We start from the raw sequence: 72,089 nt of genomic DNA, 5'->3' as shown, positions 1-72,089 counted from the left end.
TCACCATTTTGGTCTGTCGTTTTCTAAAAAATTTTTGGGGGGGAGAACGCCCCCCCTCCCCCAAACCCCTCTAGTAGCGGTTGGGCTCGCTCACTGCGCTCGCTCGCTATGCGCCGGATGGGGGCTGGTCTGGGAAAATTTGCCAGGGCTGCTTTCAGTTCCCAGTCCAGCCCTGCTGCTAATGCACCTTATCACTTGTTTTGTGTTCTTATCGCCGATCTGGTTGGTCTTTGAGAATGTTGAGGTGTCGTGTTGTCGCAGCTTTTTGCACAGGAACGCCTACTCTGCATCTCATTAGCGATAGTTGTGGGGGTCCTCTGTGGCGATGTTTTTTGCAGCTGCTATCGTGGGTAAACTGGTGCTGTGGGCTGATAACACCAGCTTGTGAATGGGGAGGTAAATTTATCACAACTTTGGCTGTGTTAAAGTGCCGCAATTCGGCGATAGCTCCTTGTGAATATACCCCATAGTTTGTAGCTGTATGTATCACACGCTCCCGAGCTTGAGAGTGCCAACTCCTAACGAATGTTCCAAATGGAATTCAGGCAATGCCTGGCTTTTAAAACTCTATATCACAAATTCTTTTGTTCTTAAAATTAAGCTGCCAAAGTGTGGGACAGTACTTTATACAAATATAGTGCATGTCTACTCTGAATAGTGTATCAGTGGAGAGAAGTGGACTGTTACTGCATTGTGATGTAGTGTTCTTTAAAGAGGTGCGTTTTTCAATATTTCCTAAATTAGAATAAGGCTGGAGTGACCCTAATAGATGCAGCTATTTTGTTCCACATCTTGTACAAGCTTTTTGCCTTATTTTTTCTTAGTAAGCTTGTTATCTTGTTGGCTAGATAGGAGAAGGTGTCGTTCATGGTGGCTTTGTAGGTGATATTGCTAGTTATGAGGATATTGTGTAACAGCAAGTGGAGCCAGTAGACTTCCATCAGTGTGGGATGATAGGGTCATATTTCTTCAGGTCCTTGATTGAGCGTTCTGTGGAGTACAGGAGGTCCTCTAAAACGTCTGCGAGAATGTGAAGCAGGTTCTTACCTCTATTTGCTGTTTTTTCACTCTATTAGTGTTTGAAATGCTGCACAAATACTTTACACATTGCCTCTAAGCTTAGCCTGATCACTCTGTGCCAAACTACCAGAGGGGTGAGCACAGGTTAATTTGGGGTTTGTTTGTGCCTCACCCTGCCAAGGATTGTGGTTGCTGCTTGAAAAGGATATCGCCCCCTTCAACCAGAACCCCCATTTTGTCACAGCATGTTTTAGTTGAAAAATAATCAAAAAACAATGCATCAGAGAGCTAAAAAGGAGGGTACTCATTTGAAGATAACTAAATGCCATTTTTATTTGTGATATCAGGCAGAGATTAATTACAACGTATTCTACTGGAAGTACATAAATACAATATAAGTAAAAGACATAAGGCTAATGATGATAAGTATATCACAAGGCTGATACCCCTAACAGTGACATCTCAATAGTACTGCCATGTACACTCGCAACTTGAACATAACAGTACTATGAAGGGCAATATGGAGACTAATGAGTCACCACTATGTTAGGGGCATATTATCAAGGAACGGTGTTAAAATTATCTCCCCTTTAGCAGCAGAAAAATGCCACTAAAGTGGCGATAATGGGCTTGATAATGTGCCCTTGAGAATTCCAACAGAAGCCCATGTTCTGGTGTTAACATGGGCTTCAATCGGAATTCTCTACGGCATATTATCAAGCCCATTATTGCCATTTTAGCGGCAGTTTCCTGCCGCTAAAGCAGCAATAATTTTAACGCTGTTCCTTAATAATATGTCCCCCTGTTACTAGTGATGCGTAGAGGGAAACAAGTAAAACATATACATATATGAGTCGTGTGACCGAAAAATTTGTAGAAGAATTGGAAGTCTCAAGCCCTCGTTATGAGTGGCCTTTTACTTCCGGTGACGCCAGTAACAGCAGTTAATAGCCTTATCAGTTATGTGATCCTTGCAAGCACAGCAAATCTCTGTACTTTACTTTTAACTGGAGATGTCGACCTTGAAAACAGTTGAAATCTCCATATGAAAGTGTGGGCGATACGAGTAAAATTATACAGGAATTACTGATTCCTTCAGTAATTCATCATTTGTAAGAAAACACTCATGGTGCAAGTTGTAAAGAGCAATATTTTCCCTATCCCCAAACCTACTGTTACTTCTGGTATCAATAACGTTACTGATGAAGAAAATCTAGCTCATTTACCAGGCCACTTGTAATGAAGGCATCAGTAATATACCCGTCTTTAGCTCAGGTATATTTAATAATGTTATGCTTGCCTTGTAATTGATTTAAGGCTATAATTTGATCTTTATTACTTTATAATATTCAGCTCTGATAAGTCAAATAAAAAAGTAAGATGTTTGCATGAGAATTAAAAAACAAACACAATAAAATGAAGGAGACAAGAACCAACAGTAAATCATATAAATCCACAATGTTAACATACCTACAGCTAGAAAAACCCGTTTTGATATTTTCGCAGCCTGACTGCATAACCTATAAATCAGAAATGGTCTGTATATAAAGGTAATATAAGTGTACATCAACAATAATTTATATTTGTTTACTCACTCTCCTGCATCATATTTTATTTTGGTAAAATAGTACTGTGTGGATGGGAGGGAAGCGACTAAGGAGCTTTTTTTATTCTTTCCCTTTAACAACAATGTACACCACTTCCATAAATGATATTAAGCAGAAGATTAAACAGGAAATCAAGCTATTTGATTACCCTGAGGCATTATTCATTTTCCTGACACATTATGTTTTTAATTAAAACTGCGCTTGAGTTAATTAAAATGTTCATTCAGTCACTTTTTTTTTTGCTTGGGTGCCCTGTTACTCGCATTGCTTTTTGGTAGTGCATAGTTACATTTCAGCGAACTGCTGGCTTTATCAGCTCAGACTTCTGGCTGACAGACTGTCATGTTCTCTGCACCTTTTTATCTCAGATGTTCTAATTTTTTTAAATACTTCTTCGGCTGATTTATTCATTCTTCTGCCACCAGTACTCTCCGCTGGTTTTCCAAGCTACTGCTTATTAAATAGACAATGTTGGAAATGGACAGGAGAACCCGAATGGAGACGTGAAGTAAGAGTCCTGCACTGGAAATCTGAGGTGACTTGTCCTGGTCATGCAGATAACTTATAAACCAGCATTTGAAAGGCAAATGTTTCAAGTGGAGTTAGTATAAATGTCTCATGAAACGTCCTTAGCCTTAAATCCCCGATGGATTTCTGATAGCTTTGCCTATTGTGTGTTTTTAAATCTCGCGTTTGGGCCTTGTTATTACAATGTCTTCTTTGCACACAATGCATCTTTTGTAGAAGCAAGCATTCACTCTTTCTAGCACAAAAGAAAATATTTAACATAATGTACTAGAACCACTAAATTGTTTTATATTGTGTTTTTACGAAAGGAAAGTGACGTTCCTTGTGAAAATGAAAATTCACGCACCTCAAAGACCTTTACTAAGTGGTGTTATCTGATTCAGTATACACCTACCACCCATTAGGTCTGAAATGAAAAGTTCTACTGTAAAACAGAATGATTTAGGGCGGTGGTACCGTGAAATCACACCAGGAGCCGGATGCGGGTGCTGCATTTGAAAATATCTTTCTGCTACAAAGCTGATTGTCGGGCGATATTAAAATGTAAAGATAACACTGGTGATTACTATACTTCCTAAAGAGATCTGAGTTTCCTCTAGTCACAGACTTGCCTCATAAAATAGCATGAAGGGTTAATATTCCAGCCTGCAAAGCACAAGGTAGCATGCAGAGCTCAGATTTGTGTTTCATGTAGATAGCCAAGTGGGTTACTGCTTTTGTCACAGCCTTCCTTTTGTTACTTGCAGGTCATACGTTACAATATTTCCAGTTTAGCACAGTGAGCTATGAAACAGTATCAAATGAGCTGTTTGTAAACTGCAAGGCCGACGTTTAGAACTGTATTGTTATTTTTCTCAATCCTTCATTATTCTAAGGATGCTAACAAGAGCTCCTTTGAGTAGTACCACATTTATATTCGATTCGTGCAGACAACTCCAAATACTGCGTTACAATTTTTAAAGCCTGTTTTTGTGTTTCACCACACTAAGCACTCTTAACGTAGAGGCGCAGATTTACTTAGATTTTGCGTCGTGCTTGCGTCACTTTTGTGGCAAAGCCTGATGCAATATCAATTTTTTTATTTACTAAACGATGCAAAGCCATGTTGCTTGGCTCTGCATGGTTTGATAAATACAAAGTAACTCAAGACAGCGCAAAGTTCTGTCTTGCATTACTTCAAAATGAGGAGGAGTTCCTTTGGTGGTGCATGGGCGTTTTCATGCATCCAACCATGGACTTTGTGACATTGGCAGATTTACAAAGACTTCTAAACCTGGGATTGCGTCAAAATGCTACACTTTCCTCAGTGAGGCTTAACAAGGAGAAATATTTGTATTTCTCCTTATAATTCCCTCTTGCCTCATATGCATTTCCCAGCAGACATAGAAGGGGAAAAACATTGTTAAGGATTGTTATTGTTTTCTGTAATGCAAGCACCTTGCTAGGCAGCACACAGTGCACCAATGCTAGTGGGCAACAGAAATGCGTCATATCTCAGTTGATATGGTACATTTATTCTGTCTCCCTTTCACGCAGAGCTCCAAGTTTCCTTGATGTGTGGTGTGTAATGTAAGTAAATCTCAATCAATCAATCAATCAATTAGGGATTTATAGAGCGCACAACTCACTTGTGATGGTCTCAACGCACTGCACCATAATGCTCACCAGTATGGTTTATATGTAACTGCTGCCCCTTGTAGCAATCAATACCTTATGCAACTTTTCCTATATATTGATTTGCACACTTGTAAGATTCATTGTCTCTCTATAATAAGTGTGTGTGTGTGTGATGTAAAGCACCCTGATACACTATTTTGGGATGAATAGCACTATAAAGATGAGGTGCACTGTTGGAGAGTGGCAGTGAAGGATGCGTAGAGAAGGTTATTGGTGGGTGGCAAAAATTCATTGTCTCACCAGGCAGAATTGGCACTAAAGCCAGCCCTAAGATTTTCCCTCTAATAGCCAGCCACTGAAAAACATATTACCCAGTCCTACATGTTTTCAGATCCCTCACTTATCGTAGAAACTATTTCTGTAAGTTCCTTGTACTAGGTAAACAAAATGTTTGTTCACTGTTAATCTTATTAGTAATTTTCGACAGAATTGGGTGAATTCATTGTTGACTAACTTAGCAAGAGCTCAAAAGGGATTCCTAACTCATGTCATCTCAAAAACCGGGGAGATTTAATTATGCTTTTTATTAGAATGTAAATTTAAAAGTTTGTAAAAGAAAAAGTGCAGAAGCCTGCTTCTGGTGCTTCGAAGGGTTTGGGCTGCTAAATACCAAGGGTGCTTAGTCTTGATTACAACTCAAGCCTCTTCCTTCCACCTTCCTACACTTCCTATATTTTTATCTTACTCATACAGGTTCCTCCTTCTTTGCCCCTTTGTTGCCTTTCTCTTTTATTCCAAGTCAAAGTTTGATGATGACAAAAAGGACTGAGTCCTCAAACATAAGTGCTGGGGGTCCCACATGGATCTCTAGGCTCAAAGTAAGCACTGGAAAGGAACACCCTAAACCCATCTTATAACTATTTTGTTCTGAATATGTTTTTTTCTTTGAAATGATCAGTAGATAAAAACCTGCGATACAGTGATGTTAGCAGCATTAGTGGGACAATGGCTGAAGATGTGAAAGGGAGAATATGCTCCATTATCGTTGGCTGTCCTGTGCACTCCTCTTCTTTCTTGGCAAAGAAATTCTTCACATGAGCACCTGAAGGAAATGTACATCCTGATTAATAGAGCGGTGATGCAAACACTCACTATTCAATTTGTTTGGACACTCATAAAGATCTTCACAAATGACATTGCTCCATAATTTGAGTCAACTGTATATATCCAAACACAGTCTGATGAGGTGTTGTCTGACATTTTGTACCCACAAAATGGTGTATAGCCATGCACAAGGAATCAGGTGGCATCTCCAGTGGAGTAAAAAGTGGGTATGCTCGATGACAAAATCTTCAGGATGGTAATACTTTTTGTGGACAGAAACCATCACAGACACCAACCCTATGGGAGCACAGTCTATGAAATCATAGGGACAGCTTTACCCAGGCTACATTTGAGGGGTGGGCAATACATTCCTCTCTCTCAACAGAGTTGGCAGAGTTTTGACCACTCCCCGTTACACATGTAACTCAGAGTTCTCGCAGAATTCCTTGAAATGCCACATGGCAGAGTTTTTTCTAACAAGCGGCTTGCCAATAGTAAGCTGGTGAGAGAATTGGCATCACTAAGCGTGATTTTCAGGCACTAGGAGGGCACCTGGAGAGATTTTCCCAATACAAGCGGCAAATCTATTTGAACGGTCGCAAAACCAACTGGAGAAGCAGTGCCCTCTGGCTTGATGCATGGTGCAGTTTGATTTGGTTTTCCAGCACAGAACAAGCTCCCAGTGCTAAACATCAGTGCAGCGTGCCGATTTCTGCCCATTTTTGGAACTCCACAGAATCTCTCAGAGTTTTTATGTAACTCTGTGAGTTCTGCCCATACCTACTAAATTCCAGACTCCTACTCAGACAAATCTGCTAAGTAACAGTGGGGCACACCAGACTCACAGCAGAATATTCCTTATTTTAATAGGTTAACAGTTGACCAATGCTTAGTACGGTATGCCCATATTTCACCACCCCTCCCCTGCTACAAGGAGCACGGGCCCTTAAAAGAATCCGGATACAAACATGTCTGTTATTTACATTGTTTCACACCTCAACCAGGGGGAGTTGGTGCAAATGTAAATAGTGTTATGTTCACAGTATTCAATTACCTTTCTTTCAATGATACTACTGGCATAGAAGCATTTCCTTTAATTTAATCAGTTCAACCTGTGACTCACAGTAGGTGACTTCAGCTTTGGACCAAATTCTTCTTCTCTGTAATGAAACTTTGCCACTATTTTAGAATGGAGCATCAATTAAAATATCTCAATAGACATCATCAATTTAGTCATTTAACTCAGTCAATGATGAGAGTTTTGGATCAGTTCAAAAACCTTTATTTATTGATAAGAGTTTAGCATATTGTTTTGGAAAATCTTGTTTACAGTCAATTGGGAAATTACAGTGTGTTCCATAAAGAGATTTAATCCCAACTCTACCATAATCAGATTCTAACCTACCAGAAGCTATAAAGAGTTCTTTTTGGAAAAGAACAAGATTTAAAGGGTCATTGAAATAGAAACGGATTGCAGTTGAACTCCTCATGAAGAATAGTTCCAGAAACTTGTCTGAGTCTCTTCTCTCAAATCAGCATCAGTGAAAAGTCGCAGTAACAACTGTTCAAAGTTTAGCTAAGTAAATAGTCACAACAGTAGAACCAATAAAGAAAACAGGCACCCACAAAGTAATAGGCGACAGAGATCACCAGCAGCAGTAGCTCATGATGACTAGGGTAAAAAGCGCTAAGGGAAAAAAGTATGGATGCAGAAGAATGGCATGGACCAGACTGGGCTGCACTGCCTTAATTCTAACTAAGAACATGAATATTAAAAAACACAAAAACATATGTAACAAGCCATACCGGTTTTAGGTCATCTTAAGCCAATGAGGAAAGATCATCTGATGGTCTGCTACTTCTTCATTCCCACGGTAAACGTATAAAATCGAGAAGGTACTAGCTAGAAGTGTCAACTTAGTTGCTAAGCATTCATATGTGTTATCTTCACTCCAAGTACCCTGCAGTCTAAACTATTAGCTATCAGTAGCGTAACAATGAATTATTCTAAAGGCAGAAACATCATAGTAGTAACCTATGCGATTAAGTCATGAGATTCACGTCTTCATGTAAGCATTATTGTTTAAATACACTATTCAGCAATGTGAAAATTTGGCAGCTTGAAAACTAACTAAATATGATGAGAACATGCAGCTTAGGAAAAGAAGAAATACATTTGTAAAGTTATTATACTCTACAGAGATGACACATTTAAACAAGTCAAGTGTGAATCATTTGCTTAGTTCAACATGTCCTAAAAATATTTATTTATTAAGGAGGAAAATGATTGAAAAGATAGAACATGGAAGAGGTCTAGAGTGGCCTACTAGTGTAATTACGATAGAAATGAGTGCTTACTGCAAAAATCGTGCTACACTTTAATTTTGCAAGTTCAGGTCAAGGAGCATTTTCTTACATTTCATTCTAGTCATGTTAATGTCTAGTGTAAATTATAGCATTCATTTAAGCTAAATTCTTCTACTCTATCAGCACCATTCCTCTACTAACAACCCTTGTAACCCATGATTATGTAATTATTAAGGGCATGATTTAGATCTCAGCGGACAGGGTACTTTGCCACAACAGTGATGGATATCCCATGTGCCAAATTATAAATCCCATAGGATATAATGGGATTTATATTTCCGTTGTGACGGAGCGACCCGTACGCCGAGATCTAAATCAGGTCCTTAGTAATGAACACAATGTTTGGACCAGCCAGTTCCTACAGGATCATTTTTAATTACATCATGTTGACAAAACGAATAGGTATGGCTTTAGAGAATCTGTGAAGAGTTAATGTTTTAAAGGAGCAGAGAGAAGCATTTTTTTGCATCTGTGTATGTTAAATTTCATGAACACGTCTTGGCTCATTTGAACGAAAGAGCAGAAAAGACATCATTCAGTGCAAAGGTTTGTGGTCGAGATAGAATGCAGAGGATAATCCGCAGGTCAGAAAGGGGCGTGAAGGCCACTGAAGATAACTGCACAGCCAAAGTCAACTACTATTGTTTTAAGCTGACAGTCACTTGAGAAAGGGTAAGAGTTTCACTTGGCAGAGAGCACCATTGAATACATTTTGTGACATGGACAAAAAATATTCTCCCTTCATTATTGATCCAGTGTTACAAAAGCTGCATGATAAAAGTTAGGTGAATGGTTTCTTTCAGTTTTGCAGTGGGTTCGTGCCCTAATATTTAACTGTGGTGGGATACTGTCCATAGGATGTTGTGCAGAATTAGGTGGCAGAGCCTCTAGAGGTGCCTTTTCATTGTGTTCTTGTGTCCATACACTGCAGTGCAACACGGCAGGTCAGTGCCACAGGATGTAAAGTATCATTAGCATGCGGAGCGTAACAGTGGATTTGTGCCTTAGGATATATTAGGTTAGTGTCTCTAGGTTGCAAATCATTGTGCCCTTTTAGAGCCCCTAGGATGCAGGTGAATGTAGTTGGTTATTTTATCTAAGATAAATTTCTGTGTGGTGGGTTATGTCCCTTTGAATGCTGAGGAATGAGATAGGACTGTGGTCTTCGAATGTAGCGTGGTAGGGTACAGTAGACTGCCCTGTCCTAGCTTCTGGCATGCACATTATTTGAGCAACTGTTTTTGACGGCAGCATCGGGATGCTGGATTGCCTTCTCTGTTCCAAACTGTTGCTGTTCCTATGAGGTTACATAAAGGTTTAAAACGTACTTATTATACGTGCTGCACACCCTTCTATATATTACTGGGTTTCAAACGGATCCCTTTATTTGTCGATTTTCGCACTGTGAATGTGTGTTCTGTTTTTTTACTGCTTTTGTATTGACTGTGTTTACATTCAAATATATAGTGCCTCATTATCCCTTGGACTTACAGGCTCTGTAAAATAAGTGTTTTGAAAACCAAAGTTGGGTGTAGTACACCGTGCTTGGTTACTGTTTCTGGGATAGAGGGGCATATTTACAAATCCCTAACGCTACCAGAATGTCACTTTATTTGATGTTGTGATGGCTATAGGGGCTTCGCCTTAAGGTATTTGCAAGGCAGCGTTAAGCCACCTAACGTGGCTTAATGCTGCCTTGTAAATAAGGCACCCTTTCATGCTATACTTAGCGTGAAAGGGGAGGACAATGGATGTTGCAGTGGGCGTTCTGCCGCAACACCCACTGATTTTGAAGCTGGCCCATATTTACAAAAGTGGCGTAAATATAGGAAAGCGCCAAAATTAAGACCAGGAAAAAAAAACTGGTATTTGCAGGGTGCAATGAGGAGAAATGCTTTATTTCTCCTCATGTTTGCTGTTTTTATGTGTGCTGCATTGTGCAGTACACATAAAAACAGTAAACACCATGCATGATTGTTTGTGTACAGGAAGGTGTCCCTTCCTGCATATAAGCAATCATTTAAAAAATGACGAGTTGCAACTGCCATGTGTTCTGCACAAAGCAGCACACATAGAAGTTACAAATCGCCATTTAATATTGTTTATGTGCAGGAAGGGAGACCTTCCTGCACATAAACAATCATTCCCCACAACACAGGCCCCCTTTCACCATGTTGCAAGGGGGCTGCATTGATGCCTGGCAGAGGAAATTAGAAGTAGAGCAGGGTGAAACGCAGGACTGCACTGTATTTTTAGAAATACGGGGCAGCCCTGCCTTTCAGAAGTGGTGGAGCGTGGCGTTATGCCAAGAAGACTAACACAGTGCTCCATCTCTTCTTTATACATATGCCCCATGGAGCGCTATTTGGGATCAGTGTATCTAGGATGCAGTGTGATTAATTATCAGCCCTTGAATATAATTTACTCAAGCAAATCAGTGAACAAAGGATTGCAAAGTGGAGGTGCGTGTGTCCCACAGAGGCTCTGTAGAACGTGTGGTTGCTAGCCCTTGTGTGTATGGCAGCGTGGTGTGGCTGGTTTGTATGATACAGAGCTTTGTGGAGATTTTGTGTTGTTGGGCTTGGTTCATTTGAATGAATCAGTGGCCACTGGATGAAGAATGGCGTGTAAGAGTCCCTAAAAAAAATGTAGCTTGGATTAGTGCTCCTCAAATGTTGTGCACTGTCATCAATTAATAAACCTATTATACAGTGCGGACCACTTAGAAAATGAAATTGTGTGACTGTGACTTTTTTTTACACAATTTTGGATTTGCCGCATGTGCCACATATTCCACTCTCTATTACATACATTTCTTTGTAGCTGAAATAGGTCGAACAAATGTAACTAACAAATTGTACACTCGTGGTGCAAGACAAGGGTAGACACTGCAATGTTCACAGGTTATCTTTCAGTTGTTGATTCATATCTTCAGGTATTACCTTGCAACAAATTAGGTAAAACTTTTGGCTAGATAGTAATAATGTCTACAGCAGATGGCCTTCGGAATGGCATTAACCAGCGGCATGAACACATCCTGAAATATTTATATGCAACTCACCCAGGGTGAAAATAACGATAGCCTCTTTCGTGGAAATTCACATGCTCTCAAACCAACGTTTATTTCAAGATGCTCTTCGATTACAGAAAATATAAAATTATTTGACTTCACTTATGCCATAAATCTTATTATACCACCCAGCGACATACTTAAACCATGCATTTGTAATGAAAAATAAAGTTCTGTGATGCCTATTCTAAATAGAGGGTGGTGCTGCTAGTGCCGATGGTGTATAGACAAGTTACAACCAAAAAGGGAAGACCAGTTCAAAAGCATAACTGCGACAAACAGAATAAAAGAAGCAGACCTACTACAGCAAGTGCACACATACAGGCTTGTTTTCTTCTGAATTGTCTTTTTAATAGAAAATACTATTTCTTGCAGTAAAGAGGGACAGTGTTAATAAATTAGCTACTGTAATTCCAGGCGAAACAAAATTATTAGTTGTAGGTGAACAGTTACGTTCACTAGGATCTGATGCATGTCTATAATTACTTTTTAACTTCGTATTCGACATTGACCAGGTAGGTCTATACCCTCTCGTCTTTCTGCAGCAAAATCATTTCCCAACTATCCTTGGAAGCCAGACTAACTATTGTCCAAAATGAAATGCCTCTGATCTAAACATAGGTTTATAGCAGTGGCGTGGCATAGTCAGTGTGACATAGGCCCCAGTGCAAAGAAGACTATAGGCTAAAAGAGAAAATAAATTATTAATAGGGGTGAATAATGGTCCACCACAAGTATTATAGCACTTAAATTGTTAGGTCAAGTAAAGCAGGCAGTAATTTAAACATTAGCTCAACCCCTGGTAACTATGGCACAGAGCACACAGGCTTAACTTATGAAAAATGTGTAAAGTATTTAGAAGAACCAAAACAGTTCCAACACTCCTATTCATAATAATTTATAATAATAGAGAATATTTCAATGAATACAATGACACCAAAATGACAAAAATAGGAAGTGGAGGCAACTGGCCATGCTAAACTGAGACATGGTTACGTTTTAAGGTCGAACTCAATAAAGCATGGGTTGAATACTTGTGCCTGGTTCATCCTAGTAGGAAAGCTACCTCCTCAATGTTGACAGCCTTCAGAGACAACTGGCAGTGAGCTGAAGCTAACAAATGGCATTGATGGAGTTCGCCATCGAGATGGGTCATCGGCTGTTATCCAGCCCGGACCCAATAATTTGGACAGGGAGAAACATTCATTTATTTCAATTACTTTGGCCCATACACATACACCCAAAATCCCTGTTGCACTGGTGTCAAGTTTGCAAATTCTTTACCAATTCATAACTCTGCAGTTCGATATTTAGACAGTTCACAATTTAATAATACCCTTTTCGTTCAAATTCCCATCTTTTTGGTCGATGGATCAATTAGTTGAAAAATAGAAGGCAACAGTTATTCAAATCATAGACAAACGAAATAACCGCTGACTCTTTGTTTCTAATTTGTTACATTTTATCTAAATTAAATGCATTAATCTTAAAAATACCTCATGAGAGAAAATACATTCTAAAAACAGTTAGCAAATAATCAATCTCAAGAAACATATGTTGCATTGAGGGGATAGATGAAGAGATATTCAAAGATACCAACCCAAAGAATATAAACGAGGAAAACCATCACCCAGGCCTAGGTAGCGGCAGGGGACCCCCACACAGAGAGTCAGGGATCAACAACTCTAGTATCAGGACAAGGATAGGACTGGCACAGCTAGGCCTCTCTGTTTCCCGATAATCAGCAGCGCACCCTCTCTCTCTCCATGCCTAAAGCTGCAGCCTAATTTCCCTCCCTTACAACAGGCGCTGCGGGAGCCTGCGGATGAATTTGTAGCTACTCCTTGCTCTGGCGTGATGATGTAGGTAGCTGTGTGCTGTTCGCCGTGAGGATTCCTGGTGCTCCCCCGGGCCTCCAGGCAGTAGGGGTAAGTTGTGGAACAAGTTTGTGGCAGAAAGTGGGACCGGCGCTGCGAGAGCCCACGACCTAATTTGTTGCACCTCCTGGCATGATGACGTAGGCGGCTGGGCGCTGCGAGGATTCCTGGTGCTCCCCCCGGGCCATGAAACAAGAAAGGGTATGCAGTTCCTCAGTGGGTCACCATGGAGGTAAGTAGAGAGAGGTATAATGTGAAAATCACTTGTAGGACATTGTAGTCGTCCTAGAAGTAATTAGGTAGGAGGGGAATGCCTCCTTTCGGAACTAAGGCCCTCACACATCCAGCCAGCTACGTATCATGCTTCATCATTGGGTTTGCTCCTCATCGGGTTGGCACTGCAATACCCGACGGGCACCCACTAAAGGGCTCTTTGGCGGAGATCTTTAGTTCCTTGCCTTATTGTGAGGTGTGGGTGCGCGGCCTAGGCTAGTGTAGTGTAGATATGATGTGAGGAATGTGAAAATTAAAACAGGTTGGGTCGTCCAAAAAAACCATTTAATGAAATGGCTCCCACTAAAATAGAAAAGAGTGGCGGCTTGTGTCTGAAGTAATGGTTTAAGATCCTAGTGCTCTACTCTATAAGGGTCAACATGTTTCTTGCCTAAACGTCTGAGTGATCGGGAGGCAATTCATCAGGACCATGTGCAAACTATCTACACACCGTGGTAGTTACTGGAACAACCTACCTACCACGTATTAATAGGTAGTTGATCCTAAGGCTCTAGTAGCCGCGCCTCAACAGTGTCGGACGGGCTGTGAAACCTCTAGGACCAATCACCTTAACTCAGCAACACTGCGCTGGACGACCTACCCCTACTGTGGAAGGGGTAAGTTGTGGAACAAGATTGTGGCAGAAAGCGGGAAAGTTACAGACAGTCGTTCCGTGTTGGACAGACCGATTTGGAAAGGCTGTCTGAATCAGACATCGTAATACGTTGGTCGAAACATACCCCATAGAGATGTACGATTCTGCTTCGACCGACTAGGAGTTTCCGAATGCTGGTCCGAACCGAGTTGGAAAGACCGAACGGTTAATTTCTATCATAATTGGTTGGTTGGAAATGTTTCCGAGTCGGTCGAAGCCAAATCAAAATTTTTAATTAATAATTTCAAAGTTAGAAATTGGCTACTTAATTGATCATTTGATTAAAACATACATTATATTGTTAGAAACATAGCAAGACACATTAAAATATAAAAAATAACACAATTAACATATACAAAATAATTATTAAATGATTCATTATTGGTTAATTAATTATAAGTGAAAAAATTCCAATTGGGTTCCCCAACAAATATAATTATTAAACAATTTACATAATTATTAATTACTTAAATATTGAATTAAAAGTTAATATTTAATTGATAATTGATTATTACTTAATTAGCTTCCCACCCTATACCTCTACAAATCCAGCAGCCCACACCTAAAAATAACCTCGAATTTTGTTTACATGATTTACCTGATTAATTATCATTTAAATAATTAATATTAAACTATTAATGAATTAATGAATACTTTATTGACTTCACATTCTATACCCCTACAAAGCTAACAACACACAGCCAAAATATCACTAAGAGTATTACATAATATATAATATATTATCAATTAACTAATTAATAATAAATAATTATTTAATAATGAATCAATTATTGTTTAATTATCTTCCCAAAATATAGCCCTACAAACAAAACAACCCACACCTAAAATATAACTCCCAGAATTATAATAGTTACACAATTTACATAATGGATCATCAATTAAAAAATCTATATCAATAACAGAATTATCATTAATTAGTTATACTTAAATACCTTCTCCCATGCAACACTTCAAACCACACAACCCGCTACAACACTATAAATTACAATTAATAATTAAATTAAAATGTTATAAATCAGTTAACAGTTAAAACTATATTTAACAATATTAACAACAATTATATGAAAAATACATTACATATGCAATTAAAATATGACTAAATCGCATTAAAATAATTTTTACATGCTTTTTTTACATCAATATTATTGTAAATGATACTAAAGCACCGATATTCTTGCAAACAATATTACCTACCTACAATTCAATATGTTTATGTCCACAATATTACTGCATCATGATAATGTGTCACAATCTTAAAAGCTGAATATATTTCTGTACTTCGAAATCTATGGTCCGATATTTTGTCCAAATACCGGCACAATATGTGCTACAGTCCACTAGTGACATTTAACATACAAGCCCTGAATAACTTTGTACAATATATTAGAGAATTATACGTAAGTTAAATTTGCCAATCAGGATTATAGCCAATTTTAACATACCTTTAGAGGTTTGAGCCCACATACTGTGGTCTACAGCAACTGATCCTTTGTTAAGGCAGAGGAGCATCGCCCCACTGCTCTCTAAGCAGTGCAAAAAGGAAAAATAAATGGATAATAGAACAATGTTATTATCAGTTTAGTTTTTTACTGCTGAGCCAGGGTGGAGTGGGGCTGTACTATACTGACGTACAGCAGCAACCAGGAGGGAGGGGAAGTGGTGGGCACCATATGCGCGCATGACTGTTTGGCGGGTCTTCATAGGACTGCTAAACCGTCATGCGCACCAAGCATTTCTGTGCTGCACAGCCGGATGGAGAACAATCCTAGGCTCCCAGGCACTGTCTGAGTGGCTAACCAGCCCACTCAGACCAATTATGACACTGCTGTCAAGCTTGTAATACTATTTCTAGCATGACAGAAGTGTCTTGATTGGCTTAGGTGAATTTGGGAGTCTGTGTGCTGCCGGTAGTCGGAACAGAAGAGGACAGAAGAGAGGACGTGGCCTTAAACAGGTAAGTGATCTTTTATTTTTACTTTTTAAATCTCCCTCCACCTGTTCACCAGTAGCTCCCACTGGTGGTGTTGGTTAACAAAGTTACATTGCATAGAATAAAAAAAAAACTCATCAGTCAAAGAAAAGGGAGAATGTCATGCCAAAAAAAGGCATCCTCTTACAGGCCCACTAGCAGCTGTTTGGAACTGTGATAATTAGTTTTCAGTGGGCCCCTCAAGGCACAGGAACCCGGAGCCATTGCACCTACATCACCAGTGGAAACTATGTTGTTGGTTAGGGTTGGTCAAAAGTCTTTCATCTATACACAATAGAAACACGGGCAATAACTACTAGGGGCGGAAGGTCACAGTTCCAAAACACAGGGTCAACCTTCTACATTCAAATAAAAAAAACAAATCCGAATCTGAATCATGCGTGCTGGGCCTTTAATTCTTCCGTAGAGGTCGTCCCTTTACTCCGATATGATCTGTTGTGGAAGGGGTACGCTTACCCATATTGCAATCTACCCCTGACTGTCTTTCTTGGTGTCACCATCTATTGAATTATGTAGTGATCTTTCAAACTTCATACTTTCATCTGTGATGTAGGTAACTGCCAATGATGTCCTGTTCATTACACCTTATTTCTGCTGTTTAATTTCCAAATCAATCTCATAAATGTAAGATATTTTCAAAATATTTAAGACAAATAAACCTTCATATTCTCATAGCATATGGATGCCTTTTATTATAAACATTCGTTAAACATTGCAACATAATGCCTTATACTTTTTCTTCTCTTGCTAGATAATTTAGTAAACACTGTGGCACAATTTTGTTCTTCACTGTTACATATTTCTAGTTGCTCTGAATATAATGGAGTGCATCTGACTCGTGAACTTAGAATGCAATGCAGTGTGGTGTGATAGTACCCATAGTATTCATTGTGATGGGTTAGTGTCCCGAAGACCTAATGTTGTGTGGCATGTTAGTAGCGGATTCGGGTCTCTATGATGCAGTGCATAGTGCCCACACCGCCATTCGTTCCCGCCTGCTTGAACATAAACACAATTCCTCCCCAATGAAACACTGGAGACATATTTATGGGAAAGAACCGTTGCAGGTTTATTTCATACAACACACGTATGACGTTTTAAGGTGGGTCATCTTACAGGCGATCCAAAGCAGGCAGCCCCTCGCTGTCCCGCATGCCTAAGGAGCCAACTTGCACGGCGAGTCGATGCTCTGACGGTACAGCACATTACCAACTTCGTTATACTCCCGCCCCCCCTGTCGGGGCGGAGCGGTGTGGGCCACCCCCGGTCAGTTCAGGCCCCCCGACCGCCCGAAGGACTAACAGGGCGCCGACGCGGTTTCCTGGAACCTCCTTCGGCTCCTGGTCCTTGGCTCAGGCACCCTTACTGTGCCGGGCAGAGGTACCCTTACTGTACCCTTCTGCCGCAGAGGTACCCTTACTGTACCCGTCTGCTTCCAGATCGCCCTGTAACTCCGCCTGCAACACAAAGAAAACATTACGACATTCTAGTACATTGCGCCGCCGCTCAAGCTGCTGGGTCAGGGTTCAGGGTGGGAACAGCGCTTGAGCCGCGGGGAAGACTGGGATGAGAGAGGCCGAGCCTCGGCCACCGCGTTAGATATAGGGGTTCGCCCCTCCCACATGTAGGCCCTCCCCTGGCCTGTGAATGGTAGACACGGGGCGGGGCGCCCCACCAGTGTCGGCCGGAGTTTCTGCCGGGTGGGACTAAAGCGCTGCCCCGCCCATGTTCCCCTGCGGGTCACGCGGTCAGCGGCAGTGTGGCAGGTTGGTGGCACTTGAGTGCAGTGTAAAATGGAGTTCGGAGTAGTCGTTGATGTTCCTTGTGGCAGATAATTGCACCCAGGACACAGGGAAATGCAGGATATTAGTTTGCTTTGCATGCAGTACAATGTGTTGAGTAATTGCCCATTCGATGAAGTATGATGGGTTACTCTAGCATGGATGCTGTGCATAGTACCCCTTAGTCTTCCTTGGGAGCAGTGTTGTAGCTACTGGTCCCTGAAGAGCATGTAATGTGATGAGTTACTGTATCTGGGGTGCAGTGATATTTTGTCTTGGATTCAGTACAGTGGATTTTTGTCTCAAGGGAGTGGTGTGGTGGGTTAATGGCCATAGGATGTAGTTCATGATGAGTTAGTATCCCTAATGTTGAGTGTTGTGAACTGTAGTATTGTCCCTAGAATACAGTGTTTGGTGTGTTGGGTTAGCATCTTTAGTTACTAGCACAGTAGTGAGGCTTAGTATCCTTAGGATGCAGTGATTTGTGCTGGATTAATGACCCTAAGGTCTAGTAGAGAGAAGTGGGTTAGTTGAAGGCAAACAGGATGCAAACCGGTGCTATGTGGTCCATTAGTGCACCCCAGGCACTGTTCTGTACAGTACTGTGAAGCATTGCTGCCATTTAGCATCTTGTCAGAGCCACTGCCATGAAAGGTGGTGCAAACTCTTTCTTTGCCCTGTATCCAAGTGTTTCCATTTGCCCCATGCTGTCATTTCTAAGCCTAGTAGTGGAAGGTAACATTTGATGGGTGGACGGGCGAGCTGGAAATGGTTAAATGAATGCCACTTCTACTGGCTCTGATTCACAGAGCTGTTCACAGAGATCTCTGAGTGGCCTCTGGTCAACCCTTGCTAGTGTAGTATTAGAACGATGCAAATACTGCATCTCTGTGTAAGATGGCTGAGAACGGCTGAGATGATGGAGGCCTGGTAGGAATGTTTCCCCTGCCAGTATCTTCAAATCAGTACTATATCTCTGTTTTTGTAAATTTTCCAGTAACAACATTCCAGCATTTGCAATTTGTCCATATCTGGAACTTTGCCAGGTTTTTCCAACAGCACTCTGCATGCATAAATGTGAAGAGACAGCGATTTTTAAAGAGGAATATTTTGAAACAGCCATCTGCTGAAACTCTGAACAGCGGTGTGATCCACTTATTGTATATACTTGCCAGGAGCTTCGGTAAATGCATGGCGGGTGTGAAAATTGCATGGTTAGCTCGTAGCTCGTGCTTATGACTAACTGACATGAGGAATATGTGTCAAGTTCCAGGATTGTGTAAGCAGCTCATGCATGGCAGTCCTGTATGTTGAATATCTGTGTCTGAAAAGAGGGGTGGGTGGCACATGGAAAGGATTGATGTGGGCAAATGACAGACAATATTTCAAAACAAGACCATTCCTCAACGTCTATTCTAGAGATAAAAGACAAATTAATCACTAGCAATGGTGAGCTTGTGGGTAAGATAAGCAGGGGTGCTGGGCATGATAGGTTTGTAAAGCATACAGCTGATTGTGAAGATAGATGGGGGCAATGTGATCATATTTCTTAAGGTACTGGATGGAACGTGCTGCAGCATGAAGGACGCTCCTACGGGGTGCTCATGTGGAGTCTGAGAAGCCATTGAGTAGGCAGTATCATCATCCAGATGCAAGGGTTGAAGGGTTTGTACAAGAGTTCTGATGTGGCTTTCTGGAAGAAATGGTTTGGCATTCTTTAGAAACGAGAGCTGGTATAAGGCTGTTGAGGTTTTTTTGGCAATGTGCTCTTCGAGGGAGAGGTTGGTGACCAGGGTAAATCCATGTGATTTGGCATTTGGTGATAGTTGGGGTTTGAAGCCATTAAGGTTCATATAATTGAGCCTATTTTGTACTATCTTGTTTGATGTTCTTGGAAAATAGGTGTAATTCTGTCTTGGTTGTGTTGAGGCTTCCATTAGTCATTGGACATCCAGGTCTGGATGATGTGCAAGCAGGATTTGAAGCTTTGGATGGCTAAAGCAGAGGAAATGTTTTAGTAAGGTTGTGTATCTTTGGCATATCAGTGAATCCTGATGCTGTCATCTGTGAGTAGAGCAACAAGCAGTTCCACGTAAAGGTTCAAGTTGACAGAATACAGTATGGGACCCTAAGGGATTCCACATGAGATAGGTATCTTTTGTGACCTGGAGGTGTCCATGTGAACAAACTGGTGTTGGCTGGAAATGTAAGAGTAGAACCAGTGAAGGACATTGCCAGTGTACCCTATTCAGGACTCGAAGGTGTGCAGAATGGCACATTAGTAGACTGTGTCAAAGTCAGTTGAGAGTTCCAGAAATATCACGAGGTAGGGGCATCTTCATCTATGGGCAAGAAGACTTAGTCAACTATGTGTAAGATGACAGTCTCTATGATGCACCAGCCTGTTAGTTGTGTTTTAGATGGTAAGCATAGATTTAATCTTGCAGTAAAACATAGACTGCTTTTTCAATGTTCTTGCCAAATGATAGGTGAGAGATGGGCTCACAGTTGGTGAGGTCATCAGGGTGTAGTGTAGGTTTCTTTAGGGGTGGGAGGAGCTGGATAGTCTTGAGAGCTTCGGGGAGCTTCGGGGAAGATGCCTTGAGTGAGTGAGTGAGGTATTGATGATGGTATGTGGGGGTAAGAGAGCATCACCAGATAGAGCTATAGTAAAGGACAATGGTAAAACATCCTCTTAATAAGAAGCGGTTTTAAGAGAGTTGAGTATGTGTGCCAGATCTAGGTTAAGAAAGGGCTTTGAAGGGTGAACATTGTGGAATTCTAAGCTGGCATGGTGTCATAGATGTGCTGCTGGTTCGTCTATAGAAGAGGATAATGGCATTGCACGTTTCTGTGGAGTGAAGAGTAGGTGGACCTATGGGGGGTAATGCAGAGCTTGAGTCAGGCAGTGGGATTTGAGTATCAAAAAGTCCCCAGGTGTTCTATTTTTCTTCCATTTATCATCCAGTCTGCAGATTTATTGTCTATTGTCAGTAAGGTCTTTAGAGTACCAAGATGCTGAAGTTGTTAGCTGCACTTGTGTGTTAGAAATGATATGTGGACATTCACGTAGCTATCCAAAAAGATCAATAAAAGTTGTTTAGAGGGGTGTTGGCATCGAACATGGATTAGATGGGGTGACAGATATTATTATCAGTGGACTTCAAGCATTAGGTTATCATTGGAGAAGTCTTAGCATGCTTTGGTGGTGCATGAAACTGTGCTTAGCTTGTGTATTGAAAGGAGAATTCCAGCATTATTCAAAATTCGCTCTCATGAATCAGTAAAGGTCCTCAAATTATATAAAGTAATGCACAACCCCATGACAAGATGAGATGAGCACCAACAGCCAGAGACAAAGTGCTCCAGTCACAATATGGTACTAAAAATGTATTGAGTGAAACTTTGGAAATGGTATATTGAATCAAAACATTATACCCAACCCACTTTCGCTGTTCTCCTTTCTCTTACACCACAGACTTTCAAGACAGGACATAGGAAACCAATACAGCAATAAAGTGATATGAACAATTAATATAGATTCCCATAAATCATCACTGGAAAGTTAACCCTTCTAGAAAACAAAGAAATTAAAAATGACTGCAAATTCTGTGAGTTACAGATTTTTCCAGCTCAATTATAGGCTTAGCACTTACATCAACATGAAAATGAGGCTGAATTCCCAGAAGAGTCAAAGTGTCACAGTAGTAAATCTATCACCAATAGATATGGCCATCAGTGAGAAAAATAAAGGGTGGTAGATTGAAAGCGAGGGTGCAAGGGCTTTTGTTACACCACTGGAAATTGGGTGTTACATTTGGCTGAGGAGAGGGCAAACTGAAGAGCAATTATGAGGAGCATACATGTCACTAGAGAATTAACAGGGCATGTGGCTCTGCAGCAGGCTCATCTGGTACATATGACCGGCTCACAGTTCTCAGAACACAGACATTCAGACAGATCAGTCATTGATCCCTTCCATGTCATTCCTATCACATTCCTCCTATAATTTCCCCCATCCGATTTCACACAAGATCTTCCTTTTCATCTCATCTCACTCGGGCAGTCCATACATCTCCCAAACAATATTGAAAATACTTGTAAATAGTTGTGATTTTGGTATTACCTAGTGTATAGGTTAATTGGGGAGTGGCTGGGAGTAAGTTGGAGCTCACCTTAAGTGGTGAATGACCTCAATATTGAGTTAATACGAGTTCACCTGGTCAGGGGATGCGTTCACCTGGTCATTTTTCTGCCGTGAGTTGAACAGCCACTGATAGCCTTCCTTTCCTTCACCCAGCGCCTTGCAACAGGGGACTACAGCTCCCAGAGGCACCACCACCGCGTCGCCGGCCGTGATGCCATCGCCCGCTCCTGAAGGCACGATAAGAGCGCTGCTGCCCTCCCCCACCGTGGAACGCGCTCACCTTATCATTTTTCCACCGTGAGGGGAACGGCCACCACTAGCTTTGCTTTCCTTCACCCAGTGCTTTGCAACAGGGGAATGCAGCTCCCAGAGGCACCACTGCCACGAGGCCGGCCGTGACGCCATCGCCCGCCCATGGATGCGCGATAAGAGTGATGCTGCCCTCCCTCACCGCAGGATAAGCCCGGGCCAAGGGCGGGCCCGTCCTAGCCCATCAGAGACTGGAAGAGGCTGGGCTGGGCCACCCCACTTATGTCTGAATCGTAAGACTCTGTGGCATATAAATACTAAAGGGTCACTGTGTACCTTACTTCCCCAGGGGTGGTAACATAAGTAGGCGTACAGCAGGACTGGGTGTGGGGGTTGTGGGTACACTGGATGTTTTTCTCTCAAGGGCGGACTCCACTCCAATAAATGAGATCCAACTGACTGAGCGCAGGCTATCACTTGAGCCACCAACATCTCTTGGTACCCTTAGCTCCAATATTTCTTCTACCCAACCCTTACCCAATAGTTCCGATGGAACCACTCCGAAGTCCAGCCAGTTGCCTTCACCACATTTTTCTCACTCTCCTCCCAGCCCGGCTAGTCCACCCAGTACTTCTATGGTCACCACTAGGGGTCAGAAGTCCAGCCAGGAAACAAATGGCGAACCACCACAAAAAAAAGGAAAGCGCGAGGGCCACAAAAGATAAACCCTTGGCCTCCCAGAGCAGTCAAGTGTAAAATAGCTGTAAAAGGCATCTCAGGTATATGCCCCCTATTTGCACCCCCACAGGTACCATAGACTCACCTCACTCCACAAACGTTGATGAGCTCTGCACACGGATTGAACAGAAACTTTCAGCTTTGATTGACCCACTATATATGAGGCTGACTTCGATTGAAGACAGACTCTGCAAAATTGAACAGGGTATTTCCAGCAGTCCCCCTAATAATAGGCAGAAGAATGGCGGGCCTATAACTCAACCAGCGCGGGGAGACTTAGCTCTGCCAAAGGGTGCCCCAGCTAGTGTATGTTCCCCCCTGCCCTTAGTAGGTACAACTCCAGAGGTAATCCAAACCACCAATTTACGTCAAGGGGGCATATCCTTACCATCGACATCGCAGCAAGGGAAGCAGGGTATTCGCACCTGGCCCTCTGTGCGTCCTGCTGATGGTACTCAGAACAAACACAATTTTCTACATCTCCCACTGGAAGCTACACCACACACAGTTGTTTTGGCTAATGTTCCAGTGCTCCCTGTTAATGCTCGGGAGCACTGGTCTACATTGAGAAATAAGGCACTACACTTGCTCAGTCATAGGACCGGCATAAAAGAGCATCTCTTTAGTGAATTCAAAATGGTCCGTAGAATTCCCTGGGTTGGGAAATCTCACAAGTCTCTACCTGGCAACTGTGTGGTTTTGAGTTTTAGGTCACCAATGTTGGTTCTGCGTATTCTGGAGTGCGCTGGTAATAATAGTTTTATCAAGGCGGATGATATTAATATCCTTCCCCTGTGCTTCTTTTATCAGCCAAATAGTGTTGGGTGCAGTGAGAGCAGATGGCTACCCCAAGCATACGGCCATTATAACTAACCTGTTACCACAATCAATTGCTTCGAGATACTTACTTCGTTAGAAGACATTGATTGACTTGCAACATTGGGGTGCACCTCTGCCTCGGGAACCCAAAACTCTGGGAGTCAACCGCGGTCTGACCCAGGCTGGCCTATGTATGACCCCGTTGGACCAACAAAGCATGTGGCCACTGCTGAGGTGAAGGCTTTGTATACCTGCAGTACAGACATAACTGAGGGAGTGTGCCTAATGGAGTTGGAAAAGAGAGCTGGGGCGGGGCGATAGGCTTTATTAGTCTCCCGCAAGTAAAAACCCTTATACCATTTAGTACATCTGGTGTGATATCACCAGCTAATGATCATTTATCTGTTTTTCTGGAGAGTAATTGTAATGTAATACAAGGTCCCTCAAACTCATACATGTCGATAGTTTCCTGGAACATAGCAGGCTTAGCACCAAAAACAATCTCGATTGACTGGTCAACTTATTTTGACAGCCATGATGTTTGGATATTTCAAGAAACTTGGTCCTTGGCCCAAATATACCAGCCAGGTATTCTAGATTTTTCCAAAGCAGCAGTAGGGGAACATAAGGGCAGACCCATGGGTGGTCTCACCTGCTGGGTCAGACAGCAAGCGGGATACACGGTGGAAGAAGTATACATTGATAGCCCGGACATTATAGCCCTGCGCCTACGGAAGGCGCACCAACTTGATGTCTTGATTGTCAATGTCTACACCCGTGGGCTGCCTGGGGGGAGGAGATCCAACGTAGTCAACCTCCTTGATAGCTTTCTTGAATGCAATCGGGGAAGCTGTAATTTGACACTAGCCGGGGATTTTAACTGCTCCTTTGAGCTCTGGATAATGATGACGGCTTGAATAGCGCTTAGGAGGATACCCAATCGGTCATCCCGCAATTAGAGTTATGCCCTATTAGTAAATGGACTGAAGCAGCACTTCAACTAAAAGGGCCGTGCCTGGAAAGGAGACTGAGGGCAACAAACGGGAGGTCACAGTCTGATAGAAAGGGCGTACATACCTTCAACAATGGTCTGAGAATTAGCCGTATGGATTATATATTTTTAAACATCGAATTCTGGTGTTCTCTATCTAGATATGATGGTGCAGGAGTGGTTAGAAAGCGTTCATTACCCGCTGGTACTCTACTTACTGGCACCAGGTCTAAGAGAATGTAATGATAAAGCTGTTGAGTATGTAACAGCTGATACCAGGCTCACAAATGTCATGAAGAGGGTTAAATGGGCTAGGATTTCCAACAATGTCATGGAACTGGAACAGATGACGGCATTGTTAGTTCGCTCTATAAACAGCATTTATAGTTGCCACTCTCAGGAGGGCACCAGCCAGATTATTGTTCAGACCCATAATGAATTGTTTAACCAACTAAAACAATTTTTTGTAAAAACTAACAAACCCAGGAAAACCCCCTGTGCTAAGGCAGCTTCCTGGTATAATAAATCCTGCAGAGAGGCCTAAAAGCTATTATAAAGGGCCATTAAATCTAAACCCATGGGCGACATTAAAATGGCTAGGGACAGGTACAAGACAACCCAATTGCAAGCCAAGAAGGATTGGCATGAGACACGTAGGCAAGATTTGCTTGACGCCAACTAAGGGAAAAATATGGTCACATTTTGGCAACTTGTCAAAGAGGATAGTGGCGGACTAAACCAGACTCATCTCAATCTTGTCTTTCCCGAACTGTGGGTCGCTCAATTTGCGGCATAGTTCACTGTAATTAACCATAGGGACAAACCAATCCTATGGGCCACTGCAAGCACCACTTTATGTTTTACCAGTTATGAGGTAGAATCTGTACTTCATTTGATCCTGAGAGGTAGGGCCCAAGGTCCGGATTGTATACCTGCGGACCTGTTCATATTTGACAGGGAACACTGGGTTACCTACATAAAGTTACTCGCCAACGCTATAGCCAGCAGCTCTCCTATTCCCGATACTTGGACAGGTGCTGAGATCCTACCTATACATAAAAAGAGCATTCGCTCACTACCAGGCAACTACAGGCTGTGTTTGATTTAGTCCCTGGTACCAAAATGTGGAGAATTTTTATGGATATGGGGATGCCGTTGGAACTGCTGTCTTTCCTAGTTAAACTGCACAAATCAAACTACACGCAGGTTCGCTGGGGAACACAGGGGAAGCTTACTGATAGGTCTGCTGTCAATAAGGGGGTTAGACAAGGGTGCATCTTAGCACCAACCTTGTTCTCTCTATTTGAAAACATAGTTGTTCAGTACTATACCACCTATCCTACAGATGCTCCAACCCTAGCGGGCATAAAGATACCGCTTCTCATGTTCGCGGATGACACCCTAATTATATCCAAGACCCAACAGGGTCTCCAGGCAGCATTATCCCACTTTGAGGTATTCTGCCAAGACCATGAGTTAGTGGTACATGTGGAGAAAATGAAGTTTATGGTGCTCCACAAACACAAAGTTATAAAAGGGAGAGTGTACATGAACAACGCCCCCTTAGAACAGACAGATGTATTCACTTACCTGAAGATAACGTTAGGTTGGAGAATTAACTGGCAGCCCCAGATTTATATGCTGTCCCTTAAACATGCTCAACTGGCTGGTGTATTAATAAAAGAACAGAGGCATTCACAGTCCAAACCCATCGCCCCAGCCCTGAAGATCTACAGTTCCAAAATCAGTTCCTCCATATTATATGGTGCTGAACTTTGGGCTCACAAGAACCTATCATCCCTGGCCCTAGCACAGAACAAATGTGTTAGATCTTTACTAGGCCTCCCACAATCCACCCCACTCATGCCCTTATACTTAGATCCGGGCTGTCATAGTATAGAGGACCAAGCCCGCTTTAGACCTATTGCATTTTGGAGAAGGCTTTGGACAATTCCAGAGCTCTCATTATATGGTATGGCGTTGGGCTGTTCATGCAAGATATCTTGGTTAACAATTTAAAAACCACCCTGACAAATATGGGGATGAATTCTCTATGGGTGGCCCCTGAGGTCACCCTATTTCCATCTAAAAGGGACCTCAAGGCAGCATATTGGAATATGGTTAAAACCAAGCATCTTTTATCAGTCGAGGGGCCAACTATGGTGAGAGAATTCTTGGAGCATAAAGACGAGTCCAAGCTTGAGCCCTATTGGGATCTTATCACCAGACCGAACAATAGGAAGTTATACCATCAGTTCAGAGTGGGATGACTTCCAACCAAAGCTCCCAACAGCAGATGGCAGCCCCCAACGGATGACAAATGTTCCTTCTGTCCAGTCCAAATTCTTTCACTCGCCCATATCCTATTTGTAAGCCCAGCCTATAAGTCACCCAGGAATAAATGACTAAAACCAATTTGCATGAATTTGGGCACTAGATGTGCTGTGGTGGCACCTAGGATTTTAAAGACCAATACGGAGGAACCCATTGTGATCGCTGTGGCAACATTTTTGAGTTTGATGTGGGTTATTCTGTGGTAAATAAATAAATAATACCCTATTTTTGACTAGACATATATCATAACAGATAGCTCAATAAATAAGAGTCAAGATTCGAGGTAGTAGGAGTTTTGCAGGTTTAATACAGCATAAGGACAGGAACAGGACAACCTGCATAGGAATAGGATGACAGGGCCCAGCAGCTGCTGGGGCTGGGTCTGGGATGAGCGCGCTAACTTTTAATAACAATACATGAGCATATATACATAGCGCGAACACATAGCATTACATTGCAGTAGGCGTAGCAGTGGGTGGAGCAGAAGGCGTGACGCGTAGCAGTCGCGAAAGATAAGAGTAAAAAGAGGTGTAACTGGGCGTATACATAGACATGTGGTGCAGACGTAACAGGATATGTCATGAATGGGGCGGAAACATAGGAGGGGGCTACCTAAGGAGCCGGGACCTCTAACCTGATGGTGCGCGCAAACTGGCAATGACGTGTTACGAGGAGAAGCTGGGGGCTATGAACTCTGTGCTAGGAGCAGAGACTAAAGTCTGGAGGGTCGGAGCGACATGTACCTAAACCCTATCTGGTATCTAATGTTTAGGGAACATGTTGATATAAACTAGAAGTCATGAGGGGAAAAGCTAATTGACTCTAAGACCAGAGCATGCATTTATTCTACATGTAGTGCGTGATGAAGAATATTAAATGACCATTAAATACAGTATTTCTCTTAACATGGAGCCGCATAGGCTAGACAATGACGGAAACTATTGATGCAGTTCAGTAGCTTAGGAATGCAGGGAAGGAGGACTAAACTGATAGCTGGAATCATAACATAGTCTTGGCAGACTCAGAGGCAGAGCCAAGCTGCACCGGGCACTGCGAGGCAGGAAGTAAGTGAAAGGTCGAGGATACAGGTGGGGGCTGTATCGCTCCTTAGCGAGGCTTCAGGAGACAGGAGCTGAATCTGATGTCCGGGCCCTGTTGAGGCCTGGAAACGGGGACTTTATAATGAAATAACGTGCACACTGAGAAACGTGGCAACATAGCTTTACATAGGCCTGATATTCGTAGTATTCACGAGAACTGGAAACTAGCATACCAGAGGTGGACACAACTATAATTGCGTCATTAATCGGACATGGGGAATACATATGCATATTGGTCATGCACACATAACATATGATGGATGACACGTAGGGACACAGAACATGGCAAAATTTACTTTTCCACATTCCCTCCTTGTCACTACGTTCCCATCAGGAAACATCAATATTCATGATTCCATCTATCATTTCATACAGTACCATTTGTTCATCTCGAATTGTCTTGGAACGGGATTTAGAACGAGACTTGGGACTAGGAATACAAGAGGTAGCACACATGCCGCAAATCGCAGGGCCACATTGTATACAGAGGCAGCAGCTGAATATGATCGCTACTGCGATACCTAGAAAGGACAGGACTTTCCATCCCCAGGCGGAAATTATATTCCAGAACCAACCGGACCATGTCCAGGTGCCTGGATCTTGGTGTAATAGATGGGCAATTTTATGGAGTCTGGTTATAGCTGAATAAACAGACGGCGCGTTATTTGGAATGAAAATGCAACAACTGGATCCGAGGACTCTACAGGCCCCGCCCCTATCGACCAATATGACGTCAAGGACGAGACGATTCTGGAGCACAACAATTCTCATAAAGGATTGCTCTTCGGTTAAGTTACCTAGAGCGGAGGCAGTCTCATCTACTACAGCTTCAAGGGTTCTTGTTAACCTACGAATTAGCTTACTGTTTACAACTGTACCTAAATAAGGGAACACACCTTTATCAATATCAATGAATTGCTCTGCAGCAGTTTCAGTATAATCGACAATCGGGAGGTTTCTCTTGTGTCTAGTATGTACTAGGAAGGAATTCCTATGGTAGTCAAGTGGGGCTAGAAAAACAGGTGGCAGTAGGAAGGCAATGTAACAGGTTCCCTCCCAATCGAGGGGCAGACGAACATATGCGGTCTGACCACAAACAAAATAAGAATGACGTGAAGCTTTGAAAATAGATTTCCCACTGTCACTATACTTGATAATAGTGGTACAATCACTATGTCCTACGTGTACAGAACCATGATTTCGGACACATAATTCGCCTTTGACTGGTAGTACTGAAATAGCAGGTGAGTCTGGAGTAGTATCAGACTGAACATTCAGGACCATGAAATTCGACGAATAGTTACCTAAATTATACACTTCATTTTCTAGATCTAAACCTGTTCTGTGGGGGAAACCTTGCTTGTCTGGGAAACATGTGCTGTTAAGAAAAGACATATCTGTTAAGGATGACGTTAACGTGGACCATGCTCCACACGAACCATTATGTGAAAAAGGATAAGGAAAGAGTGGCAGAACTCCCTTCGGTGTCTGGAAAGGGGGGAGTCGACCACACACCCAACAATTAGTGGCATTGCTGGTCTGGTGTGAATAATGTAACATGCGGATAAATGAGTTATTACGCATAGCGAGGCGGTAGGACAGTTCATGAGGGGGCAGATCACTAAACGTGTGCTCTACTGTAACATTAGAAGGCTTATTTACATGAGGAACTGGAAAACACAGGAAAAATGCGTAACTGGTGCAGGAAATCAAAAGGCTGAGAAATGATATGAAACTTAGAAAAACGATACATCGGTTTGAGTTTTGACTAACTCTCTCACTATGGGGGTCTATTTTATACATGTCAGAAACAGTCTAACCGTTTCACCTAGGGGAGGACTTAGACAATCAAACTGACTGACTTATTTTACTAGACCGGAGTTTTTGCTTATACTCCTGCTGCGGAGTTTTCTCTACCAAGGGGGGTTTTGAATCAATGTCATTTGCGGGACAGTCCTTAGGAACAATGTTTTGACAAGTCTTGATATCCTGGGAAATGTTCTTGGAGACCGGTTTTAATCCGTAGAATTTCTTGACGTGCGAAAGGTGCACCCAGCCGCGGCGTCCTTCCAATTTCACGGCTGTACGGGTGGTGAGGAGGACCTGACGGGGCTCCTTCCAACGTGGCTCCAGCGGACTTGATCTGTCAAAGTTCCGGACGAGCACCATCGAACCTGGAACGATTTCATGCGGTGCCACCTCGGTATTGTCTGGAAATGCGGCGGCAACCTGTGAACGACATGAGTTGAGGGCAGACATCAAGGAAGCTAGGTAATCTGTCAGCATATTACATGAAACATCAGTAATACTTCGGGGTCTAGGAGTACCCCACATGTTAGGGGGGCGGCCGAAAACGACCTCATACGGGGACAGACCTGATCTGGAATGTGCGACCATGCGCATATAAAACAAAGCAACTGGCAGAGCTACTAGCCAGTCCACACCCTTATCTTTACATATTTTGGCAATTCGAATTTTCAGAGTCTGATTATGTCTCTCGACTAGACCGGCTGCTTCAGGATGGCGTACACAATGAAACTTCCACTGGTACCCTAACAACAGGGAAACGTGCTTCATCAACTCAGATGAGAATGGCTGACCGTTATCAGAATATACGACTCTAGGGAGTCCATATCGAGGGAAGAATTCACGAACCAACTGTTTGGCAGTGGTCGCGGCTGTGTAATCTGGGACTGGATATGCTTCTGTCCATCTGGACAAAGCGCATACAACTACAAGGACATACTTGAAACCTCGACATCGCTCCATCTGAATATAATCCATCTGGAGGACCTCAAAAGGGTGGTCAGGAGGCTGGAATCCCCCTTGTTCCACCGAGACACTTTTACCTGGATTAAACTGACAACATATCATACAGGTACGGACTTTCTGCTTGGCTGCAGCTCGTAAATGCTTGTTGAACCAAATGTTCTGGATACTGTCTAACATTGCTTTTTCTCCTAAATGTGCTGGACTATGTGCGGTATTAATAATGACTTGAACCATAGAGTCGGGGAGAAACCATGTGGCTCTACCCTTTGTTAACCATCCTTGATCTGTCTGGACCCCTCCTTGTTCAGACCATTTCTTGATTTCATCGGGAGTAGCATGTAACTGGATATCTATGACATCTTGAGTAGGGTCCTTAACTGTCATACATGTAATCGGATCTGGAGTGTGTGTCATGTTAACTGGAATGTCTAGAGTCTGTGCTGTAAGCTTGGCTGTGCGATCTGCTAGATCATTACCTTGGGAAATAATGTCAGTAACTTTCGTATGTGCTTTGCATTTCATGATAGCAATAGATGTCGGTAAGTGTATGGCATCTAACAGAGCTTGAATAAGGAGACCATGCTGAATCTTGGTTCCATGAGAAGTCATGAAACCTCTCTCCTGCCAGAGCACTCCAAAGTCGTGAACGACTCCAAATGCGTAACGTGAATCTGTGTAAACATTAACTTTCAGGTTCTTGGCGTGTATACAGGCTTGTGTCAGAGCAACTAGCTCTGCTGCTTGAGCGGACAGGGTATCAATACGGTGTGTTTCAATAACTTCAGTGTCAGTAGTCACTGCATACGCGGCTACTAGTTCTCCTGTACTAGTTCTCATACATGAACCATCCACATAAAGTGTCAGGTCAGGATCTGGTAACGGAATGTCTGTCAGATCTTGTCTTGGCTTTGTCGTAATGTTAACTACTTCCACGCAATCATGTGTGGCTGGATTTGAATTAACTGATGGTAACAGTGTAGCAGGATTCAGGATGTTGCAGCGTCTAATTTCTATGTGTGGCTGAAACAGTGTCAATTCATAACCTGTTAAACGTGCAATTGTCAAGTGCTGTGTTTGTGTTCGGTTTAAAAGAACTTCCACGGAGTGTGGGACTTGTACTGTCAAGGAGTGTCCTAAAACTATGGAATCACTTTGTCTGATAGCTAGTGCTGTGGCTGCAACTGACTTGAGGCACGCAGGCAACGCCTGGGCGACTGGATCTAGTGTGCTAGAAAAATAAGCACAGGGCTTGTATTGTCCTGCTTGATCTTGTGTAAGAACAGATAATGCTGTACCTTCACGTTCAGTAACGAAAAGTGTAAAAGGCTTACTGTAGTTCGGTGTAGCTAGAACTGGAGCTTGACATAAAGCTTTCTTTAACTCGTTGAAACTAAGTGTATGTTCAGATGTCCAAGGGAGGACAGTCGATCCGGCTGCCTCCTGTGTCGTTAACTGTATCAGTGGCTTGGCTAGAAATGCATACTGAGAAATCCATTGTCTGCAATAAGAAGTAAGGCCGATAAAGGCACGTACCTCCTTCTGGGTCTTGGGCTGAGGAAGACTCGCTATCAACTGGATACGGTCTGGTGTCAACTGCCTACCCCTCTTGGACAGTAAGTGTCCTAATTAGACCACTTGCTGGACACAGAATTGAAGCTTCGAAGGGGACACCTTGTGTCCCATCTCGGCTAGGAAATACAGAACTGTAAGTGACGCACGCTCGCAGTCACTTTCAGAACGGGCTGTGATCAATAGATCATCGACATATTGGAGCAGGGCAGTGTCAGTTGGCATGTGAATATTGTCAAGTTGTCTCTTAAGTGCTTGGCTGTAAATACTAGGGCTTTCTGTGAAACCTTGAGGAGCGCGTGTGAACATATAGCTCCTTCCATTTAAACAAAATCCGAAAAGAAACTGGCTGTCTGGATGGATGGGAACCCTAAAAAATGCGTTCTTGAGGTCTATGACAGTGAAGAACGTGGCTTCGGAATCAATGGCTGTCAATAGGGAAGAGATATCTGGGACAACTGGGTACTGAGGGATAATACATTTGTTAAGTTCTCGTAAATCAATCACTAATCGATATACTGGGGGTGCATTTGGATCAGTACGTTTCATGACTGGAATGATCGGAGAGTTACATACATTGGAGTCAGTTTCTACAACTACTCCTTGAGCCATGAGCTCGTCAATAATTTTGGATAAGGCTGCTACAGCCTCAGGTGGCAATCTATACTGCCTGATTCGTGGTAACACTACACCTGGTTTCAGGGTCACACGATAGGGTGTGATTTGCATATAACCTACATCAGTTGGACCTTGCGCCCATAAATGCTGCGGGACATTAGACAGTCTGGAATCAAAATCTCGTAATACATAGTGACCCTTAAAGTCACGTAGGAACAGACGTATTCCCTCTGGGGAACAACATATAACTGCACCTAACTCTTTCAGTGTTTTAATGCCTAATAGATTTTCTGGACATGACTTAGTAAGTAACAGATCAGTAGTGCGGGACAATGGACCTACTTCTAGAGTGACTGGCTTTGAAATCTCATTAACGATAGGCTTTCCTGAAAATCCAAGGGAAACATTTCTTGAGCCTGAGAGCGGAGCCCCTGGAACTTCGGCATGACTAATTGTGGTCCTACTTGCCCCTGTATCAATCAAAAACTTTCTGTCTTTCCCTAATACTTGACTGTGAACATAGGGACCTTCTTGATCTACAGGTATCTCGATGAGAGGCAAGCCTACCTCCCTCTCTAGGCTGTTTCATGAATATGGCTGGTACTCTGGATACTCAGACTGTGCATACTGGTACATCTGCGATGTGACATGCTGTGTTGCAGCAATAGGCTGCGGTGCTGTAACTGTCTGTTGTGCATTCTGTGGCTGAGGAGTCTGTGAAACTTGTTCTTGTCTAGGCGGACGTGGTCTTTCTTTAGTCTTACCAGTAGCTATGTTATGTTTCAGAACTGCACACTCATTTATAAAATGACCTGGCTGTTTACAATAATTGCAGTTCCCTTTAACGGGAGCTGCAGGATGACTGGCTTGATTCGGACCCCTCTCCTGACTGTCTTGAGGAACAGATTGTGCAACTAGTACTTTCATCTTCGTGTCTTTCATACGTTTTCTCTCGTGTTCTTGTTCTTCTCTGATTCTATTCTGGTGATACTGGAGCATCTGGAGCATCTGGGACGGAGTATTTGCTTGCCAGGTGCTTTCGACTTTCAAAACTCGGTTTTTAATTGGTGGACTTGAATTCTCGACTAATTTAGTAACGAAAAGGTGAGGGTATGACTCACTACTTGTCTTGAGGCCACTGTTGATACTAAAGCACTTTTCAAACCTAGAATAAAAATCACTAATATCTTCATCTTGTTTCTGTTTACAGGCTGAGATTGCATCCCAGTCTTCTTTTCTCGTTGTTAATAATCTGGGTAAAACTTGAATTAATAATTCTGGTAATTCTTTACATTTCTCTCCAAGACCAGTACCTGGTACACGTATCTTATCTTCTGCTTCTAGGACTGCCCAATCGATCTTTTTCTCTCCCACCTCCCATTCTTTTTCCTTTAGCTTTTCATACACCCCTGCGGGTAGCAGAACCTTTAACATTTTAATGATATCTGGGTAAGTGTATTCTCCCATACGGAGCATGTCTTTTAATTCTCTATGGAACCCTGCTGGATCTTTGTCATGACAGGGAATTAATTTCTTCATTTCGAGGAGTTCCATCTTTGTGATCGGAGTGTATACAAACACTCGTTGCATTTCGCCACCCGTTCCTCTGACTGGGTGGACTTCTCGTAACGGATTCTGTCTGTCTATGTAGAATGATTTACTTTCTGGGGGTGAAACATGAACAAAATGCGGGTTCAAGAATGTTCTATATTTATGGCGCTGTTCTAGAATAACACTAATTAAATCGGTACCTAGACCTCTCCATTTATACTGGAGTAATTCATTCAGGATATCGTGTAACGGACCTGGGTCAGAATGTTGACCTTCATACAGTGTAATGAGGTGCTGAATCATATACATACCCACCAGTCGCTGCTCGGCTGGGGGCATTTTCAGAAACATTTGTGCCACTATTTCGTCTGGAAAAGTGGTAGAATCAGTAATCCATCTGACTGCTGATCGGACTAGTTCCTGTTCATGCATAGTACTTAACTCACTGTAACCGATTCGTGATTTCAGAATGTGATCGGTAGCTTGAAATACTTGTTCTAGGGAACCTTGTTCTGGTGCTGGATGATGGAAAATAGACTTGTGTTCTAGACGTAAATGGCGATCTGGAAATCTGGGTTTTCCTACATACGCTATTCTGGCAGTATTCTCATCGTCTTCCTCTTCAGGATCAGAGGTACTTTCTTTCTCGCTTACTTGTGCGGCTTTACGCTGTTCGTGTATCTTTATTATCTCTCTACGGATTTTCTTGTACATACTCTCCATGGCACCAATGGTATTGTGCTTTCCTTCGGCTATATTATCACTCCACTTTGTTAGAGTTTTCATTTCTTCCGGGTCTTTAGACGGGTAATCTTGTTCTCTTATTAGACAGTTAATTAAGAACTTTAATATCATGCGCTGAATCTCGGCTTTCCTTTGAGACATGGCATCACTAATACTTTGTGGGTCATCCCCTGTACGGATGAAACGATATATCCTGTCTAGATCTTCTTTCATATTCGGCAGGGTGACTAGATACTCGGTCACTCTCCTTACGCGTACGGAATATAAAACCATATTAAACTCGCCTGGAACTGGGTCATAGACACATTCGCCAAGGGTTTGCCTGATTTCTGCGACAGACTTATTACTCTTGGGAGTACGCTGTGATGCTTGAGCATGTAATTCGAGTGCTGATAAACGTTTGTATGGCGGCGGGGTTTGAGGAAGACCTCCTCCTGCGGCCCCTAAACTAGAATCATCAACTGATGCTTTCCGTCCTGGCAGGGTCGGTAATTGTAACGTGGGCTGGACTTGTATGGCGGGCTGACCCAGGGGGGCTGTTAAGGGCACCCCGGTATCTGGGGGAGCAGGAATTACCTGATTTACAGGGACTGGCGGAGCGCGAACAGGATTTGCATATTCGGGGACTGTGTCGTCCAGATAGGACGAAATAAAAATATCAGCTGCGGTCGGTTTGTGACGTAGCTTGGTCGGAACTAATGGTGGCGGGAAATTACTGGATGCCTCCGGGGTCGCTTTTGGCAAGCCCTCGGCAAGAAGAGGATACATACCCTTAATGAGGGCATTCCTCTGTCTGTCTGATTGCTCAGTTCTAACTCGTTCACCTATCTCGATTAATTCTCTTTCTTGGGCTCGTTCTTGGGATTCTCTACTTAATTCTGACTTTCTGATTTCTTTTTCGGTTCTTTTATGAGCTTCTTTGCGCCATAGCTCGATGGCATCTTTCTGTGACTGTCTGGCTTTCTTTTTCCATAATGCTTCTTCTACTCGCATGATGCATTCGGCATCCCATGTACCCGATACGGGCCATCTATACTTTTCTTCTAACTGTTTGGTATACTCTACCCATAAATCTAGATACAATATGGCGCTTATGCCATGTTTCTGATACATAAAGTGACCTGGACTGTCCCCGGGCGGGACGGGAACTGCTGCTTCCAGCAGACCCTTTCTAGTTTTTAACTGACGTAACTTGGAAAATATGGGCATGACTGAACTGTAATCTAGACACAATACAATACACAATGAACACGATACTTATACTCCATTCATACCACGACATTAAAATACATGAAAAACATTTAAAATAACAGTTCGAACAGAATACTACCTGGAAATACTGAGAACAGAACACATGAATTTTCTCGAGAACAGAAACTGACTAGAACAGAAACTAGATGCACTGCTGAAACAGTACGAAACTTACCGGTCTCATAAAGAGACACGTCAGGACCCGCATCCACCGAAGTGGACACTTCGTTTGTGGGACTGTGTACCACCAACCCACAGACCAGAGTCAATTAAATTGACCCTGTCTAGATACCACCCCAGTAACGGTACTCACCGGGCAGCAAGAACGGAAGGCCTCGGACTGGACTGGACTGCTACGACGACGAACTTCGGACCTCGGACTTCAGTTACGGGTGGACCTCCGGATACCTCGGACCTTGGACTCTTGGCTTGGGCTCTGGTCGGGACTCGCCGCGTTCCTCCACCGTCTCGTCTGGATGCTGGACCGCCTCCTCCGTCTCCTCCGTGGGCCTGAGGGATACTTGAGCAGAAATATCTGCCACTGCGCAGAAGAGTTCCGTCACGACTGCAGAGGGTCAGGGGGTCGGCGTGGCTTCACCGACGCGTGGGGAAAGGGCAAGTCCCTGTTCGGGCGCCATTATGTGGTAAATAAATAAATAATACCCTATTTTTGACTAGACATATATCATAACAGATAGCTCAATAAATAAGAGTCAAGATTCGAGGTAGTAGGAGTTTTGCAGGTTTAATACAGCATAAGGACAGGAACAGGACAACCTGCATAGGAATAGGATGACAGGGCCCAGCAGCTGCTGGGGCTGGGTCTGGAATGAGCGCGCTAACTTTTAATAACAATACATGAGCATATATACATAGCGCGAACACATAGCATTACATTGCAGTAGGCGTAGCAGTGGGTGGAGCAGAAGGCGTGACGCGTAGCAGTCGCGAAAGATAAGAGTAAAAAGAGGTGTAACTGGGCGTATACATAGACATGTGGTGCAGACGTAACAGGATATGTCATGAATGGGGCGGAAACATAGGAGGGGGCTACCTAAGGAGCCGGGACCTCTAACCTGATGGTGCGCGCAAACTGGCAATGACGTGTTACGAGGAGAAGCTGGGGGCTATGAACTCTGTGCTAGGAGCAGAGACTAAAGTCTGGAGGGTCGGAGCGACATGTACCTAAACCCTATCTGGTATCTAATGTTTAGGGAACATGTTGATATAAACTAGAAGTCATGAGGGGAAAAGCTAATTGACTCTAAGACCAGAGCATGCATTTATTCTACATGTAGTGCGTGATGAAGAATATTAAATGACCATTAAATACAGTATTTCTCTTAACATGGAGCCGCATAGGCTAGACAATGACGGAAACTATTGATGCAGTTCAGTAGCTTAGGAATGCAGGGAAGGAGGACTAAACTGATAGCTGGAATCATAACATAGTCTTGGCAGACTCAGAGGCAGAGCCAAGCTGCACCGGGCACTGCGAGGCAGGAAGTAAGTGAAAGGTCGAGGATACAGGTGGGGGCTGTATCGCTCCTTAGCGAGGCTTCAGGAGACAGGAGCTGAATCTGAAGTCCGGGCCCTGTTGAGGCCTGGAAACGGGGACTTTATAATGAAATAACGTGCACACTGAGAAACGTGGCAACATAGCTTTACATAGGCCTGATATTCGTAGTATTCACGAGAACTGGAAACTAGCATACCAGAGGTGGACACAACTATAATTGCGTCATTAATCGGACATGGGGAATACATATGCATATTGGTCATGCACACATAACATATGATGGATGACACGTAGGGACACAGAACATGGCAAAATTTACTTTTCCACAATTCGAGCAAAAAAAAAAAACGAATTGCACTTTAGCCTTTTCAGACCGTCCATAGGAGGTCATGAGGTTTATGCCCCGGGGTGGTAGCTCTATCCCTTGTATTGACTGGCAAGCGCCCCCAGGTTGCTACTACTGGTCTGTTTTCTGTAGTAATATGGGCCTAGCAGTTTTTGTATTAGTTACATTGTACATGGTCGTCATCTACTCTGTGTTTTTAGATTTTTTAACACACCATCAAATCATTTTATCATATGTTTTATCTTGTTGTGATTTTATTGTAATAATGTTTAAAATTTGTGAACATTACATGATCTTAATGGATTGAAGCCTTGACGGTCACTGATTGATTGTATTATGATCATTTAAAATAATGTTTTATAGATGTAAACTGTCTTTTATGATATAAACAAATCGAAATAAAGACTACATTGATTGATTGATTGAGTTAATATTGTTGCTTTACAATTGTGATATCATTTATATTATTTGAATTCTTTAAAGCAGGTAAGAATATTACTTGTTAACTAAACTTTTAATACCATGTTCAATACATATATATATATAGTTTTATGTTTTAAGAATATTGATTGAGTACTTTCTTAAAAGAATTATTATGTACATTAATTATATTTTAAATGTTTTATTAGTGGGTAGTGAGGTTAGTAAGGGAATTGGGTGATTAGTCTGTTAATGCTATTTTATTTCTTAATTATTTTAAATAATTATTTATACATTTCATATATTTATTCTTAATTTTATAATAATTTAAAAAAATGTAATTTTTCTTTTTACTGACTTTTAGGGCCAGATGTAGGTAGGCTTTTAGCAATTTGACATGTAGGTCCCTGTAATTTACAGACTCGGTAAATTTACCGAGTATGTAAAATACCGAGTCGGTATCATTACTGATTCCGGACAATTGGTATGTAGGTGGGACTCTTCTGAGTCCCACAAGCAGTACCACATCGGTATTTTACCATCAAATACTACTTGATGGTAAAATACCGTTTCTGGTGTGCATGCACATGTGTGCATGCACACCTATGCCATATGACAGGCAGACCTGCCCTTAGGGCAGGTATGCCTGCCACATGGCACCCGAGCCTCTTTTGGGGGTGCCAGAGGGTGTCAAAGTGACACCCCCTGCACCCTTGTGACAGTCGGTATTTTCCGATGTGGTAAATACCGACCGGTATATGCCCAATCAATCCTATGGGCTTCAAAGCCCATAGGAATGCATGGGCATTAACTGGTCGGTATTTACCACATCGGAAATTACCGACTGTTTCCGATTCGGTAATTGCACATCTGCAATTACCTACATCTCGGTATTTTTATTTTCCGACCTCTTAAATACCGAGTCGGTATGACTCGGTATTTAAGAGGTCGGTAAATGAAAATTACCTACATCTGGCCCTTAGTGTTTACTGACTTTTTTTTAAATTATGTTATCCTAATATTTGTTAAATACATTTTAAATGAAGCGTAGAATTTGTTTTTGAATTAATCTTTAATTTTTAATTTAGTTTTATGAAAAGAATGTTTTACCATATTTGTTTTTGTTTTTCAATACTAAAATATAAACAAATATATATTTGTATTTTTGTTATTGATTTGCATTTGTAATCAATTTAGTAAATAATTTATGAATGTATTTTTTTAATGGAATGTGTATGGAAGTATACATGGTTTAGATGTTACTCATTGCAAGATATTTGGTTATTTTTTTGTGTAATTTTTTTCACGTCCAAAGTTCCGTTCAGATAGAATGTGGCTAAGTCTTGATCGTGAATAATAAATGTACTCGCTCCAAAAAAGGTGAACACTTTTCACAATATGGTTAAGTTTGGAGTGGGATTGGTAAATGTGGCACCCTTCAACCTTTTCCCCAAAAGTTCATCACTTTCCCCACTGTGGTTAACCTTAGACTAGGACTATTAAATCTCTGCTTCTCAAAGTCCAAACACTTTAAACAATGGGGTTAGTTTAGAGTTTGTAACCTTTCCTAAAGTACAAAACTATTATGAATGTGGTTACATTTGGAGTTGGAATAGTAAATCCAACTCCCTAAAGTCCAACAAAGTCCAACATCTTCTCTACTGTGGTTATGTTTTTAATGTGAATAATAAATAACACTGCCCCAGAATCCAACACTTTTGCAATGTAGTTACGGTTGGAGTGGGAATATTACATTTGAGCACCTGCCCTTCCCCCAAAGTACAACATCTTCACCAAGGAGTTAAGTTTAGATTTGGAATAGTAACCCTGGCACCTCCAAAGTCCAACACTTTCGCTAACGTGGTTAGGTTTGGAGTGGGATTAGTAAATCTGACCCTCCACCCCTTCCCAAAGTCCAACACTTTCACCAATATAGTTAAGTTTGATTTGGAATAGACAGAAAAACAAAATCTTTGTTCAATTATTCAAAATAATCATAAAAGTACAATAGGAACACTGCAGCATACAATAGTAGCACTGCAGTATATGATAAAAAATTTAAAATTAAAATACAAGCAAACTGGTCGACAAAACACATGCCAGAAACATAATAAAACGTAACATGGCCAAATTATAAAAGCAAGGATTTCTGATGCCTTACAGCTAATTTTAAAAAGCCACCCACAGCTCTACAAGCACTTGCTGATTCTAGTGTCTTTAACTAAAACAGAGCAGGGTTGTATTTTAAAAACCTCTGCCTTTAAGTAGAGGTATCAAGTATAATCTGCTAAAATGCCTTGTCCAATAAAATGGCCAAAAGTGTTGACCAATTCATGTGATCAGAGTTACTACAGAGATCCATAAAAGGTAAAAACAGCTGGAACCACTTGTCCAATGTATATTTGGTGGTGTGTTGGATGAGCCTACAGATGGTAAAATGTCTCAAAATGTTGAACCTAATTGTCTGCCTTAATGTGGGAGGCAGCAATAACATCCATCCCTCGTTCAGTGACTGTGTATTAAGAATTTTCCAAAAGAGACTTGTATCTCTAAGGGAACATGAGATAGCCAACATCTCCCATGCTTCCTCTTTTATCTGCAACCTCCTGTTCTCCAACACAGAGAGTTTGAAGAGGCTCTACAATGTTGTATATGCTCTCGTTCCCTGGGTTTGCTGTTTATAACTAGCCGCAGACCCTTCTGTTCGCTGCCTTACAATCATTGTCTAACCAATTGGGTTGGTCACAGTTATGGTTTCTCTTGAGGGAAAGCAAATTTTTTTTTTAATATTATCAAATTTTGATAAAGGCTTTAATGATTGATTGGTTATATATATTGTCAAACACCAGACATTTATTTAATGAGGACTATTTACCCTAATGACGTTGGTGAAAATGTGCATCACATCTACCATCTTCCAGCAGACCCTTTAACCCATATGGCTCAGTATTAGGCTATTGGGTCCAATCTTACTGGAGCAAATGGTGCTTCAATGAAAAAAACATTAAGATTGAGGTCATTCAATCCACTGACCAGTGGGTCAGCAGACTGTGCATCAGATTAATTTAAACTAGTGAGAAAGATATAATCAATTGTGGCCCCATGGCCTGACTCATTGTATGTGTTAACTTGACTGGTTGTCAGTTTGTTCAAACATTTCAGCTAGATTCCATAGTTTATAATTGGTCAAGTGCCTGTGTAAGTGTACACCTCTCTCTGAGGGAGAATAGAATGCTGTCTTATAAAACTCTACTGGATATTCAATGATTGTGGCTCTAGAGCCACGTTTTGCATTAAAGTCCACCCCATGGGTAACTTAAAATGATTCAGACAGGTCAGAGTACTATCTCTAAGTACCCCAAGAACACTAAATAGCATGTCTTCATTGAAATGCTTATTGTGTGAATACACATCATTACAAAATTGTATTAAAATAAAATGCATGTTTATAGATGAAACAAGGCAGAAAATGGGAATTCCTGTGTGTGTGAAGGGATCTGCAATGACTTTACACCATGCAAATACCTTAGATAGGGTAGTCAGGCCCCCTCTTGCTCCACCTGAGGGCCGCCGACCTGCTGTGTATGCAGTGCATGGGATGCCTATCCTGTGGTGCGGCCTGCGAGGTGACTGCTGAGCAGCAGATGATGGGGGAGAAGCAGAGGAGCAGAGTGCCGACACCAGCGGCGAAAAGAATCGCATGGCATTCTGGCAGTCCTTCGTGCTGCTCAAAGGATTGCAAGAGAGATACACCCAAGGACTGCACTGCCCCAGCAAAAAAAGGGTGGCTGCTGGAGGCACAGAGAATCAGGGGTGAGTCTTAGCCTTTGATGACCAGGTAAAGCTGAAGCAGAAGCAGCTCCTGGAACAATTGACCACTTGCCCAGAAATGAAAGACTTCAACCACACTGGAAAAACCGAGCAATATGCTAAGATGGAAGCTGCTATCATCTGGCAAAGGCCCGGCAGGTGGCAGACCCATGCAGGCAGACTCCATGGGGGTGAGTGGGCCAGAGCGGGAAAGCACATGCCACACCAGCAGAGCCTAGCTCTGGAAAACAGCTTCTCCACCCCAGGAAGCAATATTGAATCTGCATGTGGTGACTGCACCGCAGGAGAACCCACACGTTTCCTGGAGTCAATGGGGATAAACAGGAGGGCCAAGCCGCAGCAGAGACTCATAGCATGCTACTATCCAGATCACCTCTGGCCTTAGAAAATGAAAACAGGGGAAGCAGGACACGAGGAACAGCCTTCCCTCCCCCGCCAAGGGACCGCAGCATCATTGGGTAGCAACAGGAGTGGTGCTGGGCACGAGATTCAGAGAGGCCTCAGATGAGGGATAGACCGCACCCACCACACAGCAGGAAATTACAGCTGAGTACCATGGGTCCCAACACAGACTGGAGCATGAATGGACTAGCCAGTGGACTTTGGCAGAGGGATGCAATGAACAGTCAATGGGTCCATCCGAACCTAGGCAGCCACAATAAAACAATCACCAGGAATAAACATACCAGCAAAGAATATCCTATCCACTGAATCCCTGGAGTAGGCTTGGGACCTGAGGGTATGGGAAAAGATAAACAGATACTGCCAACAGGCCACGGGTGAAAAGATATATTAACAAAGCCCTAGTGGGGCTCTTTTCTGTCTGACCACCAAGACAACCCTGTAGATCTGCCCGATTCAGCAGCCACAATACTACAGGCAATTCAGGACTCCGGACTTTCCTTGAGGGGAAGATGGGAGAACTCAGTGTTGACCTCTCCCTCCTCTGACAGGACCTATGGAACATTGTTGAATTGGTACCAAAGCAGAAGGCTGTATATCCGAAACTGAGGATAAAGTTTGAACACTACAGGAAAACATCACGCAGCTACAGAAAACAGTTTGTACACTTGAGCATTGAGAAGAAGATGCTAAAGGATTTTCATGACCAAACAACATCTGTCTAGTGGGGTTTCCAGAAGACATAGAGGGATCCATCCCTAAAACTTAATCTCTCAAGGGTTGAGTTCACGGGTACGGTCAAATGACCTGGCGCTGTGCTTCCTGGTGGAGAGGGCCCTCAAGACCATGGTGCATCGGCCTCAGCTGGGTCCCCCTGACAAAAATAACAGCATGCCTCCTTAATTTTGCAGAGAGCGATGCAATCCCGGCTTCACACAAGCAAGAGGCCCTTCTCCATGATTCCTCAAAAATGTTGCTTTTCCCAGACTACACAATGCAGGTACAACAGAAACACTGGTAATGTCTCAGCTGCAAACAGAAACTGCATGCTGTGAAGTGTAATACATGTTCCTTCCCAGCTTGTCTAAAAGTCATATATGCTGGCAGGACTATCTTTTTTGACAGCCCAAAATGCATATGGCACTGGATCAAGGAATGTTCTGATGGTGGAGATGAGACATGGACAAGCATGCAACAGAGCCAGTCAATGAACCAGTCGGCTAGCATTGGTGTCGGTGACATCCAGGCAGGGTAAAGCAAGGAGGTGCAGAATGCGGTGCCCTCAGGTCGCGGTGCAAGCGACGACTCGGTGACAAATGCCCAGATGGTGTCGGTAAGACCAAGGAAGCGGTGCAAAGTGCAGCAGTGTCTTCTGTGGGGTCTTCAGGACACGAAATCCTGCGACGGACTCTGTGACAGAGTTGGTTTCCCCCTATTTTCTGCAGCGACTGAAACCAGCTGTTCCAGAGACAGGCCCAGAAAGATGGGGAGGTCTTTGCTGTTCCTGAGACCTCATGAACAGGGGGCAAGCTCCATTTCCAAGACCTAGGAGATACTTCTTGAGCCGGATACCACTCAGCTCCTCTCATTGGCAGAAACAGCTACTGCAGACCAACCCCAAACAGCACACAGCAAAGGGGAACTACTCCTCCTCCAGTTTTTTCCAGCTCTTTCTCCTTGACAGAGGTTCCTCTTGAAGTCCAAAGTAATCTAAAGTTCTGGGGTCCGAGCCCCACTTTTTATAGCCCAAACTCCCTGTGCCCAGCCAAAATCAGTTCTGTCTTCTCCAGTGCAGCTGCCTGGCAGGAGGTGGAGACAGCAATGTCCAAAGCAGACCAGTCCCATTCAGATGTTAAAGGAATCTCCTCCCCCTACTCTAAATGCAGCGCAGGTCTATTCATCCCAGCCCTGACTCACCCCAGAAAGGTCGTACATACCTCAACCTGCCAAGTGGCTGTCTGAACAGAATGCACATCCCCAGCCCCTGCCACTCAAAAACCAGACAGTCAATACACAAACCTAGCAGAGGCCCTCTGGATGACTAAGCAAGACAATAACTACTTTCTAAAAGTGATATTTTTAAACACAGAATGTAAAAATCATCCTCACTAAAAGATGCATCTTTACGTTCTGAGTTCAGGCTTACTAAACTTTATTTTCCTATCTCGTTCTCATGGGCAGTTATACTTATAAGATGTTATGAGTTAACTCCATATTCTATCCTATGGGACAGACAGCCTTGCAATAGTGAAAAACGAAATTGGCAGCATTTCACTATCAGGACATGCCACACATTTCAGGACATGTCCCACTTTTCACAAACACTTCACCCTGCCCACAGGGGTACCTTGGGCCTACCTTAGGGGTGACTCACATGTAAGTCTACATGGCAGTACCAGACTGCCTACAGACACTGCAGTGGCAGGTCTGAGTTACTTTTGATAGGCTGCTTGTGTGGGTGGCACAATCAGTGCTGCAAGCCCATTACCAGCATTTGGTTTACAGGCCCTGGGCACACACAGTGCACTGTACTAAGGACTTAACCCCTTCCATGCTTATGACGAGCCCAGCTCCTCATGAGGCACGGTGGAGCTGTGCTCATGAGGAGCTGGGCTCGTCATAACGGCTGCGGCACTTCCACTCACAATTGATTCCCCACCTGTGCGGGAGAATCAATCAGTGGGCGGAGTCGTGGTGAACCCAGCTCGTCATGAGCACAGCGCCCCCTCCCTCCCCCCTCACCAAAGGGGAATTTACCCCCGCAGCAAAGGGGTAAACAGTAAACCAAACATGGCAATCAGGGAATAACCAATCCATAACAACAATTTACAGAGGGAGCACTTGCACTTTGGCCCTGAATAGCATTGACAAAGTGCCCAAAGCATCTAGACCAGCAAAAATGAAGTCCAATGCACAGCAAATCACAGTAGGCACAGGTGAAAAATACAGGGAAAACCCAGGCCAATGATGCCAGGTCTAACACTCTTTATAACCTTAAAGTGTATTTTCTTGCTCGAAGGTCTCACTTTCATTGAGTGCCAAACTCAAATGTGTATGCATAACTAAATATGTTTGGAAGCGTCAAAGCAACATTATAAAATAAACAAACATAAATAAATAGAAAACAAATTATAAGCTCCACTTAACATATGGCAAATGTGTTTCAATGTTTTATTGACGTACGTGTGCACTGCAAAGCATTTGAAAATAATTAAGTATTTATGAAATATGTATTACAGTGTTCAGCATAAATGAGAGGGATTTACTCTGCGTTTACGCTTTAGATCCTCACAAATGTGAACAAAGCCCCAGAGGAACTATAGGATTAGAACTATATATATCTGTTGGTTAACCTTCCAAAATTAACTGTGGGAATGTTTCAGAGTGTAACATGCTGTGTTCAATTCCACAGTTATTACTGTAAACCTATTAGTGCCATCTTGGTTTGCATAACCAAGGTGCTGTCCTAGTGAAAACAGATTAGCTCTCTCACATGTGTCTTGCTCAAAACGTAAGAAGTTGTGTGACCAAACGAGGTATACCAGCCCCCCTTTCTCTCAAGAGTAAATTGAACCTCAAACTGAACTAAGTTGTCTGAAACTATTATGAGGTAAATAAAGATACACTTAAGCAACACATGAAAGATTCTAGCCAAAAACTACTGAACACCAAAACAGCCTACTATATTAATAGGAAAACCAATGGTTCTGAAACCCACAAGGAAAACTTCAAAATTATAAATGTTCTTTCAATATTAGAAAGTGTATAGCCAAGGTTTACTCCATCTCATGAATTTTGTGAACAATTTTGTTGTAGAAATCATCTCTGTAATTAGAGTAAGTAGAGACAGTATGTTTAAAGAACAATATAATATTGAACCAGTAAGCACAACCAGTGTGTAAAGATTCTATAGCATCTGTGTGTCAGAATTCCATATGCTAGACATGAAAGCTTTAAAAAGATGAACGTAATGACTGGATCTCACCTGAACCCTTTTTCACCTGCAATTATGTAAACATTTGAGTCAGTGATTATGAAATCTGAGTTGACTGTTCTTAACACCTCACTCACTCACGGAATTGTTCCAAAATCATTTAAACGTGCTAAAACTGTCAGGTTCGGTCTCAACTGCGCCTGCTTAGCGCTAAAGACGCTGTAAAACTACGTTGCCCATGATCCTTTGCGGCGCACCAGGAAGTTACATAAGGGTACAGAACTTACTTCCTGGTGCGTGTTATTCTGGTTCCTGTTCTTCCCCGGGCGTGAGAGCGGCTGCTCTGCACGTCGAGTCTAGAGATCCCCGTTAAGTCGGGACTTCCGCAGATTTCGGACTCTTGCCGTCTCGAGTTGGTTACTATTTTGCAGACCCGGAACATATTACCGGTTGCTGCAGGGACATTGCTTCCACGGATACCGCCTGTAGGATACAGCGGGAGTCAGCGGGTCCTATTAACTACGTTGCCGTTTCTGAGGAAAGAAATGGTTTGACTATACCTATCGTTTTCGTTTTGTGTTATTGGCTATGGGTGCATTTCTTCGTGTTTAGAGACCATTGAAGTAACATTGATAAGTTTGGGAATAAAGCGGAGCGCTGTGGTAGGGTAGCTACGCGTTGCCGTGCTTGTTGCTCTACACGTTTATGGATTATAAATAACTACAGCGGAGCGCAGTGGTGAAAGGATCTACGCACTGCCGTGTTTTAAAGAGACTGTTGTAAATTGGATAGAGGGAGCAGAGCGCAGTAGTGGTCGCAACTACGCGTTACTGTTGCTTCCCTTATGGTTAGAGCCCTTATTCAGTGACTGATAAGAAGTACCATTATCAGGACAGTCAGGAGCGGAGTGTTGTGGTTCTTGCCTCCTACACACTACCGTGTCCTTATCTCGCAAGCAGGCCCGGACTGGTCATTCCGGGCACCGGGCAATCCCCCGGTCGGCTGGATGGGGTGGGGGCCGGTTTCGTGACAGGGGGCCGGTTCTGTTGTTGGGGGGCCGATTTGGACCGACCGTGGTCCAAATCGGCCCAAACAGCATAACACAGTGCTTACAGCAGTACATTAAGCACAATCAGGCCGCCTTGCTGTCTGAGAGGCCTGGTGTGAGCTGGGGTGCCGCGCCGATTTAAAAGAAATTATTTCATTTCTGAAGACCCGCGCAGCGCGCAAATTGCCACCCTCTCTGCGGCGCCGCAGTTTTTTTTTTTTTAGGGTAGGGGCTGCAGTGATGCTCATGCGCATTGGGAAGTGCGCGTGATCGAGGCGAGGTCGAGGCAGGAAGTCAGAGGCCAGAGAGGGAGACAGCAGGACAGGCCAGCCGGGAACGAGATCGGCACACCGTAATGTAATCTCCCCTGGCTGCCGCCTGCAGCGCAGGTGAGTGCTATTTGTTTGTTTGCAGACTGCAGTGGCGGGCAGATCTGATTTATGGGTGTTGGGATGCACAGCAATACTGTGCTAAAAGGACATTTTTAGCAGGAGTGCAGCCAATTAAATATTAGACATGTGGCTATTTGTAAATACTGTGAGGCGCAATTTTTTTCATTTCATGATACAGCTTGAACTCAGTGTAAAACTTTTACACTGAGTACAAGTTGTATCATGAAATGAAAAAAAATGTGGGTCACAGTACTTAAAACTGCATTCAGCAGCCTGCCTATCTTCTAGGGCGCGTAGGAAATTCGCTGCGTTCACTTGTAAAACTTGCACGCACCTCAAATGTTATGGTGGTGTTCTCATGCACACAATCTAGTTATTTCGATTCCAGTCTTCTTCTCTCCAACCAAAAGCGTCTTCTAGTGTACAGTGGAACATAACTGCTTGATGAATAACCAACAACGACGTCAACCAAACTTATTTAGTATTTTTCTGACATAAAGATGGCCACATCAAGGGAAACGTGAGCTGAAAACGCCGTTATTTGTTGTGCATTAAGGCAGGGGTTGGTTAGAAACCGTGCAGAAGGTGTCTAGTGAGGCAGCATCTGTGAGAGGGAGGGTTAATGGCCCGTTTCGAAAAGGAACAAAATGTACCTGTTAGTGTAATGGAAACGTCACTTTATGAAAATAAACACGGAGTTCGCACATCCCAGGCAAAGCAAAGAGCGTTTAGCCAAACATTTTTTTTAAGGGGCAAGGTAAATTGATAATATGAAACTGCATTATTAGATTATTAGATACTTTGATTATATTAATGTACATTCTTGAAGTTATACCTACCTCATTGCACTCAATACACCACTGATGGCCACATATGGGCTTTCATCAGACTTCCAATAGAAATGCAGCCAATCAGGAAGCCAGACAATGCTATTTCAACCTCACCTACAACAGCCAAAAATTTAAATGGCACATGCCAAACAGAAACCCCTCACCACCATGAAGACAACATAACACAAAATCCATGGAGCGGCCATAGCATGGCCAGTTCAACAGCACTGTCAAAGCACACAGATAATATTAGCTTAAAATTACACATGCAGAACAGCACACCATAAGACACCGACCTGGCGTGTGACACTTATATTATAAGCACTGACAATGCCAGTAGGTCTGACTTTTAACTGAAAGTGCCTCTTCAGTCATTGATGAGTTTAGGCATTCAATAAGTCATCAAGCATTGCTACCCATATTTGCACTCATACATCTATTCATCCACCCACTGGCTTATTGAAGGCCGTGACTTGTCACATGAGCGAGCCTGCACTTAGTATCAGGCATCCTGTCTAAACTGGCAGAGTCAACCCTGGCTCACTAGCTGGAGAGTAGCACCAGCAAATGAGAGACTTCGTTAATGACCACCAGAGACAGTGAATGCCCCAGCTCAAGTTCACAGTAGACTTGATGCCATGCCATGTGACCTCCTGCCCTCTAGGATTAAAAAACACAAAACCAAGCATTTACTTGTACATACATGTTTATAAAGTGCAGTAAGTGCTTTCTTAAACTAAAAATGAATGCCAGACCTTCGAACTGAGAGCTATTTTACAGTACTAGCGTGCTGTATGCTGAAATAATTTTCTGCCCTGGAAGATTGTGAGGCGGTATGAAGTGGCTAGAGGGAGGAGAAAGAACAGGAACAAAAATCAAGAGAAAAAGAGACTAAGAAAGGTGAGCAGAACTCCCCTTACAGGACAGGCAGGTCACAAGTTTAAATCTCAGGAAAACTCTCAGTTTTCCATCTTCCGAGGTCCAATTTACTGCTGTCTACAGCACTTAGAGGCTGCAGACGTATGGCTGGCAGGAAATGCTATGAAAAAAAACAACGTATTCTAATCCTCAGAGCGATAGGGAGGTGCAGCAACATGATGGCATGCACAATTTGCCCTTAACAGCAGTTTTATTTTGAGTCATTGATAATTTATTTATTTATTTGACACGTTTTATATCGCGCTGGCTAGACCAGGAGGTATCAGAGCGCTTTACATAAGGTAGGACATTGTTTCAGAACATTGTTGCATAGTTCTTTGTTTGGAGCTCCCGAGGTTAGAACGAAGTACATGCAGTCATAAGCAGTGAGATGGCTCTAAACCAACCAGTACCAACTGTAATGACTTAATGCAAGGGGTCAATCTGTAACTCGCCTTGCCCACCTACTCCTAAAAGTCAGAACAGAGCCCCGTCAAGATACTGTGATTCTCATGGGTTTATGCTACTTGGGTGAGAATGATCCAAATGAGTGAGGGAGTAAAGGAGAAATGGCATTTTAAAATCATTTTCCTACCTTCTAGTTTGTGAACGTTTTAGGGCACCACCACCATTAGGTCTTTTTAAGCGGTCCCAGTGCTTTTTGTCTGATTTAAGGCTTCTCTCCTATTGTGCATTTGTGGGAGTTTCCCCTTGTATTTGTCTTTATGTTAGACCTGCCCATGCTTCCCTTTATTGTGATGCTGTCTCCTTTTTGTATCGGGCCTTACTTTCATTATTGGAGTGTGGATTTAGTATAGCTAGGGATGCCTGAAAGAGGAAATCACCCCCTCCTGGGTATCCTTCTTCCTAGCATGAGTTTCAGAAAATTATTAAAAAATGAATTGCATGCTTTTTCATTTGAAAGGCTAGAAATCCATTTACTGCTTCTGTTTCAAATGTTAATGCATGAAAATATTTTTGCTTAATGGTGCTGTGCATGATACACTGTGGTGTGCCCCATCCACTTCCTTGATAGAGTTCAGTTTGTTCTTATATATACACATATTTTAAAACATTGGGCGTAGTGTATTTAGAAAACAATTATTTGAGAACTTTAAAAATAATTGTAACCAAGGTGCTATAAATCTTCAAACACTTTTTAAAACATATTTGTCTTTTTCTATACAATTTGAGAATCACATAATTGTGAGGGTCTTATATAAGTGGTCCTGCTCATTGTAGCATCTGCAATTGTTTTTCATACTGGCACCATGTCATATTAGAAAGTGTAAGAAATTGGATAACTCAGGCAACAACCACAATCCTTCTCAGGATGATTGTTAGGATGAACTACAAAAGTCACTAAATTAATCTGTGCTTAACTCTCTGGTAGTTTGGCACAAAAGCAGCCAGGGTTAACTTAGAAGTAATGTGTAAAGTATTTATGCAGCCATTGCCGGACTGGCCATAGCGGGCATCAGGCATTTCCCCAGGAGGCTGAAAGGGTGGGTGCCGGTTTTGCAGTGTGAGGGCCAGTTTTGCTACTGGGGGCCGGTTTTGTAACAGTGCTGCAATAATGGCCCCCTGTAACAAAAGTAGCAAGCAGGCGTTTTCCCTCTTCGGGGGCCAGGCAGTGCTTCGTCAGGGGCTGGTCCAAGAAAATTGCCAGGGCTGCTTTGAGTTCCCAGTCCGGCCCTGCTCGCAAGTTGGATTACTTGGCTCTGTTCTTTTGTTTGAGTTCTTTCCTTCCACTTCTCCAGACTCCCTTATTGTTCACTTGTCTCAGTGCTGCTCAGTGGTAGGTGATTCTCTAGGAAAGGCTACATAATTACACTGCTCAGATGTTCCATATAAATGCCCGTGCCTGTATAGATACATATGCTTCTCGTTTATATTCCCTTAGGAAATACAAATGCAGTATTGAAGAGTGAAGATTGTTACGCCTTTGAATGGTCTGATTCTTTTTCCTTAAGCAGGTATACCTAGCTCCTATTAGTGAGAATTTATTAGTGTAGCTTGTATGCATATCAGTGGTATTTATTAAGTGTCCTTTGTCATTGCAGATTTCCCTTCCCTGCTGACCCCTTCCTTCCCTTCCCGTTCTTTTTTTTCTCTTTTTTTTTTCCCTCACCTACTGGCTCGAACACCTTGTAAGTACTATCAGGGTGTTGGTGACATTTGGAGGTGGAACCATTAATTCAACAACTGGATCCTGTGGAGGAAATCTGACAAAAACTATCCCACTATTACAAAAAGAGGCTGAGGTCCCATTTATCCAAACAAACTACCTACCTGTCTCTTTGCTAATTTTCTAGCTAAAAACCTTGAAGTGCATGTTGCAAATAACATATATTGCCATCTTCAAGGATCTAACGATCTTAATTCCTTTCAAGCCATCATTAGTGCAAGTCAAAATACACAGACAGTTCTTTCTGTTCTGGATGACCTGGTAAAGTCCCATGCAGTGGAGATATAGCAACACTAGTGATTGCTTTTGTGAAGGAACCTCTGTAATGGAATTCTCTTTATGACTATATTTCTTTTAACTTCACTTTTTCAGAAATAACCTGAAGACTCTCCTCCTCAAGCAAGCTTATAATAGTTAATTCTGATACACTGAGGACCAGAATTACTAAGGTTTTCCATAGGGATCACATCACTTTTTTGGCACAGCCCGACGCAAAATCTATTTTGAGATTTACAAAGCCACACAGAGCCTGTTTTTTGTGGTTTTGTAAAAAGGAGTAATGTAACATACTGCATAGTGGAGCCTTACCATACCTTGCCTTAGGTTACATGGGTGGTGGAGGATGGGCCTTTCTGTGCATCCACTCAAGTATTTTGATGCCAACTCATATTTCTCAAGACTTGTAAACATGGGTTTGAACCCGTTTGGGAGCCTTCCCAATAATGAAGATATTTCTTCTTGTTTCTTCCTGTCTAAAGAGGAAAAAGCCTACAAAGGATAGTTTTTGTGCAGGAAGTTCCCTGTGCCTGCACAAAAACTTTTCTGGCCTTAACACAAGCACCCTTGCAGTATGGTGCAAGGCTGCATGCATTAGGTAGTCCAAAGTGCATCATCACAAGGAGAGAACTAAACTGTGCCATAACAGCTGTAGTTCAGCTCTCTTCCCATCGCCCATTGTAGCACGACAACTTCCCTTGCTGAGCCGCTTTGCGTGAAATCTTAGTAAATCTGAGCCCTGATCTATATAACTTCATTACTGCTTCATATTTTCACACATCTTTTCTATTCAGTGTAAAGAAGCCTCAGATGAATGTGTGATTTATTAAAATTTAAAAATAATATAACAACATAACATAATATTGCAACTATTGTGAGGCTGATATAAAAAGATAGAAATGTGCTTGTTTATTTAATGAGAAAATAAAGGCAACGCTGCACCCTAAAGTGTTCACATGGGTAAGGTTTATTTAGAAAATCTTCTTGCAAAATAATAACACCTCCCCCTTCCCCATCACTTATATCCTGTTCCAATAGTTGATATTTTACTTGTATTCTGCTCTCTATCCTGTTCCAGTAGCTGATATTTTACTTGTATTCTGCTCCAGGTGAGCACTCCTCTATTCACCATGATTCACTGTTTGCCAGCATGTGAAATTTTCCATCCACGAACAAAGTCTTAATGGTAGATCTGTTTAATAGTATAGGACACCCCATCAGAAGAGAACAAGACTCCATCACAAGAACAGTTCTCAACTGGACCCCAGAAGGCAAACAGAAGAGAGGCACGACAATGAACACCTTGAGGCATTCAGTGGAAATAGAAATGAAGTTCCTGTACCACAGCTGGGGCGCCATACAGAAATTTGGCCAAGATAGTAGTGGAAGTCCTTCGTTGCTGCCTTAAATGCCAGTCAGCATAACAGGCAATACGTAAGTCTTATACCTCTAAAGGAGTAGTGATAGCTTTAATGCTAAAATATGCTCCCGTTGTCATAAGGATTAAAGTGAGTTTAAATACTGTTGTTGCTGCAAGTCCATTGACACCCTGGAGAAGGGGTATGAGAGAGCTAATACACTCCAGTTATGGTTGACATTTATTACAGAGCTGCGGTGCAGGAAGGTCATTTTCCATTGTTGCATTAGGACCCTTGACATATTTGCTCTGCCACTGCAATGTGCAGTCTCGTGTCAGCTGGATCCACTAACATGGAAAGCAAAACCTACCTCAAGGTAGGTCAAGATATAAGTAGCAAAAAAAGACTCCCAAGGCAAATAGTTCAAACAAACACATTCCGCAACTGCAAATCATATTGCCTGTCATCAGTACCTCCTGCAACAGCAGCTTATGTATTTCTCCTACAAAAAAACAAAATCATAGATTCACAAGGCTAGAATCCATCCAGCAAATTATTAGGTCTTCTGAAAAGATTAGCAGGGAAAATTGAATCAAGAGTAAACGAAGATATAATGGCCAGAGCAATGCTGTGACATTCTCCCTTCAGAAAGATATGCTTATTGGATCTCAATGGTAAGGTTCACCAATATCAACTATCCTTCGTGTGGCAAGAAGTTGCAATAACCAAAGACACCCATGATATCAGAAATGAAAGACCTCTGACCACCCCTTACCATAGGTCGAACAAAATAGAACCACGCCCTGAGACTAATTGACCACCTTGATTCAGAGTCTTGCCAAAAAACAGAAACACAGGCCACTTAAAATTATTAATAAAAAGGAACTGTTGCCATCTGCACTCCTCTTTCCTTTTGCCTCACTCTGACACTACAAATGGAGGATAATGGCTAAAGATAGGGGGACAGATGTATTAATATTTGGGCACCGCAGCGCAGTTGCACTGCATGCACTGTGTCACTTCAAATGGAGAAGGCAGGATTGTGCCATATTTACCAAGGTACGGCATATTCTTACTCGCTCACTGCACACACCCTTTATGTTCTGCCTAGCACTAACAAAAGCACCCTTGCACCATGGTGCAAGGGGGCCTGCATTGCAAGCAATATTGTTTTTTTAATGAAGGGACACCTTCCTGCACAAAACAATCCTTAGAGGAGTTTTCATCTTTCTAAATATGGTGCACAATACAGCACACTTAAAAAAAAGAAACTACAAAAAGAAATAAAGGTATTTCTCCTTGTTGCACCTCTAAAAGGAAGACCTACAATTTTGATGCATTCCCGTGTTTACTAATCTTGATAAATCTGAGATTGCCTGACAATGTATGGGTGGATGCGTTTGAACACCCACACTCCACCCATGAAACGCCTTTCTGGTGCAGAGTGACGTAAGATAGCAACTTGCGATTCCCTGCTCCAGATTTAGCAAGACATGCAAGGACACACAAAGTGGCTTTGCGTGGCTTGGTATATCTGACTTAAGGATTGAGTCGCCCTTGCGTCACCTTGTGTGACGCAAAGCAATGCAATATCTTGATAATCCTGGACCAGAATCTCTTTCTCCTGCTGTATTTTTAAATTGAACTGGAAAAGAGACTGGTCTTGGGAAGACTCAATCAGAAATACCTTTAAAATCCCTGGGTGCATATTCCATGTGCCCTACTATACTGCATGTGAACCCTCCTGGAGTGCTCCCTCAGGCTGTTGTTGGATTGCTGGTCTCTTGTCTATGACAGAAATTGAAAAACCTCACCTGCTGGGGAACTGAGAATTTCAACTCTGACACTGATACCAGAAAAGGCTCAGAAAAATTCAGAACAATTTTAATATGTGCAAACAATTCCGAAATTGGAGGCATATTATCAAGAACGGGCGATACATTATCGCCGCTTTTATCGGCAGGAAATTGCCGATAAAGCGGCAATAATGTCTTGATAATATGCTCTATGAATTCCAATCGAAGCCCATGTTAGATGTGAAGACATCTAACATGGGCTTCGATTGGAATTCATAGAGCATGTTATCAAGCACATTATCGCCGCTTTATCGGCAGTTTCCTGCCGATAAAAGTGGCGATCATGTAACGCCCGTTCTTGATAATATGCCCCTTGGTTTCTTCATATTTCCGTGTCTTCTTTTTTACATTCCTATTCTGACAGCAGCAGCAACCGCAGAGATATACCACCGATTTCAACATTGCTTCCCAATAATTTAGGGATATCCCTCCCATTGTGAACCATGTGCTTTCTATTGACAGATTTATTCACCCCATCATATATACATTTAAGGCCGTCATTGTGCCATCTCAACTGCAACTCACATGCTTGAATTCCATAATGTGTCTGCTCCAAGCCTTTCAGACCAGTAGAGGTACTAAGTTAAGTAAACAGAAGCACCTTTCTTATAGACGAGGGGGATAGAAAAAACTGATATTTCATGTAAATCATGCCTCTCAACACTGGACTTGGCACACTCAGAAAGGAGGTGAAGCTTTTTGTAAAGCAACTCGAGTTTTAGCATCAGAAGTGGATTTCATGTCACTTTGCGACTACTAGGAAGTGACACCTGAGTGTAACGGTGTGTCAACAGACTGATATTTATAATTTCAGAAGTGTTGCCTTTATGTGTGGTTCAGTGGGTTTTAAGACTAACGGCCACATGCATCATTGTAGGATTTTGCGATTCCTAAATTGTGAAAATTAAGGAATCGCAATTTAGGAATTGCAAAATCCTATGCATCAAGAAATCTTAAAAGTTTTTAGGATTTCTTAATTTTCTGTATTTGCGATTCCTTAATTGCGAATCGCAATTAAGGAATGGCATTACATTGATTCCTATGGGCCTAGAGGCCCATAGGAATCAATGCCTTTTTGCAATTTTAATTTTGCGAATCGCAATTTGTTGATGCATTTCAAGGGTGCTGAGGGGGGTCCAAAGGACCCCCCCTGCACCCTTGAAATGTTTTGTTTAAGTGCAAGTTTCACACACATTTCGCAAATTAACACCAGGGTCAACCTCGTGTTAATTTGCACCTCCTATTTCCAAATTCGCATTTTTAAAAAAAATCATGCATTTCATTTAAGGAACCGCACAAATGCGATTCCTTAAATGCAATCGCATTTTTAGTAATTGCTAAAAATTGCGGCTTTTAAAAAATTGTTTAATGCATCCCAAAAAGTGATTTTGGAATCGCAAATGGCCGATTTTTCCGAATCGCACCGTTTGCGACTCAAAAATCACTTGATGCATGTGGCCGAATGTCTCTTTGAAAAATCGGGGCGATTAATTGTATTATAATAATTTTCAAAGTGTTTTCTAACTTTCTGTCAAATCCAAAGTGTGGTGGCCGAAGTGCCGGCATGACATTACCAATGACATCCATCAGTGAAAAAAAAATATTTTTGTTCAATACTTTTTCTCTATAACACTTAGCTAAAAACTGTGGTGTCATAAAACAATATTCAACCAATATGTTGTTTACATGTGATCCACAGTATGTTGCTAACAGCTGGCGATTTGCACGTCTTTCATTTAATTTTAAATATTTATTGAAGCGAATATTCATTATCTATAACTTAATTAGCACATAAATGGTTTGGTTTTATTTGTTCTCATCTTGCGAGGTATCAAAATTCATGCGTCTGTAATTTAGATCAGCATTATAAAGGACTGTTCGTTTCTTGAAGTGTTGTCTGATTTTCTTAACCAAACTGAATGAATTATTCAGGCTGTTCTCGGGATACACCAAGAAATTGCAAGTATCCAGTTGTTTATTTTATTAGCAAGGTTACATTTAAAGAACACACGTTATAATTTCATGCAAAACTCTGGGCAAGCAGCTGCCAGATTTTATTTTTTAAAAGGCACACTTTTTCCAAAGAGCATGTTGTCAATCAATAAACATATCTTAATTCATACTGAAAAAACGCAACATAATTATATGTTCAACTTAGTTTGAGTATTTTCCCTACTCAAGCTTTCTGCATTTTTGGATCTACTTTCAATTTCTGAAATATCAGGAGATGTGCACTCTTGAAAATCCATTGCAGTAATAATGGTGCAACCAATAAAATACCATTTACTTTCTAATTTTCTCGAAAAACTTTACATGCTAGAACATTTTTCACCATACACTGACATCCTGGGCATGTCAGAATGGAATTTAATATGATACTTTTTATTGATGTGCATGGAAGACCCAACAGCCAATATCTGTATGAGGGAAATGTGCTATGTTATGTGTATTTGTAAAGTTCACTGTCACCAGTGGGAGTTTCCTGGTGCTGAGCAGGTATGTGTGTCTAGCCCTAATTGAAAGCGAGATCTTCAGCTTCTTGTGGGATTCAAGAAGAAAGGAGGAGGTTCTGATTTAAAGTGGGAGGCTGTTCCCTGCTTTAGGAGCAATATAAGTAAACACCGATTCTCCTGATCTGGTTCTCTGTATGCTTGGGATGTGTATGAGGTTGAGTCCTGCAGAGCGAAGATGTCTATGTGGTCGGTGGAAGGAGCAGGGATTGTTCAGGTAGGTGGAGCCTGCCTAAGTTGTGTAGTGCTTTGAATGTATGTGTGTGAGGAGTTTGAAATGAGCTCATAGCTGTATCAGAAGCCAGTGGAGTTCTGTGAGGTGTGGTGTGATGTGAGTTCTGTGTGGGAGGTTGAGGTAGAAGATGAGTCTAGCTGACGAGGTCTGGATGGCTTGTAGCCTTCTAGTGAGTTGCTTGGTTATCCTGTAGAGGGTTTACAACTTGTTGGTAACTAAGGAATGATTGAACGTTTTCCTCGAGCTCCTTGGGAGCCAAGTGAAGATCTTACCCAGCCTCTTCAGAGTGTGGAAGCAGGAGACAGTGATGGCTTTGACTTGTGCAGTCAAGTTCAGTATGGTGTCAATGACTGTTTCGAGGCTCCAGGTGTGGGCGTTGGGTGTGGGTCCGAATTTGTCCTTCCACCAGTTGTATTCTTGCTAAAAATCACTACTTTTATCATGTCAGTGTTGAGTTTGAGATAGTTGGATTTACTTCAGTTAGTGACTTCAGTCAAATTGCTTCTTGTGCTGGGATATTGTTTGAGAGAATATGAGTTGTGTGTCATCAGTATAGGAGAGGATATTGAAGTTCTGTGCATAATGACGTTTGCCAGTGGGATCATGTATGTGTTGAAGAGGGAGGTCTTGAGGGATGAACCTTGAGGCACTCCGCAGATGAGTTTGAGGTGTTCAGGGGAGTATGGTGCCAGACTGAATGCTTGTGTTCGGTCCATTAAGAACTTACAGATTCAGCGGAGAGTGGGTGCTTGGTTGCCAATCATAAGCTGGTGCCTGATGAGGATGGGGTGTAAGACTGCGTCAAATGTGGGGAGATGTCCAGGAAGATGAGTATTATCCTGTCTCCTCTATCAAGGATTATTCAGATGTCACCTGCAGTGGCGATGAGTGCTGTTTCTGCACTGTGGTTGGGCCTGATTCCAGACTGCATGGTGTTGAGGAGCTGGTGGGTCCTGAGGTGGTTAGTGAGGCGTTAGTTGATTTGTTTCTCTGAGTCCTTTCCTTGGTATGGTGGGTTGGAGATAGGTCTGTAGTTGGAAAGTGTAGCTGGATCGGTGGATGGTTTCTTGAGAAGGGGCTTGACAGTGGCATGTTTCCAGGTATCCGGTAATGTAGCTGAGTTGATGAAGGAATGGAGGATGGGTGTTAGTGCTTTGCTGATCGGTAGGAGTCTTTTTGTGTAGATGTGATAAGATGCGGCCCTGGAGTGGATGGTAACCGCAGGACACAAGGTCAGGGATTGCTTTTCACCCGTGGTGCGAAGTTGAGTTTCAATGGAGACGGGGTCTGGATGAGGGTCAATGTTGTATATAGAGATGATTTTGTTACAAAAGAATTCAGAGAGCTTGTTGCAAAGGTATCGCGACAGCTTGATGTTGCTGCAGGTGGCAGGAGGTGTGGTGAAAACTTTTAATAGTGGTGAAGATTTCCTTACTACTGTTAGTGCCGGTGTTGCTGCGATCTGAAAGAGCTGTGTTCCGTATCTTCTGGTGGTAGGATCTTAGAACTGATTTGAAGAGGTTTTTATCTTTGGTCCCATGACTTGTTCTCCATTTGCACTCCAATTGCTTGCAGTGGTGTTTCATCTGCTTCAATTCCTCTGTGTACCAAATGGCCTGTGTTTGGACACTTGTCATTGGGTTGCGCTTGAAGGGAGCCAGTGAGTCAGAGCATGCAGTGATCCACTTGTTGACTTTCTTCGTAGCTGGTGGAAACGCTGAATCTTCTTCATGGTGATTGGATCAATGTGGATGCTGCAATGTAAGCTGAAAAGTGCTTCCGAACACTGAGCGACTGTTTTTAAAATGAAATGCGTGATTTCAAAGGCTTGTGATATATTGTGAATGGTTTGCGTCTTGGGCTACTCTGAATGGCCACCAGTAAGTGACATTCTATGATAATCCCATTGAAACCTGCCTTTGGATTATCTTTGCACTCATTCTAATTACACTAATCCTTAATTGTCAGTACATTTCTTCAACATATATTTGAAATGTGTAGTCAAGATGGCATTACACTTGATTGTGATATACTTATTTGTAGAACAGAAGGCACCTGGAGTACAGAGTATAGTCACAAGGGTGGGTGGGCAGTGCTGAAGGGTAATTATTAGGGGAGTACAGTGGACAGTGGATGTTTCTCATGGTTCTTTGGGCATTCAATGTCACAGAAGGGTGGGGCTGTTGGTAGGTGATTATGAGTCTCCACTGGCAACCATTATTTTAGTACCTTTCAAAACGTTTTAGTGGAAATGTGGTAGGTCTCTAATGTACCTTTATTTGCACTAAAAGGTGGCTTTCTTCTACAACTCCCTTCACACACGGTAAACACAGTAAGACATTTATGTAATTTTAAATAGTTTAAAATAACTGATATTAGTATTATTTATATACGCGTACATCAAAATTGCATTAATTTCTCTACAGTAGTTGTTAAAAAAGTATTTTCAGAATGCACTGCATAACTATCAAAAGCAGTCAACAAATGATAACTCCATATTTTGTGCTACTATATAATGGGAGCCTGGCAATTGGAATTGTTTAGACAGCGCTGCATAAATGAGCACAATGTAAGATAACTGCCGTACGTGAGCATAATGCATTAAGATGTCAGCATACTGCAATCAAGGATGCCATACGTGTGACTTTATGACACCCACCAGCATCCAGGGTCTTTTTTGAAACTTACATTGTGCACCCAGTATTCTGGATGCCATGCTCATTAAAATGGAATGTACAGAGGAGCAGCAAAAAACAAGAAATGATGAGTGTCAAGGAGGAAGTGGAGGAGAGGAATTAGGGGCCTGATTTCAAGTCTGGCAGACGGCCCGTTTATTTGCCAAGGTGATGGCGTAAATTACTCTTGCTGCCCGGATTGAGGTACCGTCTGCCAAACTTAGAAACGACCTCCATTTAGGTGGTCATTTATTAAAGCATTGCCAGGCACCACTGGCACGGAGGTTCTCATCAATGCTTTTTGCAGTTTGGTGTAGGTCACTGTTAGAAGGTGGTTCTGACACTAGGGGCCGCCCAGATTTTTTGCTTTTTGAGCACCTAATTGTTGAGCTTTTTCTGTGGGGGAGCCTCATAATCTGGGACTCACCCACAGTGAACTCATAATGAAGGAGATTGCATGGAGATTTTACTGGTGTCCCCCTGGCTTGACTAGGCCGCTGCGCAGCAGCTGGAGTATGGGGCAACGGGCTGGTTACATGCAGACACATGTGTACATGCGTGTGCACACGTGTAGGGACTGCACAGGGGAGATTCCTAGTGTACGCAGTCCAGGAGCAGCTACAGAGTGAATGGTGTGGCAGGACCTATGCAGAATTGGGTGGTGATATGGAATAGGCTTTATACACTGGAAGGAAACATGCCAGGGAAAGTCAGTGTGTTTTACTGTGTTTTTCACTTCATTATTCCCTTATGGGGAGGTGGAACCCATGGCTAGAGTAACTTCCACAAGGCCTACATATTCCAGACATGCACTAAAGGCCAGTGTAGCAGATGTGAAAAGAAGTATTCTGAAGAGTCCAAAGTCATATTTGTACTGCTTTTGGGTCGTCCAGAAATGTCATATGGCTGGGGTCTTGCCCTGGCAGGTTAGATGAATGACCTTTCCTCCCAGAAGGAAGTTCTTCCCTCCAAGGAGAAAAGATAGGTGGAGCTACAAGCCAATCCATCAACTGCTGTTACTGGGTGCCAGGCACCAAGCTGAACCACAGTGAGGGGGGAAGGAGTTGGGCTTCAGAGGCCGTGTGGCCAGAGACACTGGACGCCGCCATTTTGAACAAACCCAGAGGCTGGCAAGAAGGAGGGAGCAGGGGCAGGGAAGTGATGTGTTGCTGTTTGATATGACACACAGAGAATTCCTGCCAGCCCCCTACTCAATTTTTAAAAAGTACTTGCACAGGAAGAGAAGCTCTCTCTGGGGTGTGGTCTGCTGAGGCAGAAGATGCTGGAGCCTGGCAATGGGCAGTTGGAAGGAGAGACCCCCTGACTGCCCCCTAGGCCCCCTAACAGCACCAGAAGAAGAACCCAGGACCGGTGCGCAGAAGCAGGGGCCTCTGCGCAGGGAGAAGAGAGGTGCAGGGAGCCAGTGAAGACCACTCGCTACAGAATGCACCCTCATGGAGACCCGTAGGACAAAGGAGAGTGCTCCCATTGGCTGGGGGATACCACCAGGAGCAAGAAGACGCACAAATGGGGCAGATCGGACCCCCATGGGCTGAGATATGGCCCCTGGAATGTAGGCGACCTTTGACCCCTAAGAAGACCGATGTCAAAGCTCCGCTGCCGGTCTCAGAGATGCCCCCGGGGTGGGTCAGGTCCTGGGGGCTGCCCCAGGAGGACGCAAAGCCGGGAGGTGCTGTCGCGCCCCCTGTGAAGATGCCAGAAGGGGGCCAAGAGCCCACCATGGCCCCCGGTGATGTGAACGATGGGGTGGGGGAGTGCCGTTGCACCCCCCTGGGGAAAATTGCCCCAAGGGGGTACTAGGAGCCCACCCCAGGGTGATGCGGGGGAGCACCATCACACACCCCTGAACATGTCCGGGTGCCCGGAACCCCATCCCTGGGCCTCAAAGTCATGGAGGGTGCCCGGGACCCCATGCCGGGGCCCCGAAGTCACAGAGAGGTCCCTGGACCTCATCCCTGGGCCCCGAAGACCAGCCAGAGGTCGGAGGAGCGCCGCCGCACTCCCCCGCAGTCCAGTAGGACGAGAGGAGGCGGATGCGTCTGCCCGCCGGAGAGGGCAGACGCGAAGTACCCAGCCGGCTCCCGCGGCCACACACAGGGGTGCTAGCCCACCCCCGGCTTCCCCTGCCAGGAGGGAGCTGGCAGGGGAAGCCGGGGGTGGGCTCCCTGAACTGTCACACTTACCTGGCGGTCCGTGTTTAATCGGACCCTCCAACCCACCAAAGACGCAGCCGGAGACCACAGCATGGCTCTCCCCGAAGCAGCGGGAGAGCCGCTAATCGGTCATGCAGCAAATCCCATAATGCCTTGCAGGCCAGGACAAGCCTGCAGGGGCAATTCAGTGTTTTCAAGGCTTGTGGTGGCCCCAGGAGAGCGGGGTCACCACCACACATGTGCTAAGGTGCTGGGGAGCTGCTAGAGAAGCGCAGTCTCCCTCCTGCACGAAGAGGAAAGTCCCACCCTAAGTGTCTTTGGGATTGGAGAGAATAACGCCTCCAGGGCTCAGCATGCATTCTAAACCTTCTGGGCTGGAACATTTGTTCTTTAGCTGAGGGTGATTGAAAAGTGCTTCATGAAGTGAAGAGCTGAGGTGGTGGATGTCTGGAAGAAGGCATCTCCTGGAGGTGAAGAGGTGTAATTGCACCACAAATGCTTTTATAAATGTTATTCCTTATAGAGGGACTGAAGGTCATGTGTGATGTGAAGTACTGGTGCAAGGTGATGATCTACGCAAAGTGGGGTTATGTATCAGACATTCCAGCTAGGGTGTTTGGCTCTATATGCATAATCCTGTGATCATCTGTGATGCCTTTAGGGGCTGTAATTGCAATGCGTCGGTAATGACATCCAAATGTTATGAGTATTTTCTTTCTAAAGTGTGCGTAAACATGTAATCTTGCTGCTGCCCTTAGGTGAAGACCCCAGACTGTTAGCCCTTAAGATGTAGAGGTGCATACTTTATGGTCAGTAGGAGTTGTTCAGTCAGGGTCATGTGCCACCAAGGCAGGTGTACCCCTGTTTAATGCTTGTTGAGGTAATGGGGGGGGGACGCCACTGGGATGGTGCCAGTGCGCAGGGCCCTCGCTCCAGGTTATGTCAACTAATTGCATTGGGGGGCAAGATGATGTGCATACATGGGAGTGGTGGTACAAGACCCCCCCCCGCGGGAGGGGTGGAGATGTTATGCAATGTCACAAAGTAATTCAATCAGCTTATGTATATCTGTAAATTGGTTCATAGTATTGAGTAGTGTCTGTGTTTAATAAATGTACTCTTACTTTTATAAAGCAAAGTACAGACTGGACAATCAATTATTGAGTGTTATTTTTGCCCACCTGCAAATGGCGATTACTAGCCCACACCATCTCCCTTGAGTAAGCCTCAGACTGCTCTGCAACGCTACCCTCTGAGAGTCAGGCACTACAATTGGGTGTTTAGTTCCCAGTGAAGGACAAATATAGTCATGTTATTTGTGCAGGCCTCACAGATGCAGCCTCGTTTTCCAACAGTCAGCATCAACACAGCTGCGGCCCGTGCAGGTAAGAGCAGTGGGGCAGTGGGGTTGTCTTGGGGGAGGATTCTGACAGACAATGTCCAGGGAAAATTAAATAAATAATTAATTTTCCCTTCTCATCGTCTGTCGAGATCCCCCCACCGCTCTTACCTGCAGGGACTGAGCTGCATCAACATGAGGAAGACCTGCACCAAACTGTTTTCCTTTTTATTTTCAAAAAGAAAATCCTAAAGCATGATTTTCTTTTTGAAAACAAAAAAGAAAATGCCCCCCTCATCATGAGAGCCCTCTCCCATTGTAAAGAGAGCATTTAGCAGTTTTCACTGTCCTTTACCGCAGTGGTTTTCTGTGATGACAGGCAGTGAAAACTGACCTTTAATTACTCCAATCTAAATTAGATGGGCGTGATTAGAGGTCTGCCTTTGATGGACCTCACTCCACAGGGCTGTCTAAGGGGTTTAATCACAGCGGCATTGGAGTGGCCTTCACAGTGAATAAACCAAAGTCTGCCTGCATCTAACTTCGGTCAACAGACTATAATGTTGGTGGTAGGCATACTCTGTTGCAACAGAGTACACCTACCACCAACATATAAATCAGGCACTTAATCTAATATTTCGATAGTTTGCGATCAGTGTCAGGCAGTTAAAAAGGTGATTCACAGAGTGAATGATGCTGTAGTTTTGTGGCATTAGTTGTAATCTTGACATGTAAAGTCTGCCTTCAAAGGAATTGCTAATTTGTGAGTTTCTGCAGGCTTATCTAGAGGTATTAAGCAGGGGGTCTACCTTTTTTCAACAGTCCGTTGCAGTGGGGGGAAATAGGAGCAGAGAGCATTTGGTATTACGCACAGAAGTGGCTGAGCCATTAGTTAGGTGCAATGCTGGGAAACTGATAGTATGCAACTGATACATTGTGAGCAATCATGATCTTCCTTGAGTTGTATCCCATTTTGGGGGTATTGATGTAAAGAGTGAGCTATTACTGATTAGAAACATTGTTGTTTGAGCTGACAGGCAGTGACTATGATTGATACTGTGCAAGCATGCTTCTTTGATTTTCTCATACTGTTCTGAGTACTGATCTTCAACTGATTCAAGCTGAACATGAATTAAATTCCAAAAATGTTTTACACAGTTGTACTAAGTTGTAAGATTGAGGCTGCTGATTCCCTAGTTGGATATTCTTTGGAAGCTGGTGCCAAAAAGAGAACTACATTCTAGTAGGACCTATGGCATTTTGGGCTCCCAGACTAACAAATACAGCACAGAAATACCTTACGTCCCAGATAAATGGATGACTAAAGAGAATTTGATGTTCTAATACTAGTACACACACACACAGGGATCATTCCTAGATTCCAGATGAAAGTCATAAGTTTGTGTAGGACTTGCAGCAGTCTAATCCTATAGGAAAGTAGTATGAGCAGTGGATGTTTCTCTTGCCTCTTTGGGGTGCAAAGACTGGAAAGGGCAGGGCTGTTAATACATGACTATGAGTCTCAACAGCCCTTCGTTTAGCGTTTCTTCAGCCCTGAGGCTGTCACATTATGAAGAATGTCAAATCATATTCTATTGTGAATTATGGATTGTTTGTCTATTTAATGGCATGCAATAAGAATTAAGAGAAAAGGCATAGTGGCATACATACTGCAATCCCCACTTACTCATGGCTGGCACAAAACAGCCTTTAGTGAACTATTATGCCTATTGGTTGGCACAAAGACAAAAGTTAACATGTTGCTTTATTCATGGTGGGCTTGTTGTTCCTCTGCAGTGACAGCCGCCTTCCATTGTGCACTCTACATTCTAAATTAAGAGATGTTTAGGGAGGGCTTCATTTGTAAAATAATGAGACTGGTGGCCAAAGCTCTGCTCAGAATGCCCAAAGTTGGTGCTATCAAATGTCAGTGTGAATTAAGTGCATTTTTTAGTTCACTGTATGCCTCTTTAATCCACTGCCAGACATACATTGCCCCTTTATTTCTCTTTTGCAGATTCCTTCTTTCTCGTTTTGTATTGTTTTTTCCATCTTTCTCTTTCTCCTTCTTTCACCTGTGTTTGTTTTTCCCTTTCTTGCTCACCATCAATATCTGATAAAGGAAAACTAAGTGCCAGTCCCCAAAAATAAGTGCCAGTGTGCTCCACCAGCAAGCAACAGCACAAATTAGTCACTGTTTTAGGCTCCGATAGGTTTAACCATAACAACATATGCATGCTGGTAATTTGCTGTCTACACTCATTCCAATGTTTGTGATAATCATTGGAGAACCAATACACATAATATTCACATTTAGTCACAACAATTGAAAAAGGAGAAATATGAAGAGGCTCCATTGGCCACAGATAATTGGCCTTAATTGTCACATACGAAGTAGTAGCACAGACACTATATGAGTTCAAGTTTACCAGTTCTATTTGGTTCAAAGTTGGTTCTGACAGTGATTTGGACGTGCATTGCTTCTGTCACTGAGCATCTAAAGATGGTATCTCTATCTGCTAATTCTTGACTGTGAGGGTCAGACGCCTACGAAAGCGGAAGTATGACTCATAGGGATAGCTGAGCTACTCCCTCAGTTACACCTTTGAGTAAGTTGAAAGGGAATATTTATTTTATTGTTCAATCCCATCCAAGAAAGTATGGATGTGATCAATTATAGACACAAAAAACTGAAAAGCGTTTAATTTGAATGAGATAGTCTCCGCACTTTAGAGGAGCCACCTGTTTAACAAGAATCATAGTCTAAGAGGGTGAGAAATACAGTCATTATAAGACATGATGGCTTCTTGTATCTTCCAGATCACCTCCCTCAACGTCCCCCCTCACCCGTAGGAGGATTCTAAAAAAATCTCTACACGAATGCCTCAATGACCAGGGCATGAAGCTCAGGGAACTGAGAGCACAAAACAGTTATTACGATAGTGGAGCAACAGATGGAATGTCATGAAAGGAATTAGCTTTCTGGTGTATTCCTCCTGCAGCAACCCTTCTAAAGAAAATGTGGTCAACAGCTTAATAGACCAGCCTCCACAGATAAGAAATGTGAAACTCTAGAAGCCTATCTTGCTCTAATTTCATTCTTACCAATGACTGTTAATAAATTAGTCCTCATTTAAACAAACAGTATAGCACTGATGTATAAAGAAGGGATGCAAGAAACAATGAGGTAAAGGCATCCAAGACATCTCTGAAATAAAATATTTTACTGACCACAACCCATGAATCAGGAAAAAAGACTGCAGTAAATGCTGTGAGCACGATATTCTCGGAAGGGCATGATTAATTAGGTTCTAGAGATAAATACTTCCGGCATCTTGGAAGCCTGTAATTGCCTGCGATCGCCTTGCTTGCTGAAGCATTCATGACAAAATACCGATTGTTTCCAGAACTGAAATCGCTGGAGAATACCTCCCTAACATCTTCTTCATCTAAGCATTTAATTTTAGGGGATCCACTGAAAAGGGTAGTTATTGACTTTTGGGTTCTATGAACCTGTGTCACTTGAAACAATGGCTATCTGGCCCCATTATTGTTAGCAACAACATATTTCTTCAGTTTTGGGCATAACGTATCTTCATTCAAAATCTTTATAATTACCTGGCGATCTGGTCTAACCACTATGGTATTAGTGTTGATAATGGTCTTCTGATCTTGACTAGAAAACATTTCAAAATATTTTGTAATGAAATGAACAGGTCTATTGCTTCTCCCTATTTCCGTAATAACGGATTATGTAAATCGTTATTTAGACCAAACAAGACCAAATACAACAAAAATCCACAATACAATACTGTCAAAATAGTTATTTTTGCAAGATAACCTTTAAATTGCAGAAAAAGCTGACAAACACAGTTCTTCCGAGTCTGTAGCTCTGTCAGGGGCAACCATAATGCTGAAACAACAAAATCTAACAGTTTCAGCCGACCTCGTCTGTATGGGCCAGCTAAAGCGCTGACAGACTTGTGAACGGCACCTTTCTCATTGCGGCAGGCGCGCTGGTGTGAGTCGGTTGAGGGCAACTGTTGCGGTTGATTTGCAAACAAATGGAAGCGGTGCAGGGTGCGGTGCCCTCATGATGTTGTACAGGCAGCGGCTTGGTGATGGTCATCCACATGGCGTCAGTGACCACAAGGCTTACAGTGCAGGGTGAGGTGGTGTTAGGACACAGAACGGATCGATAGCGCTGCCGGTTCGTTAACCGAACTACAACCCCCAGACCATTCACGCCCAGGAACTACCCTACCCAGCATGCATAGCGCGGAGCATGCGCAGTATGCACTGGCGGACGAGCCGGCATAAAACAGACAGCGGACGCAGAAGAAGGCGTCGGATATTCCGTGTTCGTAGGTTGAACCAGCGCTTCTGACTAGGTGAGACATTGCTGATCGGAACAGCTCTTTGCCGAGACCCGTCGTGCACCACTGCAGTCCCCGCACGAGGGTCGCATTGAATTAGTCCATATCCATGCACGCTTGAGACCATTCGGGTGAGCTGGATTCGCGCCTTGCTGCTCTGAACGCCTCTGTCCCCGCTCGAGGATTTTCGAGCACTCTGAACTCGCGCTTAGTCGCGCTAATTGTCCCTGTCCCCGCTCGAGGGTTTTCGAGCAATCTGAACACGCGCTTAGGCACGCTCATTGACTCTGTCCCCGCTCGAGGGTTATCGAGCGCTCGGACCTCGCGCTTAGTCGCACTACTTGTATCAGTCCCCGTTCGAGGGTTATCGAACGAGCTGGATTGGACATCTTGCTGATGGCCGTTTCAGTCCCCGCTCGAGGGTTATCGAGTGTGTTGGGAACATTGCCTTACCTTATACTTTCATTATTCCCCTGCTCGAAGGAAACGAGCCAGATCCGAGCAGGTGTTTGTTGCCCTCTGTTGGATGGTGTCGCGACCGACACTAATGCGGAGGACGATCTAGGCTGTGAAGCGGTACCCACCCCCCAACAATGTTCGAGTGGCATTGTCGGCCACTACTTAGCACGGTGCCCTCTGTTGGTGAATGCCGGGACCGGCATTCGTGCAGAGGACGGTTGGAGGGAGAGGTTGGTAGCCAACAAAGCGGCTTACACCCATCTACCGACTCAGCGCTATACTGTGTGTTGTTGTACAAACCTTGAGTGATTAAACCTGGTTTAACCAACACAACAAGCCTTCCTGTGTATTTGCACGGACTGAAGTCAGGGGGGGGGTTCTTCCTTACTCAACCCCGAGGTACCCAGGTGTTACAGGTGGTGCTGGCAGGTTGCGGTACAGGCAAAGGTGCCAGTCGATGTGGGTCAGGCAGCGACAGTGTCACTGACGTCCAGGCAGGGTGAGATGAGGTGGTGCAGAGTGCGGTGTCCACAGGATGCGGTGCAAGCAACGGCTTGGTGACGATCGTCCAGACCTCGTCGGTGAGTCCGAGGATGCGTTGCGAAGTGTGGCTATGCCTTCTGCGAGCCTTCAGGACACGGAATCCTGTGACGGACTCGGTGACAGAGTCGGTTGCCCTTTTGATCCGCGGTGACTGAAACCAGCGGTTCCAGAGATGGTGACCAGAAGGATGGTGAGGTCTTTGCTGTTCCTGAGACCTCTTGAACAGGGGGCAAGCTCCACTGCCAAGCCCGTGGAGATACTTTCTCAAGCAGGATCACACACAGTTCCTCTCCTTGGCAGAAACAACTACTGCAGGCCAACCCCAGACAGCACAGAGCAAAGGGGCAGTACTCCTCCTCCAGTTTCTTCCAGCTCTTCTCCTTGTCAGAGGTTCCTCTTGAAGTCCAAAAGTGATCTAAAAGTCTGGGGTCTGGGCCCCTCTTTTTATAATACAAAATCCTTTGTTCTCTGCTGGTAAAGAAGCCCTGTGCTCAGTCAAAACCAGTTATGTCCTCTCTGGTGCAGCTTCTGGCAGTAGGTGGAGAGAACATTGAGTAAGACAGACCAGGCCCATTTAGGTGACAAGAAATATCCTCCCCTACTCTTAAATGCAGCCCAGGTCTATTCATCCCAGTCCTGACTCCCTCTGGAAAGGCAGGACACACCTAACCCCCCTAAGTGGCTGTCTGAACAGAATGTACATCCCCAGCCACTCCAAAGCCAGACAGTCAATACACAAACTAGCAGAGGCACACTGGATGGCTAAGCAAGAAAATACCTACTTTCTAAAAGTGGTATTTTCAAGCACACATTATGAGAATCATCTTTCATGCATACTAAATGTTACTTTCCTATCTTGTCCCAATAGTAAGTTATATTTATAAATAGACCCCATTATGTCCTATTGGACAGATAGCCTTTCAATAGAGAAAAACGAAATTAGCAGTATTTCACTATCAGAACATGCCACACATACCAGGGCATGTCCTACCTTTCACATACACTGCGCCCTGCCCACAGGGGTACCTTGGGCCTACCTTAGGGGTGACTCACATGTAAGAAAATGGAAGGTTAGGGTCTGGCAAGTGGGTGCACTTGCCAAGTCGACACAGCAGTACCAAACTGCGCACAGACTCTGCAGTAGCAGGGTCTGAGTTACATTTACAGGCTTCTTATGTGGGTGGCACAATCAGTGCTGCAGGCCCACTAGCAGCATTTGATTTACAGGCCATGGGTACACACAGTGCACTGTACTAAGTACTGACTAGTAAATCAAATATGCCAATCAGGGAATCACCAATCCATAGCAACAATTTGCAGGAAGCACTTGCACTTTGGCACTGAACAGCAGTGGCAAAGTGCCATAAACATCTAGACCAGCAAAAACGAAGTCCAACACACAGCAAATTAATAGGAGGCAAAGGAAAAAAATACAGGGGAAACCCACACCAATGATGCCAGGTCTTTAACAATAAAGGTGTTTTCCCCACCAAATTTTCCAGTTCTTCCAATTAAGTACTTTGTATATATGAGACAATAACAACCTGAACAGTGATTGTGTTTGAAGGGGAGAACCAGGTTTCTCATAGTGTGAAAAAGTCGAGATCATGATCCATTATCAGTGCAAAATCCCACTTACTTCAAAAGATGTAAGACTTTATAATTTA

The sequence above is a fragment of the Lissotriton helveticus genome, chromosome 4_1, assembly GCF_964261635.1.
Source record: "Lissotriton helveticus chromosome 4_1, aLisHel1.1, whole genome shotgun sequence".
Taxonomy (NCBI): Eukaryota; Metazoa; Chordata; class Amphibia; order Caudata; family Salamandridae; genus Lissotriton; species Lissotriton helveticus.
This window is presented reverse-complemented; position numbering follows the sequence as displayed.